The following is a 72,089-nucleotide window of genomic DNA, read 5'->3' on the forward strand; positions in this document are numbered from 1 at the left end:
CTTTTTGTTTCTTTTCTCTATCCACTCGTACCACAGCTCCCACACATTATAATACTCCGTGTTCTCTCTTTCGTTAAGTTCTAATGTTAGCTTATTCATTTCGGTGCACTCTAATATTTTCCTGATTACTTGTTCTTCAGGTGGTGGTTTTTTCTCCTTCCAATACTGAGCGTAGGTTATTCTTGCCGCTGTCGTTATATGTACGATTAGGTACTTCTTCTTTTTTTCATATTCTGTTTTCAGGATTCCCAGGAGAAAGATCTTAGGTTCAAAATCAATATTTTCTTTTATTATTTCCATAAGCCATTTCCAGATCATTTTCCAAAATTTTTTCACTTGGGGGCAGGTCCACCAGCAATGGTAGAAGGTGCCTTGGTGATGGCCACATTTCCAACAATTGGGACTCATATTGGGATATATTTTAGCTATCCTGGCCGGGGCTAGATGCCACCTGTACAGCATCTTATATTGATTTTCCTTATAAGTCACCGCCCTAGTCATTTTAAGGTTGCTATTCCAGATTGTGTCCCATTCATTTAAATTTATACTCTGTCCGATGTTTTTGGCCCATGCTATCATCTGTTCCTTAACCACCTCTTCCATCATATCGTATTCCAGCAAGTAGTTGTATAATTTCGCTAATATTTTGTTGTCTGTTCCCATCCATATCTTATCGAATCCGTTAATACCTATCTCAATGCCAAACTCCTCCTTGTCCTTTTTGTACCGGGACTTTATTTGTGCATACGGCCACCAATCAATGTGGATGCCCTGTTCTTCCAGTTCTTCATTTGTTTTAAGGTTTCCTCCCCCATCTAATATCTCTTTATATTTGACCATTTTCCCCATTTCCAATAAATTAGGATATATCATGGCCTCCATTGTGGAGAGCCATCTCGGGACTTTTGTATATTGTTTCCGTCTTATTTCACCCCATGTCTGTATTAGTGTATCCCTTATTTTATGACTATGAAAATATGTCCTTGCTCTTTTCCCTATGTCCCAGAGGAAGGCATGCCAGCCCCTCTGTAGATCATGCCCTTCCAAGGTCAGGAGTCTTTTATTTTCCAGAGTTGCCCACTCCTTCAACTCTGGTTTCTCTTCAGATCATATAAATCTTTCGCCCTTTATACATCCCTCTCACTGGTCACATTTCCTTCCTAGCCGGGCCCGGTTGATAGGTCCGGTTCAGTCACATGCTTTCCGACCACCTATTACCCCTAAAAGTATAAAGTTAGTTAAGCCCTTATTATCACCCAAACTTGCTAAGCGATCAAACTCATATCTTTGATCAGTTACCTTGTTACACAAGAACCATAGCATAGTTATTAAGTAAAAACAGCATTTGAGACAGAAACCAATTAAGTGAAAGCAAAATTCGAGTGAGATAGGGAGATGTCAAAGTGGGTTTGCATTATATACATTTTTTCTTTATTTGATTTATATGCCGCACTTCTCCGAAGACTCAGGGTGGCTTACAATGCGTTAAGCAATAGCCTTCATACTTTTGTATATTTTTACAAAGTCATCTTATTGCCCCCACAAACTGGGTCCTCATTTCACCTACCTTTGAAAGGATGGAAGGCTGAGTCAACCTTGAGTCTGGTGAGATTTGAACTTGCAGTAATTGCAGGCAGCTGATGTTAATAACAGTGCTTTAGTCTGCTGCGCTACCAGGGCTTGACTATTCCCTTTGTTGATGGAGACTTGATAACAGATTAATTGCTACCCCAGTGAGTTCTGCTCTCAAACAGAGAGATAAAAAGAAAGAGATCCCTTTACAGGGAATTGGCTATATATTAAGATACTAAAATAGTTTAAACAAAGGATATATCCTATATAAAATGTATAATATTTCATAAACTATATAGTGTTCTACCTTATAGGAGATTACATCTTATATGATATTCTAAGTAAATGTTAAGATTTAATTAGATCTGTGTTGCTAAGCACCCTTCCCCTTCAACTCCCATTTCTCCTGCCTTGGCATTCCTGTCTTGTTTTTCTGTACAAATTCAGTACCTGATAGGTATCTGAAGTCAGGAGCTGGTATGCCAGGGGTCACAAATCGGTCTAGCTATGTAATATTATAGTTATATTTGAAAATACTAACTCTAGGCAAGTAAATAAAGAATATAATATACACCAAGCTATATGCTAATCTACATTATGGCAAATCACAACCTATTATATTGTATTTAATTTAATTATTACCTTGTTAGGTCAAACTCTGTTAACTTGTTATGCTTCTAGTCTGATAATAATAACTTGAAACCATCCCCTTCACCCAGTTTAGTGAAGGGGAAAAAAGTCCCAATATGTCACGTGACACTGCCGTGCCGACATGAGTTTGACACCCCTGTTCTACTTCAGGCAGTTAGATATAAAAATGTTAAAGAATACAGTCCTTAAGGATCTTATATTGAAAGACTCCAGAATTACCCAAACACACAGTTTGAAAAATACTGTAATTGCTCATTCAAAAGAACTGGTAGTTCTTTATTTCAAGCCAATCATCATTTTAGGATATTAACAATTGAGTAAAAAAGATGGGAAAACAGAACTGTGGTGCCACTTACGATATCCTCCTAGTGGCTGTCCAGGGCCTAGCAGACTGTTCTGCCCCAGTTCCAGATTCCCAAGGATTGTGACACACACCAACGGTCCTTATCAAAGTTATAACGTACCAAGAATAAACAAAGTCCGGCAAAGGTTGGCAACCAGCCCAGAAAACAAGATACGATAAGACACTCACTCTTCAAAAATGCTCTGTAATAATTACACGTTGTCTCTAGCAAGAAATTACTAACTGCGTGTGACTTAAATAGGCTAAGGGAGTGGCCAATTATCCTCAAACCTTACTCTCGAGGAGACCTCCTCCTCCTGAGTAGCCACTCCTGCCTTTTGGCAGCCCTGCATGCTCGAGCATTGAGGAGAGGCTCCTCCACTTCACTCTCTCCACTTGAAGGAGCCTCTGGAGGTTCTGAAGGCCCTGGCTGAGTCTCTGCCTCTGGCACCATATCCTCTTCAGCCTTCTCACTGTCCGATGTGAGCGCTGGCTGCGCAGGCTGCTGGCGCAACCCCACACCAGCCTTCTCATTGTCGGGATCAGCCACGATCCGCGCAGGCCGCTGGCGGGCCACAACACTATCCCTCACCGCAGGGCCCTTCCCCCAAGTCTGTCGATCTGGATGTGGTCGGGACGGAAACTGCTCATGGAAGGCGCGAACCAGGTCCGGAGCATGAACAGAGGCCACATCCTCCCATGTGAAGTCCTCCGGCCCATACCCCTTCCTCTCGATGAGGTATTGAAACCGATCCTTCAACCACCGAGAGTCTCGAATACTCGCCACCTCGTACTCCAGCAATCCCTCCCTGTCACAGGGCGTGGGTGGAGGACGGTCCAGTTGACGGAGTGGACAAGTAGGCCGTTCGGGAACCAGGAGGGTTCGGTGAAACACCGGGTGGATTCTCAAAGACCGAGGCAGGGTCAGGCGGTAGGCCACGGGATTGATGACTGCCTCTACTGGGAAAGGTCCAATGAACTGATGGTCCAGTTTTCTCACTGGCTGGTCTGAGGGGAGATGCTTTGTTGACAACCACACACGATCCCCAACAGCCAACTAGGGTGTGGCTCGCCGAGAGTGGTCTGCGACCCTTTTGTAATCGTCCTTGGCCTTGTTGAGGTACCCCTTCACCAGCTGATGCACGGCCTGGAGCTCAGCCAAGAAGTCATCCGCTGCTGGAACCGGGGAGTCCAGGGGCGTGAGCGGAAAGAAGCATGGGTGATAGCCCAGGTTGGCTAAGAAAGGGGTGGTCTGGGTGGAGGTGTGCTGGGAATTATTGAATGCAAACTCCACGACTGCTAGGTACTCTGTCCAATTGTCCTGTTGTTGATTGACAAAGCAGCGCAGGTATTGCTCCAAGATCCCAATGACCTTTTCAGTCCCGCCGTCAGTTTCGGTGTGATGAGCCGACGATAAGCAGATCTTAACGTCCAGGGCCGACATCACCCCTTTCCAGAACTGGGCGGTGAACTGGGTCCCTCTGTCCAACATGACCTGATCCGGTAGTCCATGGAGCCAGAAGACATGCTGGATGAACATGCGGGCGGTGGCGCGAGCTGTCGGCAGTCCCCGACAGGGTACGAAGTGCGGCATCTTTGTCAACATGTCCACCACCATGAACACCGTTGTGAAACCTGAGGACGGGGGCAAGTCCATGAGAAAGTCCATCGAGATGACACCCCACGGCCTCTCGGGTGTCGGCAAGGGCTGAAGTAGTCCTGGGGGAGCGCCCGTGGCCGACTTGGCCTGTCGACAACGAATGCAAGAGGTCGCATAGGACTGCACATCATGATGGAGACAAGGCCACCAGAAAGTCCACAACACCAGATTCAGAGTTTTGAACAAACCGAAATGCCCTGCCGCAGGGTTGTCGTGGCACTGGGACAAAATGAGACCCCTAAGCGGTCCCGATGGAACATAAAGCCTCTCCCGGTTTTAAAGTCACCTACATCCCGAGTGGGCGCAATCTATGGGCAGACGCGCTCTCCAGGAAGCCTGTCTACGCCCAAGCGGTCCTGGGCTTGGGCATAGTCGGGCTTCCTGGAGAGCGCGTCTGCCCATAGATTGCGCCCACTCAGGATGTAGGTGACTTTAAAATTAAAATGGGTAAAGAAGAAGGACCACCGGATCTGGCGTTGATTGAGCTTCCGCACGGTCTGCAGAAACTCCAGATTTTTGTGGTCCCTCCGGACTTCCACCTGATGTCAGGCCCCCTCAAGGTGGTGTCTCCTGGTCTTAATGGCCAGGAGCTCTTTTTCCCAGATGGTATAGTTGGCTCGGAAGGATTCAACTTCCGGGAGTAGTAAGCGCATGGGAAAAGAGTACCGCCATCCACGCGAGCCTGGAGTAACACCGCGTCGACCGCGATATCCGACACATCCATCTCAACCACAAACGGACGCTGTGGGTCAGGATGCTTGAGGATCAGCTCAGACATGACGGCCTGCTTTAAGGCCAGGAACACATGCTGCTCAGGGTCGCCCCACAGGAATGGAACTTTCTTTTGCAGGAGTCAGGTGAGGGGCGCGGTCAGAGTGGCGAAGCCAGGGATGAAAGTCCAGTAATAGTTGGCGAACCCGAGGAGTCGCTGAACATCTTTCACCCGACGGGGAGGTTGCCAACTTCTCAACGCCTCGACCTTGCTCCGATCCATCGTGATGCCCTCGGGAGAAATGCGATGGCCCAAGAAGTCGATGGTCGACTGGAAGAATTGGCACTTCTCCAGCTTGGCGTACAACTGGTGTTCACAGAGCCGTTGCAAGACCAGACGGAACAAGACCTTGTTCTGAACCAACAAGGGCAGCCCAACGAGCTGCCGAGCCAGAGAGCAAGCTGATAATAAACCCGACTTTATCTTGGTCCTGCGGAAAGTGTTCAGCTCGCAAGCTCATAAACAGCTGGCATTGTCCAAAGAAAGCCGGGAACATTTCCACATTACTGGCAAATTTATCAGGCACAGCTACCGGGCAGTTTCTCTGAGGAGGTGGAGGAGGCGGAGGGGGCAGAGGAGAAGAAGAAGCCATTTGGCTTTGAAGCTGAGCCAACTGAGCAGCCATCAAAGTTAACTGCTGCCGAAGCTTCACATTCTCTTCATGCAGCTGCTCCATCGTCTTCAAAGCTGTGGTGTGTGTTTTTTAGGCTAGAAACAAACTGTTCTGCCCCAGCTCCGGATTCCCAAGGATTGTGACACATACCAACGGTCCTTATCAAAGTTATAACATACCAAGAATAAACGAAGTCTGGCAAAGGTTGGTAACCAGCCCAGAAAACAAGATACGATAAGACACTCACTCTTCAAAAATGCTCTGTAATAATTACACGTTGTTTCTAGCAAGAAATTACTAACTGCATGTGACTTAAATAGGCTAAGGGAGTGGCTAATTATCCTCAAACCTTACTCTCAAGGAGACCTCCTCTCCTGAGTAGCCACTCCTGCCTTTTGGCAGCCCTGCGTGCTCGAGCATTGAGGAGAGGCTCCTCCACTTCGCTCTCTCCACTTGAAGGAGCCTCTGGAGGTTCTGAAGGCACTGGCTGAGTCTCTGCCTCTGGCACCACATCCTCTTCAGCCTCCTCACTGTCCGATGCGATTGCCGGCTGCACAGGCTGCTGGCGCGACCCCACACCAGCCTCCTCCTCGTCAGGATCAACCACGATCCGCACAGGCTGCTGGCGGGCCACAACACAGACTGCCATATCCTCCTGGCTGCAGCAAGGGGGCCATACACACCTGCCAGATAAAAGAGGCAGGATAACCTTTGATGGTACTATGAACCTTTCCTCCCTAGTGATCCTTAACTTAGCTCAGCCAATGCTCTTTTTATATTGATGTCCTGATGTGTTACTGATGTGCTATTTTGGTTCTTATTACCACTCTGATTGGCTACTGAAATGTCCTTATTTATAGTAGTGAGGATTTTTGCTGACTGGCTGATGAACAGCTAATGGCATCTCACCTAAAATACAGGGATTTTTCCAGTATCCATGGATCAAAGCTGTTCTGGTCAAATAAATACACCCATCTAAAAGGGGGTGGGTAGTGCAAAAAAGGTCTATTGCCCATCATGGTTCTGTGTTGGCTTTAGCAGAATTAGTGTTAAAATCAGCATAAGACTGTTTAAATCATGGGTTAGGGAAGCAGCCCCCAACCTTTTGGGCACCAGGGACCAGTTCTGTAGAGAGAGGTTTTTCTGCGGACCGGAGGAAGCATGGATTTGTGTGCTGCCTTCATCCCATGGATGGGGCTTTGCTTGTTTGCACAGCCTGGTTTCTGGCATGCCATGGCCTGGTGCTGGTCCACAGACCGGAGGTTGGGTACCCCTGGGCTAGGGTGAGTTAAAGCCAGTATCATGTAACAAAGGGAGAAGATTAAGAGTAGGACTGTCAGAACACTCTAATGCTAATTACATAACTAGCAGCAGGATGAAGACGTATGAGTCTTTTCTGGGGACTCACACTTAACCTTACCTGCCCCCAGTTCATTAGCTTGAAGGTCTCTACTATTCAAATATCCTAGTCCCGTGATGGCGAACCTATGACACGTGTACCGGATGTGAAGTTTCCGAAAGATGCCCTAATTAATTCATGAGCCATGAGCCAAACTTCAAAAGAAATACAGTCATTTATTAGGAGCACCATTTCGGCATTATTCGGATGCAGTTAGAACTAATCCCACATAGATTTATGTTCCCCTATAACCCTGTCTCTCCTTTCCTCCCTGGCCATGTCATAAACCACATTCTCCAATTAACCACGTTGGCTGGCTGTGAAATCCAACACCCTCCTTCTGATTGTGGTAAGGAAGCATGTATGGAATGTAACTTCAGTTAGGGAAATCAATCAGCTCTATCAGTTCTCCCTCCCTCCTGCTCATGGCAACTTGAAAGCTTTGCAAGTTGACATTCGGCTCCCCTCACTTCCCGAGGGTGACCTGCGCAAAGCAAAACAATTTGAGTACAGATGTAGAGTTTAGGGACGTGACCCCCCACCTGGCTTGTTTGGATTTTCTGCATGAAATTTGGCTATAAGGCGATCAGCCTGGATGTTTTGACTCTTTACCCAAGATGCCTCTGATAAGGGGTAGCCCTTCCACTTGATTAAATATTGGAGTTGTCTCCTGTGCCACCTCGAATTGAGGATTTGCTGCACCTCATAATGGGTCTGGCCCCCTATGACCACGGGGTCTGGGGGCTCACGGGGTAGTGGCCTCAGGGTCGATCCAACCACGGGTTTTAAGAGGCTACTATGGAATACTGGGTGTATCTTCCCTAGCAGTCGGGGCAACTTCAATTGCACTGTGACCGGGTTGATTATCTTTTTTTTTTAAGAAAAAAGTTTTTTATTTTATGAACAAACAAATATACAATATATAATCAATCATTCATTGTATCGTCTAAGTACATCTTTTCATTTCATTTAATGTAACATTTCCCTCACATTTACTTATCTGTTAATACAATTATCTGTCTCTCCGTTTTATATCCTAACCCAACCTTCAACCCCCCCCCTCCCCACCCCCCACCCCCGACTTCCCAGAGCAAAAACAGGGTATAACATTTAACAAACATATGCTAAAATATTCTAACTTACTGCAAGATTCAAAACTCCCTCACACACTTTAACTCCCTTTTTACAAATTATTCATCAACCTTGCCTTTATAAATTCTGAAAATCAATTAAATTAAATTCTTTCTTCCTAAGTATAAAAGCCTTTTTCTTAGCATATAATCCAATAACTTTTAGAGTTTTAGAAACATTAACAAACACTGATAAATTTCATTCAAACCCTCAAACACCATTCTATTTCAACATTTAAAATACTAAAATCTCATATTAAATCTAAAAATCTCTTAATACATCAATCAAATATTCTTAGTTCGTTTCTCAAAATATAAATTCACAACCTTCAGGAAACTATCCATTAAATTTTAATTAACCATTTTACTCTTCTTCCTTTCTTCCTCCTGCTTTTATTCTCAAGATTCAAACATTTTAAAATCTTAATACATTAATAAAACATTCTTCATTCCTTTCTTTCTATATTTTTTCCAGTCCTTCCTCTTCCCCTCTGCTTTTATTTTGGAGAGTTTTTGAATTTTAATTTGAGATTGATGTATCTTTAAAGTCTTTAAAACCCGTTCCCTTCTTAGATTTATTTCCTCTGGTTTGAAACCCCCATATTGACTCTTCTTGCTTGTATGGTCGATCAATCCATTCCTTTGTCTGTAGAACCAAAAATTGTCACGATAAGATTTATCAGTTAGCAATAAAGAATCTACTTGTTGCTTTTCAATTAGTTGTATGGAAACCTCTGCCAAGTCCTTTGTTTTGCCGTCAACCTCCATCTTAAGGTTCTTTGTCTTAACAACTTCTTTGTCTTCCAAAATAGGCTGGATAATTTCTGCCTCTTTCCCGACCAGCAAATCCCTGTTATGCTGCAAATTATATTTTTGAAAAGTTCTATCAATTGATTCCAAAAGAGCAGAAGTAAAGAAGTTTAAAAGTTCTTGAAAGCCCTTTATAGTCACAGCTTGTGAGTTTGCTGACTCACCCAGCAGTAATCTTCCAGCCCTCGTCTCCATACCCTCAGGCGCCATTTCTTCTCCTTTTAAACGGAGTTTCAAAATACTTGCATTTTTTTGTTCTCCTGAGTTTGCTCTGCCAGCATCCATGGTCAAAATTTTTGTAATCCTTAAAGTTGCGTTGCTGGTGTGGTCATGAATGCCTTGGTCTGCATAAAGCAGACTCATCCCGGATCCGGAGCAACTGATGGGCTTTCAGGGAGCTCTCACCCTGCAAACCCCAGGCTTAGAAAGAAAAACCTGGGGGTCTAGGGGAGCTCTACCCAGACCCTTCTGCTCTTCTCTCCCCCTTCTTCCCCTGCTCGGGGGTCGGGGGAGAGTTTTAAGCCGCTAGACAGCAGATTTTCGCTGTTCTAGCGGCTAACAGAGTCACAGGGCTGGAGCTCTCAAAGGAGCGTCCATCGGCGTTCGCGACGCACAGGAAGTCTCCCGGGTTGATTATCTTTACTATGAGGAATGGTCCCATAAACTTTGACCCCAATTTCTTGCTAGGGAGTTTTAACCTCAAATATTTTGTGGAGAGGTAAACTTTCTCCCCCAATTGAAATGGCCTTTGGGGAGCTCGGTGTTTGTTTGCCTGTTTCTTATAGGTTTGTGCTGCTTTAGCTAGCGCTTTTTTGACATTCTCCCAGGTTGCTTTCAGTGTCTCCATCCAATCGGTCAAGCTGACTGAGGAGGGGGGCTCTCTTGGGTACTCAGGCATTGGGACGAAGTCCATGCCACTCACTACCTTGAACGGGGTTAGCCCCGTGCTACTGTGAACAGCATTATTATATGCAACCTCAGCGAAAGACAAGAGGTCCGCCGAATTGGACTGCTGATAGTTCACGTAGCACCTCAGGTACTGCTCTACCATGGCATTCAGTCTCTCTGCCCCCCCATTGGTGCTCGGATGAAAGGCTGAGCTAAGGCCCTGGGATGACCCAATGGACCGTAGGAACTCCCTCCAGAACTTTGCTGTGAACTGGACCCCTCTGTCAGAGATAATTCTTCTTGGTACTCCATGGAGGCGGTAGATGTGTTTCAGGAACAGTTTGGCCATGTTTGCTTGATTTTCCCTCCTAGCACCCAAGACATCAGGGAGCGATTGGAGAGTCCAGGATTCAGGAAACCTGGTAATCTTGATAGATTTTAAAAGTAGTTCTAACTGTCTGTGAAGTTTCTGAAAGATGCCCTAATTAATTCATGAGCCATGAGCCAAACTTCAAAAGAAATACAGTCATTTATTAGGAGCACCATTTTGGCATTATTCGGATGCAGTTAGAACTAATCCCACGTAGATTTACGTTCCCCTATGACCCTGTCTCTCCCCTCCTCCCTGGCCATGTCATAAATCACATTCTCCAATTAACCACTTTGGCTGGCTGTGAAATCCAACACCCTCCTTCTGATTGTGGTAAGGAAGCATGTATGGAATGTAACTTCAGTTAGGGAAATCAATCAGCTCTATCAGTTCTCCCTCCCTCCTGCTCATGGCAACTTGAAAGCTTTGCAAGTTGACACCGGAAGTGGCACGCAGAGCCATCTCTCCAGGCCCGCGAGCCGTCACCCGTTGCTCTTCTGGTTGCTGAAAAGGTTCACCAACACTGTCCTAGTGTCCAAAATATGGATGTGAAACTGGGGGATTTTCAGCAAATGATAACAAATAATGAATAAAGGATTCAGAAAATAGAGGATAAATCGGAAGAAACTGAAAAAAAAAATGGAGGAAATGAATCAAAAGCAGACACAAGCAAATAAGAACTTAGAGGAGACTGTTATAATTCTAGAAATGGAGAAGGCAGCCCACTTTTTAAGATTTCAGAATATAGAGGAGGATAAAGAAAAAGACCTCCCAGAAGTGATGATAAAGCTATTGGCAAGTGCTTTAGTGATAGGAAAGTAAGAGCTGGAGGGGGAGATAGCAGTATAAAAAAATGATCTACCAAAAGGGTGAGGGACTGAATATTTTTTGACCAGCCTAGAACTTCAAAGCAGATTCCTTTACATGGTTCAGTTGGCTTCCTTTCTCGCGGAGTTCCAGGTATGCAGTTTTTCTTTTGTTTTGCTTTTCAAAATTTGTCACTGCTTTGTGAGTTTATTCAATTTTCAAGGCTGGTTATTTGGGCTCCATTTGACATGATGATACCTTGCACACCTTTTTTTGGATTGGAGCTGGAGTAGTAGAGCTCCCAGATTAAATTCATTAATTTGGAATCTGCAATGAAATCAAAAGTTAGCAAGGGTTGCTAACTAGGCCAGAAGTGCATTTTGCCAATGCTGAAACAGCTGCACTGGTTTCACCCAACTAATTTCTCTAACATAGTAAGAGCCGAGGTGGCGCAGTGGCTAGAGTGCAGTACTGCAGCTACTTCAGCTGACTGCTAGTTCAGCAGATCAGCAGATCAAATCTCACCGACTCAAGGTTGACTCAGCCTTCCATCCTTCCGAGGTGGGTAAAATGAGGACCCAGATTGTTGGGGGCAATATGTTGTTCATGTTGTCTTTGTTGTAAGCCACCCAGAGTCCTCAGAGAGTGGGCAGCATAGAAATACGAAAAATAAATAAATAAATAAATAAATAAATAAATAAATAAATAAATAAATAAAGAGATGGACAACCTGCTTTACTCCAAGTGCTTTGGATTACAATTCCCAGCATATGCATCATGTGCACAATTCATATAAATGGGGGGGGGGTTTCAATCATGCACCCATAGCCACTCTCTGGACATTTTTGACCCATCCACAGACCTCCCTTCCGCCTTAGTTTAATTTCAGAGTTCAACTGAGCTATAAACCAGGCTGGGTGAAATGAGTGAATTTTTTGAAACAGGAAGAAACAAATATTGAATGATTGTCGCTAGATTATTACCTCTTCCAAGAGAATCACATGGTGCTATGAATTTTTTTTTAAAAAAATTGATTTATATGCCGCCCTTCTCCGGAGACTCAGGGAGGCTTACAATGCGTTAAGCAATAGCCTTCATACTTTTGTATATTTATACAAAGTCAGCTTATTGCCCCCACAAACTGGGTCCTCAATTTACCTACCTTAGAAAGGATGGAAGGCTGAGTCAACCTTGAGCCTGGCGAGATTCGAACTTACAGTAATTGCAGACAGCTGGTGTTAATCACAATGCTATTAGTCTGCTGAGCCACCAGGCCCCGGTGGAAATTAGCTCAATTCCTACATGGAAATTAGCTCAATTTCTATGTACAAAATTTAAATCACTCATTGGAATAGGCTTTGACAATAAGTGACCTCCATCAATTAAGTAGCATCCCGCTCTATTTCTAAGAAGGCTGAGGAGAGGGAATGACACAAAATGCTTACCTCTTGTTAGAGATGAAAGGTAACCTCCTCCATGGCCACTTACTTGAGGTTTCACTCCTAAAATAAGTTGGGAAAAAATTGGGAATGAGACTGAAGTCACATCAGATTAAATTACAATTTGTTGACTAGCCCAGCTAGGTGACAACACCTAGCCAGTTTTCACAAATCTAAAGTAACTAAAATAACTAAGCAGCCAGGTAGGGTTGAAGCAGTAAATTTAAAAGAAAGGGAAAAAACCATGTAGGACAAGAAATGGCAAAATTTTTTATATTCCTAAGAAAATTATATAGACATATTCACAAATTACCAGGGGCCAAATTCGTACATACTGGGTTCGTACATACTGTTTAGTTTGTGGTGGTTGGGTATTCATGCCTTGCTTAAGGTGTGAAGAGAAAAAATGAAGTTATTGGGATTATGTGAACAAGATCCTATATATCATAGCATTTCTGCCTTAGTTCAACTAATCTTAAATTCAACTGGATTGTCATCAATTGCTGTTTTAAAAAGGCTATTGGTCTGAAAACATCCTGTAACTGAAAGGACTGTCCAATCCAGTCAGGTTTAAAGACAGAAAGTTTTAAGCAGTGATTGGCAGAAGCTATCAAGTTGGCCATCAATCTTTAGCATCTGGTTAGCAGATGAAAAAACATAATCACATTCTCTGGTTCCCAATCTTAACTAAGATACCTTAGAAGAATTTCTAAGTAGAAATAATTATAGCAACTATACATTTGCTTTTATTCATATAAATTACTATATGTAAATGTTATGCAATCTACAATCTCTCTTGTCTTCTTTGAGGGAGGGAGAGGAGATACAGCATTGAGGGAGGGAGAGGAGATACAGGCAACAGAGAGAAAGTGGAGCTGCTTAACTCATTCTTTGCATCGGTCTTCACACAAAAAGAAACTATAGCCCAACCTACCAGAAACATAACTAAAAAACAGACTGGAAATAAAAGTTAAAATAAGTAAAAAAATAGTAAGAGAACACCTGTCTGATCTTGATGAATACAAATCACCAGGAGCTGATGGATTACATCCCAAAGTTCTAAAGGAGCTGGCAGATGTCATCTCAGAACCATTGCACCACATATTTCAAAAATCCTGGAACACCGGGGACCTACCAGAGGACTGGAAAAGAGCTGATGTGGTTCCCATCTTCAAAAAAGAAAAAAAAAACAGACCCAGCAAACTACACACCAGTCAGCCTAACATCACTACCCGGGAAGATATTGGAAAAGATAATAAAGAGCCATGGTAGTACAGTGGTCTAAAGCACCCTGTTATTAAGACCAGCTGCCTGCAATTACTGCAGGTTCGAATCTCGCCAGGCTCAAGGTTGACTCAGCCTTCCATCCTTTCTAAGGTAGGTAAATTGAGGACCTAGTTGTGGGAGCAATAAGCTGACTTTGTATAAATATACAAAAGGATGAAGGCTATTGCTTAGCACATTGTAAGCCGCCCTGAGTCTCCGGAGAAGGGCGGCATATAAATCAAATAAAAAAAATAAAAAAAATAAAAAAAAACAGATCTGCCAACACCTAGAAATGAGTAAAATAATAACTAGCAATCAGCACGGGTTTGTTAAAAACAGATCATGCCAAACCAATCTTATTTCATTCTTCAACATAGTGACTAAATTAGTAGACCAGTGAAATACTGTGGACATAATACACTTCAGCAAGGCATTCGACAAAGTAGACCACAACCTACTTGTTTGTAAGCTAGAAAAAAGTGGGATAGATAGTTTCACCACCAGATGGATTCGCAACTGGCTGACAAACCGTACTCAACGAGTTGTCCTTAATGGGTCTAAGTCTACATGGAGAGAAGTAAGCAGTGGGGTGCCACAAGGTTCCATCTTAGGCCCAGTACTCTTCAATATCTTAATAAACGACTTAGATGAGGGAATAGAAGGGGAACTCACCAAATTTGCAGATGAGACTAAGCTGGCAGGAATAGCTAACACCCTAGAACAGTGATGGCTAACCTTTTTGCCGTGGTGTGCCAAAACCAGGAGGAGTGCGGGGGGGGGGCACATGTGCATGCCCACACCCATAATTCAATGCACTCCGCCCCCCCCGCGCATGCATCCGCAACCCCCCCAGACTCCAGAGGCCAGGGCAAAAATGGACTTCCCCACACCCCCGGAAGCCCTCCAGAGGCCGGAAATAGCCCATTTCCCGACTTTCGGTGGGATTGGAAGGCCTGTTTTTCACTCCCCCCAGACTCCAGAGGCTTTCTAGGAGCCTGGGGAGGGCAAAAATGGCCTCTCCCCCCCCCCCAGAGGCCCTCCAGAGGCCGGAAACAGCCCATTTCCCAACTTCCAGTGTGCCCAGAAGGCCCGAAAATCAGCTGGTCAGGAGCACTGATTTCATGAAAATCAGCGCACTGGAGCTGAGCTAGAGCAATGCTCAGGTGCCCACAGATATGGCTCCGTGTGCCACCTGTGGCACGTGTGCCATAGGTTCGCCATCGCGGCCCTAGAAGATAGGCTCAAGTTCCAGATGGATCTTGACAGACGTGAACACTGGGCCCTATCTAACAAAATGAAATTCAATGTAGAGAAAAGTAAAGTCCTACACTTAGGAAAGAAGAAAAGCAAAAGCACACATATAAACTGGGGAAAATCAGGCTTAATAGCAGTGACTGTGAGAGGGATCTTGGACAGGGGTGAAATCCAGCAGGTTCTGACAGGTTCTGGAGAACCGGTAGCAGAAATTTTGAGTAGTTCAGAGAACTGGCAAATACCACCTCTGGCTGGCCCCAGAGTGGGGAGGGAATGGGGATTTTGCAGTATCCTTTCCCTGGAGTGGAGTGGGAATGGAGATTTTGCAGTATCCTTCCCCTGCCACGCCCACCATGCCAAACCATGCCCACTAAGCCACACCCACATTACCGGTAGTAAAAATATTTGGATTTCACCACTGATCTTGGAGTCTTAGTGGACAATCAGCTAAATATGAGCCAGCAGTGTGCAGCGGCAGCTAAAAAAGCCAATACAATCCTAAATTGCATTAACAGAAGGATACAATCAAGATCAAATGAGGTACTAATACCACTCTATAAAGCCCTAGTAAGACCACACCTAGAGTACTGCATCCAGTTTTGGTCACCACACTATAAAAAAGATGTTGAGACTCTAGAAAAAGTGCAGAGGAGAGCAACCAGGATGATTAGGGGACTGGAGACTAAAACATATGAAGAATGGTTACATGAACTGGGCATGGCTAGTCTAGTGAAGAGAAGGACCAGGAGAGACATGATAGCAGTGTTCCAATATTTGAGGGGCTGCCACAGAGAGGAGGGTGTCAAGCTGTTTTTCCAAGCACCTGAAGGCCAGCCAAGGAATAATGGATGGAAACTGACCAAGGAGAGATTCAACCTAGAAATGAGGAGGAACTTTCTGACAGTGAGAACAATCAACCAATGGAACAGAAGTTGCCTTCGGAAGTTGTGGGAGCTTCATCACTTGAGACTTTCAAGAAAAGATTGGACTGCCATTTGTCAGAAATGGTGTAGGGTCTCCTGCTTGAGCGGGGGGTTGGACTAGATGACCTATAAGGTCCCTTCCAACTCTGTTAATCTGTTAATCTCCTCTTACATCAAGAAATGCATATGCTCATCCTAGATATGGGTTTAGATTCAGAGAAAGATAAATCAATGAACTATGAGTGACGTTGGTTTAATCTGCCTTTTTTGTGTTCCAAGTCCCAATATGTCTTTTCATATTGGGATTTAGAGGATTTCAGTAATTCCCTCTTCAGTAATTCTGTAATATATCAGATGGTTGAATTAATCATCATTATCATCCAACCCCACACAACATCCTTTCCTACTCAGTTCTCCAATTCCAATGGGACAATTCCCATTATCCCAGACCGTGGACCCTGCTCTCTGGAAGTGATGGAACAGCAGGCCCACAGTGAACAGCACATGTACGCTTATCCTCAACTGGTGCTTTATATAATGTAGCACTTCAAGTTGCTATAACACTTGGTCATTTGGGTTGCTGAGAGAGCAATTTTCCTGTTGCAATTGGTTGAAACCATCGTTTTTTCATGACAAGTCTGATGGGGTCAAGTCTGAAGTTTTTCACAAAGCTGCTTTCAGAGCCTGAGTCTTTGTTGCCAAAGGATTATGTTAATGCTGGATGGATCTAACCCAATAACTCACAGGAGGCAGTGGAATCTCTTCATCAATTCTTTATTTTAGGCCTGGAGTGGTCCTAGGCCCATTCAGTAAAGGGTAAAGGTCACTGACCTCTGTCTTGCCTTTGCAGGTACACGCCTGGAACAACTGGATGCCCACGTGTAGGACTCTTATACACCAGGGGAGGAGTCTGAGGTAAGGGGGTATGATGGGATATGGGGAGGTGCCAGCCCCTGCCTGGGAGGATTAGACATTTACCCTGACAAATCCCCCTCTAAATGTCTAATTAACAGCGGACATATGACATTTGTGAACATACACATTAGGTACACAAAACACATGATCTACATATATACACATATTCTTGATGTGAGATATGCGTGTTGCTTTTGAGGTAGTGGTTTTGTAAGTATGTCTGCAGTTTGTTGTTCAGTGTCACAGTATATGGCTTTAATGAAACCCATTTCTGAGAATTGCCTAACGTGTTTATATTTTATGTCTATGTGTCTCGATCTCTGTCCCACGGCATCTGCCTTTGATATCTCTATAGCCGCCTTATTGTCTTCATGTATGACTATGGGGTATGTTGGCTCGGCCCAGATGTCAGTAAGTAAATCGTCGAACCACACTAGGTTATTTGCGGCTTTTGATAAACAGACGAATTCGGCTTCGGTGGTAGAAGTGGCCACCAGCTTCTGTTTTCCCATATACCAATATATAGGGCAATTGTTTAAGAAGACTACGTACCCGGAAGTTCTTTTTCTACTTTTGGCATCCCCGGCCCAGTCAGCGTCTGCATAACAGGTTAACTTGGGTTTCACAGACAGGTCTGGTTCGAGGCACAGCTGGGCATTGGCACTGTGTTTCAGGTACCTGAGCAGTCTTTTTATGGCATCCCAGTGCAGGACAGTGGGCTTGCTCACGTGTCTGGACAGTAGATTGACAGCCAGAGCGATGTCAGGCCTCGTCCAGTTGGCGATGTAGAGTAGCGAGCCTATTGTTGACCTGTACAGCTTGAGTTCAGCTTCATTGTACATGTTTCTTATGAAGTCCGGTTGCATGGGTGTCTCGCAGGGTTTTGCCTCTGACATGTTGCATTTGGATAACAGATCCATGATTTTCTCCCTTTGTGAGATCCGGAAGCCTTTGTCGGTCTTAATTACTTGGACTCCTAGGTACTTGTCTATCTTTCCTAGTGATTTCAAAGAGAAGTGATTTCCTAATTCGGTGGCAAATTTATCACATTTGTTCCTTTGCTTCCCTATGTACAATATATCGTCCACATACACAAGAACACCTTCGAATGCTCCTCCCTCTCTCTTTGTGAAAAAACATTTGTCTGCAGAGGTGGCTTTGAAGCCCATGGTGTTGAGGGCTTTGGCTTGTCAGGGCATCGATTAATCCCATGTTTGGCTCTGGGACAAATCACCCTGATTAATTAGAGGATGGATCGTGGCTCCTCCTTGTTTGCAATATTCTGAAAAGAAACGCGAAGAAAAGTTCTCTAATAAAACTCATTTATTTGTTATAAAGAAAATAAAACACCTCACTAACTAAGAAAAGTAATTGCTACATTTTTGAAATAGCTTTTGCCGGCTATTTCTCAGCCGGACCTTTCTGGAAAAAGAACAAAGGAAAAAGTGTGTAGCAAGTGAAAGAATGCGGACATGCGTAGTAAAAAACTGATAAGGAACTTGGCAAACTACAGTAAGTCTATTAGTCCAAAAATAATGAAGCTCAGCTGGGAAATAAAAAACGCAGTGACATTCCCCTTCTTTGACAGTTGAGCAAAATATCAGTACATCATCAAATAAGGCACATCTTCTTACGCAGATACTCGTGTTGAGCTGCTGGGAGTGGTTTGTTGAGCATATCAGCAATTTGATCATGTGTAGATACAGTACATATTGCATTTTGACAAAACCTTTTTTCACTAAATGTTTTATGTTTTGATAACGGATGTCAATGTGTCTGGACCTAGAACCTGTAAAATGAGATTCAGAAATATAAACCACCGATTCATTGTCTTCCATCACTGTGATTGGTCGGATCGGGTGAGTCCAGATATCTGTGACTAAAGCATCAAACCAAGTTAGAGAATTACATGCATCTGAAACACAAGCATATTCAGCTTCAGTAGATGAACAAGAAACAAAATTCTGTTTACGTACTTGCCAATAAACAGGACATCCATTTAAGAACATCATATAACCTGAAGTACTTTTACGTGATTTCTTATCACTTGCCCAATCAGAATCTGCATAACAACATAATTCTGCATAATCAGTATGTGTTGGTTCTAACAATAACTTCAAGTGTTTAGTGTATTTTAGGTATCTCAATAATTTCTTAATACATGTCCAATGAAACTGTTTTGCCTTACCTACGTGTCGAGATAAGAGATTAACACTAAGTGCAATGTCGGGTCTGGTCCAACTACTAATGTACAATAGTGACCCAATGACTGAACGATAAAGTGTTTGATCCTCGAACTCAGGACTTGCTTCTTGTGTCAAGTTATGAAAATCTGTTTGCATGGGTGTCTTTGTTGTGTTAGCATCTTTCATGTTGCAATGATGCAAAATTTGTTCAATTTTATCCTCTTGTGAAAGACTAAACCCCTTCTGTGTTTTTTCAATCTGAACACCTAAATAAGTGCTAATGTGACCTAATGATTTCAATGTGAAGTATCTCTGCAAAGCTTTGGCAAAAATTTCACTCATTTGCTTATTTGGACCAATATAAACAATATCATCAACATAAACAAGAACTATCTCATATGCATTGTTAGATCTTTTTGTGAACATGCATTCATCAGTTTCGGACTTAATAAAGCCCATTGAATTTAGTTTGTCAATAAGACATAAGTACCACATTAAACCAGATTGTTTCAGACCATAAAGACTTTTGTTTAGGAACCAGGTATCCCCTTCTTGCTGTCGGAATCCTGGAGGACTTCTCACGTAGATCTCTTTGTCTAGGTCTGCATATAGATAAGCCGTGTCAACATCAAACTGGAAAACTTCTAAATCAAGGATAGTTGCAGTTGCTAAAGCAATTTTTACATTCTCAGTTCTGACTGTCGGTGAGTAAGTATTTGTGTAGTCCTCAGGATAACGTTGAGCGAAACCCTGAGCTACAAGTCTGGCCTTGTACAATGACTCACCATTTGGTTTCTTTTTGATTCTGTAGACCCATCGAGTGCCAATGACCTTTTTGTTTGCTGGAGGTTTTGCAGGTGTAAACACCTTGAGTTTCTTTAGACTGTCCATTTCAACCTGCATTGCTTCATACCATTTGTCTTGCTCTGAATCAGGAAGATGTTTGATTTGCGTGAAATTATCAGGTGGAAGTGTAACATTGCAAATCAAAGGCAAGGGTGCTTTTGTCAGTTGCCAAGAATATCGTTGTGGAGGGATTCCTTTTGTGGCCCTCTTGGAACGTCTCGGAACAACAGTCCATTCTTCTTCTGCTTCGTCCTCGTCCTCACTTTCGTCACTAGCGTCAGCATCCGCGGCTTGCGAAGACGGAACATTGGGTTGAGAAGAATCAGTGGAATCTTGATCATCAATCTGTGTGGCATCAGCAGTATCATCTCTAGGAAAATAAACTCCAGGATCATTGGAATGAATCCTGGACCAGTCAATATCTTCTTCAAAATTAGCAGATTGGGAAATCACAATTGCATGTTTAGAGTCAATAAATCTGCTCCATTTTGAGTTATCATCAATACCCATAAATCTCAGTCTCTTTGCTGCTGGACTTCCTTTTCTTCTTTGAGATAAGGGAATTTTCACCATAGCATATGAACCAAAAATATGGATGTTTTTAAGATCAGGCTTGTAGCCATACAACATGAAGAAAGGAGTCTGATTTGTTACACTGCTCCAAGTACGGTTAACAATGTAATTTGCATACTTGATAGCTTCACCCCAGTATATCTTATCAAGGTTGGCGTCTTCTAGGAGACAACGCATCATGGCTTGCAGTACCTCTCCGTTGTGAGACGGTGTGTCAGGGGGTGAAGTCTGATGAATAATTCTATTCTTACGCATCCAGTCCTGGAAACGCTGAGACATGAACTCGGCACCACGATCACTCTGGATTCTGGCAATGCGAACTTGGTGTTGGGTAGAAACAAGGGTTGCAAAGTCTTTAAAGATCTGAAAAGTCTCTGATTTTTCTTTCATAGGATATACATATCCATATCTAGAATAATTATCAACAATTGTTAGAAAATATTTTCTACCACCAAATGATGGCGGGAATGGACCAACTATGTCAATGTGAACCAAATCAAAAATGCGTGTTGACAGGCGTGTAGCGCATTTGGGAATGGCTGCTGCTTTGGATTTGGCCTTCTTGCATACAGCACAGTCCAAAAACACCTTACACCCCTTTAGATCCAAACCTTTTGCGAACTCCGGCATCTTCCTAAGAACACGGAAACTGGCATGCCCCAATCTTCTCTGCCATTTGTGGATACACCTGGAATGCAAAGGTTTATCAGTTAGTGAATTCTCAACATTAACATTTTTATGTGGAACCTCAGGCTTGCTCTGAGCAACCTGTTTACCAACTCTATTTTTGTTGGCTTTAGGACCCTTAGGAATAGCAACAGGATCTCTCTCTGGAGCATCTCTCTCTGGACTTGGTTAATTTTTGTAACAGCATCTTTCCATTCATAGTTCAAAGGGTTAATAATGATGCTGATCATTTGAATATCTTCAATGTTATGGCCTCTTTCTCTCAATTCTGTTCTCAGTCCTTTCAGTTTGGTCAAATGCCCTCCAATTTGTTCACCGGGTTTCAATCTCGAACCGTGGAGTTCAGACATGAGTAAACATGAAGATTCAATTGAGACAGGCCTGTAGCAATTTTCCAATTCAGCCCAAATTTGTCGGGCTGTTGTATTTGGTGGAAAAGTGACCTGCAGTTCAGTATCCATGGACATCAATAATGTTGTGCGAGCCCTTATCTCTAAATGTCTTATTGCAAAATTCCAAGGTGGTCCAGGAGGGTTGAAAACCATGCAGTGGGTGCCTTCTCTAAGAAGCAATAGTGTAATCTCACTGACCCAGGCTTTGTAATTGTGTCCTGACATTTTTAGTTTTGACTCACCAGTTAGTGGAGAGACAGAAAATGCCTGGTAAGGAGCCTGCACTTGATATGCTGGCTGTGCTGGCAGAAATGCCTGTGGTATTTGCTGTGCCTGTTGTGGACCTAAAAATGGTCTTGGTTGTGCCATTGGAGGTGGACCAGGAGCTGGCCCTATTTGCCCTTGTGGCTGGGGCACATATGCAGGCATTTGTGCTTGAGCTACAATATTGGCATGACCTGCTGGAGATGCAGTCATTTGCCTTTGCTTCATTAAGTTTAATTGTGTTCCATCTAAAAGGACACCAACACCACCAGGGGGTGTTTGAGTTTGGGCCTGTGGAAACACTTGTGGCATTTCAGCTTCCTGTAGTAAATTTCTTTCACCAGCAGATGGTGCTGCACCTTTAGCTTCGGGCAGCCCAGTTACAAGGAATGATTGCGTGGCAGGTTTATATGTAACTTGATCAGGGAGACTTTCATGTGACGTATGCAGTGCCCTCTGTCTTAATTGGCCTGACACAGAATCCACCAGGGGGAGTGTCTTTGGCTCTGAGGAAGAAGACAAGATGGCGCTTTTTGAAAAATTTAAGTCACGGGATTCTTCCTTATCTTGCTCAAGCATAAACAAATCTCTCTTAAATCGAAAAAGTTCATTTTCATAATATTTTACATGTTCACGGTAGGATTTAATGGCCATCTCACGCTGGGTGAGCTCAAGGCTTTGAGGAGAATAATGAATTACTTCTCTCTCTTCGTGGGGGTGAAAAAGCTTTGCCGTTTGTGGAAACTTTCTTGGCCTAGCACCAAGCACATCGTAATCTGTGGGCTCTGATAGAATAGATTCATAGCATGCAAATTGAGAAGTAAAGGCTACCGACCTCAGTCGCAGTTCATTATCTTCAAAAGCAGCTGTTCTGATATCTGTCCTTTGATGTGTTTCCAAAGGCATTTTCAGATCTTCTTCACCCATGGCACCTTCTTGTTCCAATTGCGTAGCCGTAGCAAGAGGCTGGAATCTTGAGGGCATTACTATCTCCTGTTCTTCTTCCAAAGAGGATAAAGCTCTGTGCTTCATTTTTTCCTTTTTCTTCTGTTTCGGCATCTTAGCAAAGATAATTAGCGTACCTCAGTAGCTAAAAACTAATTGCCTATGCGCTCTTATCAGAAATAACAAAACAAGGAAAAAAGCCATAAATCAAACCATCCAAGCTACCAGTTGTCAGGGCATCGATTAATCCCATGTTTGGCTCTGGGACAAATCACCCTGATTAATTAGAGGATGGATCGTGGCTCCTCCTTGTTTGCAATATTCTGAAAAGAAACGTGAAGAAAAGTTCTCTAATAAAACTCATTTATTTGTTATAAAGAAAATAAAACACCTCACTAACTAAGAAAAGTAATTGCTACATTTTTGAAATAGCTTTTGCCGGCTATTTCTCAGCCGGACCTTTCTGGAAAAAGAACAAAGGAAAAAGTGTGTAGCAAGTGAAAGAATGCAGACATGCGTAGTAAAAAACTGATAAGGAACTTGGCAAACTACAGTAAGTCTATTAGTCCAAAAATAATGAAGCTCAGCTGGGAAATAAAAAATGCAGTGACATGGCTAGACAGTCGTACCACCTCTTGCCAGACTGTTTGAGTCCATATAAGCTTTTGTTTAGAAGCCATGTGTTGTCCTTCCCTTCATTGTATCCTGGTGGGGTCTTAACATAGATTTCCTTATCCAATTCTGCATGTAGATATGTGGTTTGCACGTCGAATTGGAATACTTCCAGCCCCAGGATGGTGGCAATTAGTAGGGCGCTCTTGACACTCTCAGCCCTGATTGTGGGGGAGTAGGTGTCCATGTAGTCTTTCAGGTACCTTTGGGCGAAGCCTTGCGCGACCAACCTTGCTTTGTAGAGTGCTTTGTTGTCTTCGAGTGTCTTGACCTTGAACACCCACTTGGTCCCAATTGGTTTTTTGTTTTCAGGTACTTGAGCTGGTGAGTATACCTGTAGGTCTCGGAGGCTCTCCGTCTCCTTTTCCATGACTTGTCTCCACTTTTCTCTCTCTTCCTGGGGGAGGCCGAGTATCTCTTCGTAGGAACTGGGTGTGAGATGCTGTGTGTGTATGGACATGACATAGTCCTCTAGTCTCTTTGGTAATTTGTTCCTACTGGATCTAACTGGTCTGTCAGGAGGCGTATCTGCTTCATGCAGGCATTCGGCTTCCTTTTCGGTGAGGTTATCTAGGTTCAGTGTGGGATGTCCTTCTTTCCATTCCTCGGCTCTCAGTTCTCGGTGTTTGGGCCTGTTTGTCTCAGTTTCCTCCGGTCCTCTGGTGGTCAGTTCTTTGTCGCTTTGGTCATGTGGGTGCATATCTCTGCCAAGGAAAATGTCATTGCAATGGAGCCTTGACCAATTCGAATGCTCATGGAATTCTGCAGACCTGGATACAATGAATTTGTTATTGCAGTCCACAAATCTGAAGCCCTTTGTCCCAGGCTCATAGCCCACGAACCTTAGCCTTTTTGACACCCTTTCTCCTTTCTTCCTTAGCTGTCGGGGAATGTGGACGTCAGCTGGGACACCAAATACGTGTAGGTGGGCTAGGTTGGGTTTTCTTTTGTACATTAGTTCATATGGGGTTTTATTGATTGAGCTTGACCACAACCTGTTTAGCATGTAATTAGAATAGTGCAATGCCTCTGACCAGAATGACTGGTTCATTCCAACGTCCTCCAGTACACACCTCATCATCGTTTGGAGTACGCTGTTCTTTCGTTCTGAGACCCCATTCTGAAATGGGGAAAAAGGGGTGGAGCTAAAATGCAATATGCCCCTTTCCCTTAACCATTTTGCAAAGTCCTTGGCCATGAATTCTGTACCCTGGTCAGTCATTATCTGTTTGATTTTCGCCCCATGTTTATTTATTTATTTATTTATTTGATTTGTATACCGCCCTACTCCCGAAGGACTCAGGGCGGTGAACAGCCAACAATAAAATACATAAATACACAAAATTTAAAAACCCGATAAAATCAAATTAAACTTTTTGGCCCAGACAAATTAAAATACCCCAATAATTTAAAAACAGATTAAAATTTACATATTTAAAAAGGGAAGAGATCAGGCCAAGCCCGCTTGATGGAATAAAAAGGTCTTCACAGCACGGCGGAAGGAGCGCAGATCCGGGATCCTCCGTATCTCCGGGGGGAGCTCATTCCAGATGGTAGGTGCCCCCACAGAGAAGGCTCTCCCCCTAGGGGCTGCCAGTCGACACTGTTTGGCTGACGGCACCCGGAGGAGTCCCTCTCTATGAGAGCGTACTGGCCGGTGGGAGGCTATTGGTGGTAGTAGGCGGTCCCATAAATAACCAGGCCCTAAGCCATGGAGCGCTTTAAAGGTGGTAACCAAAACCTTGAAGCGCACCCGGAAGACCACCGGGAGCCAGTGCAGCTCGCGCAGGAGAGGTGTTACATGGGAGCGCCATGTCGCTCCCATTACCACCCGCGCGGCCGCACTCTGCGCCAGTTGGAGCCTCCGGGTGCTCCTCAAGGGGAGCCCCATGTAGAGAGCATTACAATAGTCCAGGCGGGAGGTGACGAGGGCATGAGTGAAAGTGCGTAACGAGTCCCGATCCAGAAAGGGACGCAACTGGCGAATCAGGCGGACCTGATAAAAAATCCTCCCGGTCACGGCCGTCAAGTGCTCTTCTAAAGACAGCCGTGAATCCAGGAGGACGCCCAAGTTGCGAGCCCTCTCCGTGGGGACCAATGATTCGCCCCCAATAGTCAGTGATGGCGTCAACTGGCTATATCGGGACGTCGGAAACCACAGCCACTCGGTCTTGGATGGGTTGAGCCTGAGCCTGTTCCTCCCCATCCAGATCCGTACGGCCTCCAGGCACCGGGACATCACTTCAAGGGCATCGTTGGGGTGATCCGGGGTGGAGATGTACAGCTGGGTGTCATCAGCGTACTGATGGTACTCCATCCCGAAACCACGGATGATCTCGCCCAGCGGCTTCACATAAATGTTGAACAGGAGAGGTGAGAGGACCGACCCTTGCGGCACCCAACATATGAGGGGCCTCGGGGTCGACCTCTGTCCCCCTGTCAACACAGACTGCGACCGGTCAGAGAGAAAGGAGGAGAACCACCGCAACACAGTGCCTCCCACCCCTAACTCTTCCAACCGGTGCAGCATGATACCATGGTTGATGGTATCAAAAGCCGCTGAGAGATCTAACAGGACCAGGACAGAGGAGCACCCCCTGTCCCGAGCCCTCCAGAGATCATCAACCAACGCGACCAATGCCGTTTCCGTGCTGTACCCGGGCCTGAAGCCCGACTGGAACGGATCCAGATACGTCGTTTCATCCAGGTGCTGGGGAAGCTGTTGCGCAACCACACTCTCAACAACCTTCACCACAAAACGAAGGTTGGAGACCGGACGATAATTTACCAAGATTGCCGGGTCCAGGGAAGGCTTCTTGAGGAGAGGCCTCACCACCGCCTCTTTCAAGGCGGCAGGAAAGACACCCTCACCCAGCGAAGCATTTATAATCCCCTGGAACCAGCCTCGTGTCACCTCCCGAGAAGCCAGCACTAACCAGGAGGGACACGGGTCCAATAAACAAGTGGTCGCGTTCAGTCTACCCAGAATCCTGTCCACGTCCTCAGGGGTCACAGGATCAAACTCATCCCAGATAACATTCTCAAGACCTGCCCCAGTCCCTCCCCCTGAGACTATCCAGTCGGAGTCCAGATGTTGCAGTTCCACCCTTTTATAAAAGTCTTTGAACCTTTGGAATGTCTCGTTTTTATGCTTCAGTGAGTATACAAAGCCATACCTGCTGTAGTCGTCTACTATGGTTAGGAAAAACCTTTTCCTATGTCCAATGGAGGGCCTCAGTGGTACCACTAAATCCATGTGTACTAGCTGAAATGGGTGGTCAGTTGTGCGCTCTGACCTTTTGGGCTTCGCTTTGACCTTAATTTTCGAAGATTTACACACTGAACACTCCAAATAATTTTTGCAGTCTTTTACTTTCAAACCCTCAGTACATTCTAGCATTTTTTCTACAACCGGGGAGCTGATATGTCCTAGCCTTCTGTGAAGGAGGTGGGCACAATTGTCGTGGATGGGTTTTCCCACGGATACCTTGTTTTTGCCTTGTGACACAGTGTTTGTTTCCCCCTGGAGTCCCCCTCTTGTTTCAGTGTTTCCCTCCCGCTCATGAGTGATGCTTGTGTTTATACTTCCCTTGCTGCTCTCACTGGGTGTAAAGTATGGTAGTCCATCATGCGTGGTTACCTTGCCAACCCTTTTTCCTTGGTTGAGTAACTGTACCCTGCCTTCCTTGAATGTTACCTCTGTGTCTGTGTCTATTGTGAGCTTTGTGATGGCTAAGACATTGTGGGGTATCTCTGGTACATACAGTACCCCCTCTATTTTCCCAACCCCTGGTATATGTACATTCCCTCTCCCCATGACCTTGGCTGTGCTCTGGTTAGCCATTCTGATCTTGAAATCTGTCTCTACGAGGGAGGTGAATAGATTGGGGTTGTGGGTTGTGTGGTTGGTGGCTCCTGAATCCAGAAGCCACATGTTCTCATTTGTCCCTTGCTTGGGGCCTGCTTTATCATGCCTGAAGCCGTACATGGTCCCTGGGTTGCTATCCCTGGAAGCATCCCTGCGTTCATTGTTTTTCTAGGGTTGGGTGACCACCCACGTCCCTGTTCCCTGAAATGTCTGCGGTCTGGTGACCGTCTCTCTCTATATCCCCTGTCCCTATTGCCTCTGGGGTAATCCCTCCTTAAATGGTTCCTGGATCCACAGGAATAACACTCTGGGATAGCCTTTCCCCTGTCCTGGAACTCAACCCTTTTGGTAGGCCTGGGGTCCCTTCTTGATATGTGGCAGTCCCTCCTTAGATTATCCTCTGCAATGAGGCAGTTAGTAAGTGTGTCTAATGTTAAGTGTTCCAGACTGAGGCTGTCCAGCTGCATCACAAAGTTGTCCCAGCTATTGTCTAAAGAGTTTATGACTATACTCATCATACTCTCCTCAGTGATTGCTTCACCCCTATGCATCAATTCAGACCTGGTTGCGTTAAGTTTTAACAGGTGTTCGCTCATGGGGACCCCTGGTCTAAGTCTGGCAGCATGGAACTCTCTTGAAATTCTAGTTGTGGTTGCCCTACTTCTGCTGTAAAAAAGGTTATAAAGTTTTTGCATCACTTCATGCACCGTCATGTGATTCCCTATGCTTGGGTACATAGTGGGAGAAATACTGGTTAACAGAATACAAAAAGCCCTGTGGTGGTTACAGTCAATTTCAAAAGTCCAAGGTTTCTGGGATGGGTCTGAGATTAGGAAAAGTAAGTTTTCTTTCATAAATATTATCTGCAGCTGCTGACTCCACTCTAGAAGATTTTTTCCGTCTATTTGTAGTTTGGGAAAATTGACAGGTAAAGCCCCAGAATTGTTAGAATGGTTACTTACTGAAGGTAGCTGTCCATGGTTTTGTAAGTGAGGGAACTCACAATAAGGCACGGGTATGCATGTTGTTACTCTGTACTGATGTGTCTTTATGTTTCTTCCCACTCTGTATTGATGTGTCTCTATGTTTCTTCCCTCTCTCTCTGTAGGTGGAAACTGGGCATGCGCGAGGCTCATTTGTCTCTGGAAGTCGACGGGTGAGGAGCTCGCGGTCGTGGCTCCTAGGCCCAGGCCTAGGCCTGCCAGGTGAGTGCTGGACTCACCCCTGGCCTGCCTGGGTCCCTCGCTGGGCATTGTGGATCGCTGCTGGGCGGCTGGATCCCCGGCGGACATCAATGGAGGCTGCAGAGGCCTCGCGGTCGTTAAATGAGGACTCTCAAAGATCGGCAGCTCGGCGGCGACGGCGGGAGCGGCTACTGGTCCGGATCGGTGAGCGCTGGTCCTTGGAGGTGCAGGGAAGCCCGGCGGATGTCACAGCATCGGTAGGTAGCTGGGTTGATTTTCTTCTCTCGGGACACGTTCCGGCTGTAGAAAGGGTGGCGGGTTCGAATCCTGCCGTGAGGTCTGTCCATAGGCGGTCGATGCCCTGTGTCCATCGTGTAGGTGTGTCCCTCTTCTGGTGGGTGGCAGGGCCGGTGTTGCGGCTTTGGTGGCAGGCCTGGGATCTCTCTGGTCGCTGGAGGCCTCCCTGCGGCCTGCGGCTGGTGCGGGAGGCCTGAATGCGGGGCCGAACGCTGCCACTAGGGTCTCCATGGCTTTCTCTATTTTGAGCTCGGTAGGCGAGCTCCTGTTGCATTGGGTCTGTTCCCCATAGCTGTTTTCGGGGTGCCCCTCGCTTGTTTCTGGGTCTTGGCTGGTTCCCGCCATTGAATTCAAACCCCGGCCTTCTATTGGTTGCTGGCCATTCCAAGATGGCCACCGGGAAATTGGCATGAAACTGAGCCCGTCTATGTCCGGTACCTCTGTGAGGGAATCCCTTTCCCTTACCGGGCTGGCGGCTTCTTGGATTCGTTCCTGGGTGCTCATCGCTGCTCCATGGTTTTCTAGGAGGCCTTGGAGTTTCGTGATGAGCTCTCCATTGCTGATGGGCGCTTCCATCACTTTCAGCAGGGCCATTCTCAGTTCGTTTTCCTCTTGTGGCTCTTCTCTGTCGTGGTCATCTGCTTCCTCTTGTGGTCTCTCATTGTGGATGAGTGGGTCCGGCTCGATGTCCTGTCCACTTTCAGCTGGGGTGGCTCTTGGCATGGCACCTTTGGGTGTCAGTTGAGCAGCCATCCTCTTGGTAAATGCCCTGGTGTTTACTCTGCTCTTCTTATCAGAGTAAGCAGCTTGTTCAGTCATTATTTTGAGTTATGGGTAACCATCCTCTGCTACCAACTTGTTAATGCTGGATGGATCTAACCCAATAACTCACAGGAGGCAGTGGAATCTCTTCATCAATTCTTTATTTTAGGCCTGGAGTGGTCCTAGGCCCATTCAGGGTAAAGGTCACTGACCTTTGTCTTGCCTTTGCAGGTACACTCCTGGAACAACTGGATGCCCACGTGTAGGACTCTTATACACCAGGGGAGGAGTCTGAGGTAAGGGGGTATGATGGGATATGGGGAGGTGCCAGCCCCTGCCTGGGAGGATTAGACATTTACCCTGACAGATTATTTAATCGCTGTGGGGAAACATTTAAAATTTACAAGCCACCTAGAACTGCAGTGTCTCCTGGCATAGGGAGGTGGCTGGCCTCCCTTTATGGCTTTGCAAGAGTGTTTCAATGTTTCCCCCCCTACTGAGGGCACTAAGGAGGCCTTTTTTCAGCCCGTTTTTGAGCCTTTTTTTGGCCCATTTTTGAGGCTTTTTTGGCCCGTTTTCAAGGCTTTTTGAGCCTGTTTTCGAGGATTTTTTCGGCCCCTTTTCAAGGCTTTTTTCGGACTGTTTCAGAGGCTTTTTTCAGCCTGTTTTTTAGGCTTTTTTAAGGCATTTTTGGCCCACTTTTGAGGCTTTTTTCCACCTCGCCCCTCCCCTCCCAGCCACTCCTTGTCATGCCCGGCCATTCAGGTTTGCCGGAGTGAGTAGTTTTCAAATAAAAAGAAAGCTTGCCTTGTGCAAATAAATAACAAACATCTTGACTTCAGGTTTGATGCATCTTGCAAAGTATTACTGCTCATTCTAGTCTCCTTTCCTACTAACAGGTCCATCTCAGATTGTACGGTAATTTGCTACAACCTCTCTTGTCTTTTGCATCATTCTATGGGAGATTATTCTGAAATGCTATCTGTGATGTTTGCAGCTTTACAAGTTTGTTTCCTCCAACCCTGTTTTTGCATGCAATTCTTACAAGTTATTTTGACATTCCTTCCTCCTTTTTAAACAAAGTAGTGATTAAGGTGCTTTAGGCTTAAAAAAATGCTCATTGACCAGTCACTCTCTCCCAGCCGAAACCACTTCTTAGATTGTGGTTGTGGGGAAACTAAGAGGAGGAAGGAATATTAGATATGTTCTCCACCTTGAGTTCCTTAACATCCTATATCCATGTTAAGGATAAACATCTAACAAAATAAATAAATCATTTGTGAGAATGATGTCCTTCTAAAGGAGAAGGGGTGCTGACTGCCTTGTCACATGCCTTACACTACTGAATTTATTTCATTTTTATCCACTTTATTTTTCTCTACTTTTTGGTTTATTCTTCAATGATGGCATCGCCTGTGAAATTCTTACCTGTCTCAGATGCCAGGGTTAGGTGGGAAAACATCAGGTAAACACATCCATGTGACTGACAGGCAATGGCAGCAGAAATCACTAAGCAGCTACATTAAGACAGAAAGGTGGAGGCACCGGGGTGCAAAAAGCAGAGGATCTCAGGGAGAAGAGAGCTGAGACATCCACCTTTCATCAAACTGACACAACCTAGTCAACTACAGAAAGGTAGGAAAGTCATCCATGCCTCTTTTATGTGCTCTTTCCATTGGAAATTTTGAGATTGTTTCAAACTGACAGTGCAAAAATTGTCCCGGCTCTACAATACTGGTGATCTTTTTAATGATCTTTCACTTTTTATCTAGAGAAGTGCTGACAGGATTTAAAAAGCAAATTCAACCATGCCCTTTTTTCCATTTAATCAATCTTGCCAAACATCTCCCAAACTCACAATAAAATAGCGCTCACAACTCACAATAAAATAGCACAATAAAATAGCACTGTTCCAATATTTGAGGGGCACCTACAAAAATGAGTGGGTCAATCTATTTTCCAGAGCACCAAAAGGCATGACAAGAAACAATGGATGGAAACTAACCAAAGAGAGAAGCAACCTAGGACTAACGAGAAATTTCCTAAGGGTGAGACCAATCAACCAATGGAATAGCTTGCCTTTAGATGTTGTGGGTGCTCCATCACTAGAGGCTTTCAAAAAGAGATGGGACAACTATTTGTCTGAAATGATACAGGGTCTCCTGCTCAAGCAGGGAGTTGGACTAGAAGACCTCTGAGGTCGCTTCCAACTCTATTATTCTATGTACTCTATGTTCTAAATTGGGTGCTTCACAGCAGAAGCAATACAGCTGGCTGGACCACACATGCATTAAATTCAGGGCCTGTATGATCAAGCTGCATCATTGTCCCATCCTGTATCTTTTTCCCCCAAGAAGAAACAAGAAGTAGCCAACACTGCAGCAGCTATAAAAAGTCTTGGGGAACTCCAGGGAGTATCAACTGATCACAGAAGTGTTACTTAATACCCTTTATAATGAAAAGGTTTGTAATCTTGTCCTTCTTTCTGAAGGGAAGAAGTTAATCCCATCCCTAGATGGGTTATTGATGGGTTTCCTGGGTGTTTCCCTGCCCTAATCCTGTCAGTTTCTATTGTTTATTCAAGGCTTCTGCTGGCTGCATTCCTGCGGTTTTGTCATTGCCACTAAGTATTTGCCTGTTAAGTGGTTCTTGGCTGTCTGCCCAGAGCTATTAACTGAAGGGAGAGAGAAGAAGAAAAAACTCTCTTGCACTTTATTTTCAGCCAGTTCGCTGAACTGCCCAAAAAGTTTACTACCGGTTCAACTGAACCGGTGTGAACCGGCTGAATCCCACCAGTTAGTTTTTACTATTGTAATTAAAATTCTTCATAAAAATTATATTAAAAAGGAATAAACATATATTTTAAAATAAATAAATAAAACAAAACAACATATTAAAATTAAATATTAAAAAAGTATCACAGCCCTTCAAGCCTCCTAGCCTCATCACAATCTGTAATGCTGAATTTTGTAAATTCAGACTGGGGAAATGAAATCTTCTTGATATTTTAGGACTTTAATTCTCATTCACTAGAGGCTGGTCAACAAGATTTGGAGGCCCTATGTTCTTTGCCATTCCTAAAAATCTTAGGCCTGGTGTGAAAAAAATGCTTTTTAAAAATCTGCCTGAAATCTCTTGCCATTTAGACTGAAGGCACATTCTTGGTCTTCTAGAATGACAAAGCAAAGGATAAACTTCTGAGCAGTTGTAAGCCAAACTGTTAATTGGGTCAGTATTGAACCTGCAAGATAAATGAAATATAGCGGCTTCTCCAGATGTGCTGGCAATGAAACTCCCAGAAATACCAACACAATTGGCTGTTGACTATATTTGCTGAACATTCTGTGCATTATAGTCTCAACATATTCAGAGAAACGGTCTGCTGATTAAAATTGCTTTATAGACTTTAATCTGCAGGCTAAATATTTTTTTTTTCAACAAATGCTCTTTGTTTCCCTTGACATTTGAATTCACTTTCTCTTGGCCTGATTTAGAATGTAACAACCTAAAAATATTTTATTTAACTGGCATTAACAAAAGAGTTATGATAATGTTATTTTGGATTTTTTTCCTAATATGTAACAGTAGCATCTGCTGTTTTTGTTTGGTCACCTCTGATTACAAACCTCCACTGCCTTGTGGCTATATCTACTACTGGAAAAGGCTTCAGGAGTCAACCTCAAGGCAAAATCCGCAGCTGGAGTCCCGGAAGCAGTTTGTGACTGTGTACAATCACGTTCTGGTAACTCCTGCGACACAGCTGGAACTAATCGTATCGGCTTTGCCGTTCTATTGGACTATTTCAGTGACATGGAGAGGGGGGATCTGCTGCTTGGGTAACAGTCTATCCTCCATATTAATCTACCCAGGCCTCGTGCTCTGGAGAGGACACTCCAGCTTTGCATACAGCATTGAAACAACACGGGAAGTGGCAGTTACCGGTTATAAGTCTTTGCTTGATTGGTGTAGAGCGTGATGCCAGGGGCCACTTTCATCAGTGGGAGAGGTCATTGTACCTCATTGGGCAGCTACCGCCCGCCTTAAGCTGGGCAGCCCCCAGCCAGTAAGGTGCTGCCCCGCCACGGTCTGTTAACCTCACAGGGTGCGTGGGGTTTAGGGTCAAAGCCGACAAGCAGATCAATAACTTTGCACCATGCAACAAACATAAGAAAACTTTAGCCCTAAAGTTGGGCACCTGGAATGTTCAGACAATGACCCCCGGCCTTTCTGACAATTTACAAGAGATAGATGACGTACGTAAAACAGCTGCCATTGACATGGAGTTGAGCAGACTGCAGATGGACATCATTGCCCTTCAAGAGACAAGACTGTTAGACTCGGGATCTATTAAGGAGAAAAACTTCTCATTCTTCTGGCAGGGAAAACCATCAAATGAGTCTAGGGAATATGGGGTTGGCTTCGCGGTCAGAAACACCCTACTAGGATCCATTACTCCACCTGCTGCAGGAAGTGAAAGAATTCTGTCCTTGCAGCTCCACTCATCAGCAGGGCTGGTTACTTTTATTAGCGCATATGCTCCGACATTATCATCTTCAGTAGAATCCAAAGACAAATTCTATGATGATCTGGCTGCTACTATCAAGAAAATCCCTGAGAAAGAACCACTGTTTATCCTTGGCGATTTTAATGCCAGAGTTGGAGCTGATTATAGTTCTTGGCCCACTTGTTTAGGTCAGTTCAACGTCGGAAAGATGAACGAAAATGGCCAACGACTGCTGGAGTTTTGCTGCTACTATGGTCTTTGCGTTAGCAATACATACTTTAAAACAAAGCCACAACACAGAGTCTCTTGGAGACATCCAAGATCGAAGCATTGGCACCAGCTCGACTTGATTCTTACCAGGCACTCCAACCTCCCCAATATTACAATCACACGCAGCTATCAGGGTGCTGATTGCGATACAGACCACTCCTTGGTGTGCAGCAGAATAAAACTGCAAACAAAGAGATTGCATCACTCGAAGAAGGAAGGAAGATCACGAATTGACATCAACAAGACCTGCAATCAGGGCAAAGTGGAGGAATTTGCACAAGCACTCAAGGAAACTCTCCCAGGCCCAGCTGAAGTAAATGCATCTGAACGATGGGAATATTTCAAGAATGCTGTTTATAACACCGCCTTGTCAGTATTTGGTAAAGAGATCAGAAAGACAGCAGATTGGTTTGAAGCCCATTCGGAGGAGTTGACGCCAGCCATCGAGGAAAAAAGGAGAGCTCTAATTGCATATAAAGCCTGTTCCAGTGAGCGCAACCTACAGGTTCTGCGAGCTGCTCGTAGCAAAGTCCAACAGACCGCCAGGAGATGTGCTAACGATTATTGGCTGCAGCTTTGCTGTTGGATCCAGATAGCAGCTGACACAGGCAACATCAAGGGGATGTATGATGGCATCAAGCAGGCCTTAGGTCCAACACAGAAGAAATCTGCCCCTCTGAAGTCTGCTACAGGTGAGGTTATCCAGGACCGAGCACAGCAGATGGCACGCTGGGTGCGGCACTACTCTGAGATATATTCCAGAGAAAATGTGGTAACTGAAGAAGCATTAAATAACATTGAGTGCCTGCCTGTCTTGGAGGAGCTTGACAGTGAACCAACTTTAGAAGAACTAAATGCGGCCCTGGACTCCCTTGTCTCTGGCAAGGCACCCGAGAAAGATAACATTCCTGCCCAAGTTCTGAAGTGCTGCAAAAAGAACATCTCCACTGAACTGCATGAAATCTTCTGTCTTTGTTGGAGGGAAGGTGGAGTACCACAGGACATGAAGGATGCAAATATCGTCACACTGTACAAGAACAAAGGTGACAGGGGTGACTGTAACAACTACCGTGGCATCTCTCTTCTTAGTGTTGTAGGGAAGCTGCTTGCCCGTGTCATACTGAAGAGGCTCCAGGTGCTTGCAGAGAGAGTCTATCCAGAATCACAGTGTGGATTTCGAGCCAACAGGTCCACTACTGACATGGTATTTTCCCTTAGACAGTTGCAGGAGAAATGCAGGGAACAAAGACAGCCACTTTTCGTAGCCTTCATAGATCTTACGAAGGCTTTTGACTTGCTTAGCAGGGATGGCCTTTATAAAATTCTCCCCAAGATTGGATGTCCACCTCAGCTCCTCAACATCATCAGGTCCTTTCATGAGGAAATGAAGGGCACTGTAGTTTTTGATGGCTTAACTTCAGATTCCTTTGATATTCGAAGTGGAGTGAAGCAGGGCTGTGTCCTCGCACCAACTTTATTCGGGATCTTTTTTGCTGTCATGCTGAAACATGCTTTTGGAACTGCAACAGAGGGTATTTACCTCCGGACCAGATCAGATGGAAAACTCTTTAATCTCTCTAGATTGAGAGCAAAGTCTAAAGTCCAGCTAAAATGCTTATGGGATTTCCTCTTCACTGATGATGCTGCCGTCACTGCTCACTCTGCTGAAGACCTTCAACAACTTATGGACAGTTTTAGCAAGGCCTGCCAAGACTTTGGACTAACAATCAGCCTGAAAAAAACACAAGTCATGGGTCAGGACGTGGATTCGCCTCCCTGTATTACAATCTCTGCACAAGAACTGGAGGTCATCCATGACTTTGTGTACCTTGGCTCAACTATGTGTGACACTCTCTCTTTAGATACTGAACTGAATAAACATATTGGTAAAGCGGCCACCACATTTTCCAGACTTACAAAGAGAGTATGGCTTAATAAGAAGCTGACGGAACATACAAAGATCCAGGTCTATAGAGCCTGCGTCCTGAGCACACTCTTGTACTGCAGTGAGTCTTGGACCCTCTACGCACGGCAGGAAAGAAAGTTGAACACCTTTCATATGCGCTGTCTCCGACGAATTCTTGGCATCATCTAGCAGGACAAAGTTCCAAATAGCACAGTCTTGGAACGTGCTGGAATTTCTAGCATGTATACACTATTGAAACAGCAACGTCTACGCTGGCTGGGGCATGTCGTGAGAATGGCTGATGGTCGGATTCCGAAAGATCTCCTGTATGGAGAATTAGTGCAGGGAAAGCGCCTCAGAGGGAGACCACAGCTGTGATATAAGGATATCTGCAAGAGGGACCTAAAGGCCCTGGGAATGGACATTAACAACTGGGAAACCTTGACCTCCGATCATTCAGCTTGGAGGCTAAAGACGCAGCAAGGCCTTCTCCAATTCGAAGAGACACTTGTTCGGCAGGCTGAGGCAAAGAGGCAGTCCCGGAACCAGGGAACAGAATGTATCTGCCCTCAGTGTGGAAGGGATTGCCACTCTTGAATTGGCCTTTTTAGTCACACTAGATGCTGTTTTAGGACCTCTTTCCAGAGCACGATACCATAGTCTCTTGAGACTGAAGGATGCCAATGAATGAAACCACTATTTGAAAGACAAACCTCTGTTTACTGTATTTTGCTCCTGGGTTGTCTCAAAATAGTCACATTGTGCGCACTCTGACAGGTTATGGGCCCAGTCCAGAGAGAAGGCCAGAGTCATTAGAGAAACCAGAGAGAAGAGAAACCCAGTGAGAACTTGCTCTAGAGTCAGAGGGGTTGTGCATTGTAGTTTGTTAGTGGTTAGTGCTTGTGAAAGAAAGCAGGCAACATGGCCTCTGTCAGCGTAATGAGAGGAGATTTCATGGTGTCTCGGCTGAATGAGACAAACTACCTCTCCTGGAGTGTAAAGATGGAGATGTACCTGTGAAGGGAGGAGTTGTGGACAATAGTTACTGATCCACCAGCAGTCCTGGATGATGTGGACCGGAGAAGAAATGAAAAGGCATTAGCCAGCATAATTCTGGCTTTAGAGGAAAGTCAGCTGATACATGTAAGGGGTCTCCAGTCTGTGAAAGAGTGCTGGGAGGCGTTGCGCAGTGTGTATGTTAGAGAGACTGCGGGCAGTAAAGTGTTGCTGACAAGGAGACTGTATCAAGCACAACTGAAGCCCGGGGAGAGCATGTCCATACATCTGCAGGCTATGAGAAAGACATTCCTAGAATTTGAGGAAAGAGGAATGAGGTTTACTGAGGCACACAAGGTATATGTGGTGCTCAGTTCGTTGGACGCTTTATGGGATGGTCTAGTGACTAGCCAAGAGTCTCTGCAAGAGAGGGACTTAACCATGGCATATTTGACTGACCGATTGTTGGAGGAAGAACAGAAACGGCTGGAGAGGTGACCAGGAAAGGGAGGAGATAATGCTCAGCACAAGCCAACATCTGCAACATCCCAGGATGCCAGCAGAGCAGCTGAGACTGTTTACACAATGAAACGTTGCTTCATGTGTTGTTCTACAGAGCATCTCCAGAGACACTGTCCTGAGAGGAGAAACAGAGGAGCAGCAAGACAAGGGTGCAGGGCTACTCAACACATGAGGACTGGTTCTTCATTGTCATCTATTTCCCTGGTAGCAACATTGTCTGAAACATTTGGTTCTTGGACAGTGGGGCGAGTCAGCATATTGCTAACAATCCACAAATATTTTCTGGCTTGAGACCAGCTAAGCAAACATTTGTTAGTTTGGCTATTTTTTTTTTAATTTGATTTATATGCCGCCCTTCTCCGGAGACTCAGGGTGGCTTACAGTGCGTTAAGCAATAGCCTTCATACTTTTGTATATTTATACAAAGTCAGCTTATTGCCCCCACAAACTGGGTCCTCATTTTACCTACCTTAGAAAGGATGGAAGGCTGAGTCAACCTTGAGCCTGGTGAGATTCGAACTTACAGTAATTGCAGTTAACAACAGACCATTGCAGTAATGGACAATGGTCTGTTGTTAAAGGGGAAGTTAAAGTCTATGTACCTGAGATAGGAGAAACATTATACAATGTCTTATATGTACCTGAATTAGATCATAATTTGTTGAGTGTTTCCAGGTTAGACAGTCAAGGGTATGAAATACTGTTTGCAGGAGGAAAGTACTCCATCAAGAAAGGTGGAAGTATTTGTGCACAAGGTTTTAAGCAGGATAATCTATACATATTAGGAAAGCAAGAGAATTGTTGTGTTGTGGAATGAAAGGACCAAGCAACATTCCTGGGTTAGCCAGAGACAGTTTTATTGCACAAGGTTCAGAGCCAGTTTTGTACTTGAAGCTTTGAACAAGGGAAGAACCCTGATACAACTGGTTTTATACATTTCTAAGACAAAGGATTCAGTGAGATCATACATTTTCCATATATGGTTAACATGAAATCATACATCCGATTTTCCCTATATGGTTACATACATTGGATAATGTGTTCATCTAATTACTTAAACCATTAATTTTAGTTTATAAAATTATCTTAGCCACACAACTTTTTTTAAGTGCTCGTAGTTGTTAATGGGAGAGTTACTGCTGTCCTTAGGTAAATTTATTGGATTAAGTAACTCTTTGTAACATATAGGTCTTTGTGTCATTCACAGTGAGGTCACTCAGATGTTTTCCATATGGCGGTCCTTTCGTGACATCTAGGTCTCAGAAGATATATTACCACTTAATGGGGTTTAACTGTTTGTTAATGTAATTTCCAACAAGCACTTTCCTCTCTTATAATAATGTGAATAGAGAGGTTCTCTCAGAGTTCATGTATCTAAGCACATCTTCCCCTTATAATAATGTGAATAGAGAGGGTCCCCCAGAGCCCATATATCTGACTCTGTATGATTCCTATTTTATTCACATTATTTCTTATTTGCTATAATTCCTACTTTATTCACATCAGTTGTGCACGAACACTTACAAACACTCCCACACATGACAATTGTGTACATTTATTGCATAGGAGATTGGGGCATACAAGTTTTAAAGGACGGCAGAAGATGCCAGACCTAGCTGAGGGGTGTAAGCCAAAACCAAAGCAGTGAAAGATATATGTAGATTGCACTGTTTTTTTTTTATTGAAAAATTTTAGAGAATTTTACAAATATTTTCCCATCCCCCCTCCCCCCCTCCCTCCCCAACCCTCTCCCCCGACTTCCCAGAGCAAAATACAGGGTATAGCATTCAACAAACATATACTAACATAAGCTAACCATCTATAGACTCCTATCTTCCTTTTGTGCTTTAACTCCCCTTTTACTTGACTAAGTATAAGTACTTTTCTAAAATCTCTATTTTCATTCATAAACTATTTGAAACTTTTTAGTCCGATATTTGTTTTGAATATAGTCAATCCATCTTCTCCAGTCCAAAATATATCTTTCATTTGAATAGTCCTTCAAATATGCTGAAATTTTAGCCATCTCTGCTAAATTTGCTACTTTTAGTGTCCATTCTTCAATCGTAGGCAAATCTTCCTTCTTCCAATACTGCGCCACCAAAAGTCTTGCTGCAGTTATTAAATTTAAAATCAAATTAGTCTCTATAACCATACAATCTGTAATTATACCCAGCAAATTACACAGCTGTGGGGTAAACTTTATCTTCTTTTTAAGAATGTTTTGCATAACAAGGGTTACCCCTTGTCAGAGGCTTCCAGGGTGAAAAGCAGAAACATCCAAGCTGACCGCCTTATAGCCAAGTTGCCCCCTCTTCTCCTTCTTACGTCAGCACTAGAGTAAATGCAGGTTGAAGTGCTGACACCACCATATTTTTATCCAAAATGCCTTGATTTTTTTACATGTCCACCATATATGATAATACGTGGCATCATCACACTCACATCTCCAACACTTAGATTGTAAACTTGGGTACATACAAGCTAACTTTTTAGGATCTAGATGCCATCTATAAAACATTTTATAAAAATTTTCTCTCAGATTTTGAGCTTGCGTAAATTTTACATTTCTAACCCATATTTTTTCCCACGTTTCCATCATTATTGGTTCCTCAATATTTTGTGGCCATTTTATCATACAATCTTTAACTAACTCCATTTCTGAATCTATTTCTATCTAGCTGCATTTGACTCTGGTCTCTGATTTGTTTTACCAAGTTTTCATCCGTTTGCATGATACCAATTTTCTGATCCTCTTTCCATCTAGCTTGTAACTGTCCGTACTGAAACCAAGTTTGAATTATCCTTTCTTCTTTTAATACATTCAAAGACTTCAACTGTAATGTACCTCTTTCCATATTAAGAAGCTCTTTATATGTAATCACATCTTGTTTTTGTTCTACATTTATATTCTCTATTGCATGTCTGGGTACTGCCCATATAGGTATCTTATCATTTAGTTTATATTGATACTTTCTCCAGACACGCAATAAAGCATTCCTTAATATATGGCTTTTCAAAGTCTTATCCACCTTCTTGTCATATAATAAATAGGCATGCCAACCATATAACAAGTCATATCCCTCAATATTCAAAATTCTTTCTTCTGTTAAATTAATCCAATCACTGATTGCTGATAGGGCAGCTGCTTCATAATATAATCTTAAATTGGGAATTTTGAGATCTCCTCTTTCACATATATCTTGCATTATGTTTAATTTTATTCTCGGTCTTTTCCCTGCCCAAACGAAATTATTAATACCCTTCTGCCATTCCCCCAAATTTGCATCTTTTTTGAGTATTGGTATCATTTGAAAAAGAAATAAAAACTTAGGCAAAACATTCATTTTTATTGCTGCTATTCTTCCCAACAGGGACAATTGTAGTTTTTTCCAATTGTCCATCTCTTTCTGTATTTTTTTGCCATAACGGTTCATAATTATACTTATATAATTTTACATTTGAAGTTGTAATATAAACCCCTAAGTATTTAACCTTTTTTACTATTTCGAATCGTGTTACTCTTTCTAGTTCTTCTTTTTGGTTTATAGTCATATTTTTAGCTATTATCTTTGTTTTCCGTGTGTTTATTTTAAATCCAGATACTTGTCCATATTGATTAATTATATCCATTAAACCTATAGCCAATTGCACTGGTTGGGTTAAAGTAACAACCAAGTCATCTGCAAATGCTCGTAATCTGTAATCATAATGCCTAATTTTAATTCCCTTTATTTTATCTGACCCACGTATTTTATTCAACAAAAGTTCCAAAGTCAAGATAAACAGTAGTGGAGACAGGGGACATCCCTGTCTTGTTCCTTTTTCAATTTTAAAGGTTTCTGTTAAACTACCATTGATTATTATTTGTGCTGTTTGTTTCTGGTATATTGCCTTAATAGATTGGGTAAAATAATCTCCAAACTGCATCTTTTCTATTATTTTCATTAAAAAATGCCAATTCAATTGATCAAATGCTTTCTCCGCATCCAAAAATATAAGCACTGCAGGGACTTGGTTATTCTTCCCCAAATACTCCAATATATTAACAATTTGCCTTACATTACTTTTCATTTGTCTCCCTTTTATAAATCCAGATTGATCATTATGAATCATCTGTTGCATAACTAACATTAACCTGTTTGCTAATATTTTAGCAAAAATCTTATAATCTGTGTTAAGAAGTGATATAGGCCTGTAGTGTTTTGGCTGACTATGGTCTTGGTCCTCCTTCGGAATCAAAGAAATAAAAGCTGTTCTCCAAGATGGGGGTACATCTCCTCCAAATTGTATTTTACTAAATAATTCCTTAAGTGGTTTCACCATTTCTAACTGTAAATTTTTATAATAAATGGCTGTCAATCCATCTGTTCCCGGAGCCTTACCAACTTTTAACTGCTTAATTACCGAGATAATTTCCTCAGAAGTTATGGGTTGATTCAATCTTTCCCTGAGTCCTTCGGGAGAAGGGCGGTATACAAATTTAATAAACCTAACCTTAATTTAATAATTTAACCTTTGCTCTTCTGTAACTATAGGAATATTCTCTTTCTGTAAGTATCTATCTATATCTATACCTTGGATTCTATCACTAGCATACAACCTCGTATAAAATTCTAGAAATGCTTTTTTAATCATATTTTGTTGATACACCTCTTTACCTTTATAATCTATTTTCTCTATAATATGTAACTTTTGTTTTTTCCTTAACATATATGCTAACCATCTACCTGGTTTGTTCGCATTGCAAAAAGTATTATGTTTAGTATATTGCAAATTAGTTGCAACCTGATCTGCCATCAACATATTAAACTGCCCTCGCAATAAAATAATTGCTTCTTTTATTTTCTTATCTGCTGGATTCAATATTAATGCCTGCTCTTTCTTTTTTATTTCCTCTTCTAACTCCATCCGTTTTTTCCCTGTCTGCGTCTATATATATTATTCAAATGTATTAAAATACCTCTCATATATGCTTCGCTTGCATCCCAAACCATTTCCATGGGTGTATCCTTATGCATATTCATAACAAAAAATTCTTTCATTAATTTTTTACATTCTTTCACATTTTCCTCATATCTAAACAAATTTTCATTTAACCTCCAAGATCTCCTGGGACCCTTTCCATATTCCAGTTCCATCCAAACCGGGCTATGATCTGTTAAGATTCTTGGACATATCTTCGTCTTCTTCACCTTAGAAAGACAATCATTAGTAATCAATATAAAATCAATCCTAGAAAAGGATTGGTGCCTATCAGAAAAGAATGTAAAGTCTTGTTCTTCAGCATTCCATTCTCGCCAGATATCTCTCAGTTCCATATCATCCATCATATCAAAAAAGGATTTAGGCAATCTAGCACGCGTTTGGAAGTTTTGCAAAGACCCCTTTTTATCTTTTTGGGTATCCAGTACTCCATTCCAGTCACCCAGTAATATACATGATTTATAATCCCATTGTATTAATTTGGTATGTAAAAGCTTATAAAATTTTTCTTGTTGATTAGGTGCATATACTCCAATTAAAAGTATTTTTTCCCCTTCTATTAAAAGTTCAATTGCTATGTATCTTCCTTGGGCATCTGCTTCAATTAATTTAGCCATTAGGTCTTTCTTTAAATATATAACTATACCATTTTTCTTCTCTGGAGCAGATGCAACAAAGTGTGTTCCCAATCTTGCATTTATCAAGGATTTTTGGTCTCTTGTTCTGATATGTGTTTCTTGCAGACAGATTACTTCATTTTTAAACTGTTTCAAATAATGAAATATTTTCTTTCTCTTTTGCGGTGAATTTAAACCATTAACATTCCACGTTAAAAATCTAGTTGCCATTCTTGGCATCTTGAAGCTTTTGGAGCGTCAACTGAAAATCCTCCTGAATTCTCATCTTCAGCCTTGCTCCTCCCACTGCTTCTGTTTTTGTAGTTTCTTGGATTATCATCTGGGTTTGCTGTGTCTTTAATTCTTGTTCTTTACGTTTGGTTGCCGCTCGAGTCTGTCTTTGACCCCTTGATTCTTCTATTTTTTCAAATGATTCCAGAGATTGAACAATGCCCGAAGGTTGCAGTAAATCTTCTTGGGTAATCAAGGCCCCTCCTTGAACCTGTGCCTGCATTCCTTCCTTCCCCTCTTTCTTGCCACCTCTGCTTCTTTTCTTCTCCCGGCTTCTGAAGACGGTGGGCATCCAGCCTTTAGTACATTGGTGTAAAAATCTCTTGCCTTCCAAACTGTATTGAGACGATATCTTTCTCCTGAATAATTCACCACTAATCCAGCTGGAACTTCCCATCTGTACTGTATTTGGTGATTTCTAAGTTCATTGACCAAAAAGGCATAATCCTTTCTAGCTCTCAACATTTTGGGGGGTATTTCTTTCAGTACTAAAACCTCCTGTCCTACCACTTGGAGTTTATTTTTGTAAGAAACTTGTAAGATTTCATTTCATGTCCTCCTCGTAGTAAAATAAATTACAATGTCTCTTGGTAATTGTCTCTGTCTGGCAACCCATGAATTAACACGGTAAATTTTATCTATTTGCCATTCAGACTCTACCTTTGAATCTCCAATTATTTGTGCAAAAGCTTCTGCAAAAATCTCTCTCAAATTCTCTTGATTGTTTTCTCTCAAACCTCTTACTCTCAGGGCAAACTCCATCGCTCTATATTGTATAATTGTAACTTCTGCATCTGTGTGTTCCATCTTAGTTTGAACCTCGCCCATTTTATTCTCCAAATTCAAATTGAACTGATTAATTTCTTCCACCCTTTCCTCCAACGATTCGATATGTCCTGCCAGACCCTGAAGCACCAAAACAATGTCTTCTCTTATTTCTTTATTTCAAATTTGAATTGCGCTGTTTTTAAGGAGGCAAAATCCAGGGTGTATCCTGTAAGTAAGAAAAGCTCAAAGCAAACAGAGTTATACCTAGGAGACCTTCTCTAAGTTTAGTTTGTATTAGTTTACTATAGGCCTATATAAGTGATGGCGAACCTTTTCGGCACCGAGTGCCCAAACCGGAACGCATGTGCACGTGTGCCGGTGCCCCGGAAATTCAAAGACCAGCTGGCCAGTGCACACACACCAAACTGCACAAAAAGTTAGCTACCAGTTCAGGTGAACCGGTGCGAACAGGCTGAATCCCACCGCCGGACACATCAACAGAACAGAAATCAAGACTTCCGGTTGACGTCGTGGCAATAGAGTATAGATCCACACAACTCCCAAAATGGCGACGCTTCCCTAAGCCGTGTCCAGGAATGGGGAGTTTTTGGAGGTGTTAGGGGTCCTTTGGGGCTGCTATGATTACTGGCAGCCCCAACCCCAGCTGGGGGAACTTCTTACCAGCCTTTTGAGGGCTTTTTCGCCCTCCGGAACATCGTGGCTGGCAAGGAACAAGAATGCGATGCTGAGGGAGATTAGCCAGCATCGGCTTGCAACGACGCCCGCTTTTCTTCCGGCAGCCGAGGCGGAGGGTGTCAGGATGACGTCGGCGACGCGTCGGCATCGGCGAGGAGTTTGGGGGCTTCCCTGGCTCCGACCACCTTCTGGGACTCCGAGGGTGTGCTGGGAGTCTTGGAGCGGCTGATGACTGGCGACGGTGCCACGGCAGCAATGGTGGCCTCGGCGCGGAAACTGGATGGATGGCGGGATGGTCGTGGACGGGCGATATCAGATGCTGGCGGGGAGGTACAAATGTTGAAGGTTATCAAAGCGTGGAGCTTTAGAGAAGTGCAGGGCATTGGCCCAGACTTCTGGGAGCCTGCCTCTGCAGGACCCGTAAATACCCTATTGCAACCAGGGGTTGGAAGATGGAGGTATGGCGGACAGGATGACTGCTGGGGTGGCATGTATGATTTGGGGTTGGAGGGGCCGGTGGATGGCCTAGGACTATTGGGCCTCCATGGAAGACCTCTCCACCCCTTCCCCCCCCTTTTTATGTGTGGCCCGACCATTGGCTTGTGTCCAGCCTCCTCCAACTTGTACATGACGGGAATTCTCCCTCCCTAAAATACATCCTCCTTCAATAAGACTGTTATCACTCTGTTTTATTGAGTGGGATCAATTCCATCTGGATTCTGCCTCTACTGAGTGATGCCAGCCGAACTCCCCTTGCCAGCCGATGACCTGGATTAAATGGCCTGGACCCTGAGTGAGATGGCGTTGCTTATGAATCGTCTGCTATCCCAGGAGCTGGATTAATGAATCCTAGTTTTCCAAATTCATCTGGTCAGGTCACCGTGAGAGGGTGACCTAGAAATTTCCCTCTGAATGACTGAATTAACGTTGTCTCGCTCCGTGAGAGGGCAATGGGGACCAGGTGCCATCTATACTGAGATCTTTCTGCTCCAGGACTTTTCCTTTTCTTGCTGCGCCTGTTAATTCAGTTATAGTTATTCCATTTTATTTCTTTTTTCTTTCCATCAATAAAGTTTCCAATAGACAGACTGAGTATCCCCAGAGTCAAAGCTCCTTATTTGTTGCCAAAGTAATCCAGTTAAAATAACAAGACACTTAGTATCTCTTCCAAGCTGCTAACAATCCGCAATTATACTTTCACTTCTTCACAGTCTTCATTTTGTGTATTGCAAGGCTATCCGTTTGTCTTTTCCCTTTGTTTTAAAAAAGTCCTGTTTATCGCCTCTTTCCTTTTTCTCTCTTCCAAAAATAATCCATTCCCGTTTAAAAAAAGAAAAAAGAACAGTTTTCAAAATTTATAACTTTCCAAAAAGACAATCATTCCAAATTAGCAATAAAATCCATAATCCTTTGATGGGTCTTTCCCTTTTAAAAGGTATTTTGCAAATCTTCTTGCCCCAATACTCCATAGCCGCTAATTAAGGCTGGGGCACACTATCCACAGTTTAAACGCTGTTCCCGCCTAGGTTTGGTCTTGCTTACCTGGCTTCTGAATGCCTCGCTCTCACTTTTCCTTCTTCCTCCAGCACAATGCTTTCTCCAGTTGGTCCGGGCTTCGAGGCAGTCGCCATGACTGCCGCTCCCCCGCCGCTGGCTCAGAGGGCTTCCTCCGGCCCCGAGGAACTTGCCCGTTCCTCTCGGCCGTCCAAGGGGTCCCTCTCTCTTCCCCTGTCCCTGCAGGACAGGGTAGGTCCGCAGACCTGCCAGCAGCGATTCGCCAGTTGGGGTTTTCGCAGGGCTCATAAGAGCCCCGCCATTTCCCCGACTGAATTGCCCAGCGTCAACCGGAAGTCATTTATTGGATAATTCTTAACTACCCCATGACTACTGGAGACTCAAATATGAAAATAAGGAAGCTATTTAATTAAAGGGGCCCCTGAATGTTATGCTAGAAGATTGAACCTGCAAAGGGGACACAAAGAGGCTTTTGATAACTGCTGGGACTATTTAAATGGAACTGATTGTTTAACTAGGGAATATAAAGAACTGGGATTAGTGCACTCCTTGAAGGGCAATTTAAGGACTGAATAAATAGTTCCTGGACTGCTGGACAAAAGTTGAACTTTTTAAAATAAAATAAGATGCTTTATAAGGAAGAAATGAGTGGAACTTCGAAGGAGATGGTGTTACTTTTTCAAAACTCCCTGCCCGAACTGCTGAACGTAATAGCCGGGGTGGCGGTGGATACCCCCAGGCTTATGGTCATGGGGGATTTCAACCTGCCATCTGTCGGTGAAACGTCATTGGCAGCCCGGGAGTTCATGGCTTCCATGACGGCCATGGACCTGACCCAGTTAGTCCAAGGCCCTACTCACATGGGGGGGACACACTCTGGACCTGATTTTTGTCTCTGCTCAGTGGTTGAATGATCTAGAAATCTGTTCTGTCCCCGTACCACGCATACACCCAACCAGCCAGCCGAGGGTTAAATAAACTCTTCAAACACTCAACGTCAGTGATAAGGAACTGCCAAGAGCTTTTACTCCGATAACACAGACAAAAATACACACAGTTTGAATAGTCCAGTTTGTAATTAAATCCACAGCAAATAGGTGTTGTGTCCGAAGGTGCAAAGTGCCTCGCCAGAGATTAGCTTTGTCCGTCACAGAGTCCGAATGGCCACCACACTCCCTTTTATAGCCTGTGGGGTGTGGTCCAGTGACTCAGCTAATCTCTGGCACGCCTTCCCCTCTGCTGCACATGCTTCTCCCTGCGCCTCTAGCGAGGGTCCAGCCAGCACTTATTTTCCTCGTCGCTGTCCACCTGTGGCTGCGGGGACGTGCTTGGCTCTGAGCCTATCGTTTGGCCTTCGGTGTCCTCCGGAGGCATTGCCAGAGAGGAGGGTCCTGGAGAGGGATGCCTTGCCAACTCCTCCCCCTCACTCTCAGCGTCTGCATCTGTCGATAGCCCAGGCTCAGGCAACGGAGCCACAACAAAATCGGGGATATAGTCATCAAGCCCTTGTCATGGTCAGATCACTCACTCCTTCGACTAGACCTTCAAGCCGCTACCCTCCGCCGCAGGGAGACGGAACCAACTAGGTGGTTCCGTCCCAGGTGCCTGATGGATCCGGATAGGTTCCTGATGGAGCTTGGGCCATTCCCTGAGGCTCTGGCTCACGACTCGACTGAAGAACTGGTGGCCACCTGGGATAGGGCGGCCGCTGGAGCTTTGGACCGCGTCGTACCTTTGCGGCCTCTGACCCGGTGCTGATCCCAATTGGCTCCCTGGTTTTCTGAGGAGCTGAGGGAGATGAAGCGCTGGAAAAGACGCCTAGAGAGCGGTTGGAGGGCCAGCCATTCTGAATCTGATCGAACACTGGTGAGGTCTCATATTAAGATCTACCTAGTGGCGATAAGAGCGGCAAAATCTGGGACTTCCGGTTTGCGAGCTTCGGCGACGGCAGTGATTTTCTAAAGACCGCCAGCCCCGCCACCTGTAGAGCCGCCCCGCGAACGAGGAGCGGCTCGAAAACTCCGAAATCTTGAAGATTGCAGGAGCAGAGACAGCAGGGTACAGGTTGAGCCCCTGTAACCCCCCCAGGGAATCGCTTCTGGGGGTGAAAACAGGAGCGGCTCCCTTCCAACCTGCGGAGACTCCGGGCGGCGTGGGACGATTCTGCCTTCAGCAGAACAAGCCGATAGCAGCAAACTTTTAAAGTGAGAGGAACTAATTCTAACAAATAGCGGAAATATCAACTTGAATCCAGAAACCTGAAAATTGCAAGTATTAGTGCTTTATTGACTTTTTAAATCAAAGAGAAAGTGAGCGAGTGAAAGTGATTTGAAAAAATATGGCGTCCAGCACTTGAGTTAACGAGCTAGTGAAAGTGATTTGCGAAGCCTCTCTGCTTTGCTACAAAGTTGAAAAGTTGCTACAAAGTTGTTCTACCTAAAGGAAAAAATTTTTCTTGCTAAAATTTGACTTTGCTTTACTTCAGTTTTACTTGATTAAATCTGGGGGACTTTTTTAGAAGCTTCTGTGGAAGAGGGAAAGGAAAAAGAACTTCCCTCTTTAGAAAAACTAGCTTACGTGGCACGATGGCTTCAAAGAAGCAGGAAGGGAAGGCATCAGGGGGGGGATCCCCCACACACAAACATCAAACGCAACTTCCCCCTGCTCAACAGCTACAAACTCAGAAAAAAGAACTTGATGTGGGAGATTTAAAAGAATTTATTTCTAAAACTTTGGATGAAAAATTTCAAGAATCTCAACAGGAAATAGATCATAAACTTCAAAAATCACATGAGGAATTTTTGCAGGAAATTAATGAAGTTAAAGATATGGTGAAACAGAATCAAAATATGGTGACCAAAAAAATATCAGAAGTGGCGTCTGGCCTGGCAAATTTTATTGGGAAAGTTGATTTTAAAGTTGAAGAACTCAAATTAGAATTTAATGTTAGGATGAAAGATAATGACTATAAAATTGAAGAAGCTGACAATAAAATGCAGAGAATTGAAGATGAGATTGTCATGATACAATTCCGGGCGATGGAATTTGCCATACGGCTTCGGGGAATTCGAGAGGAGGAGAGACAGGACTTGAGACAAGTTTGCTCTGAAGCCCTGGCTAAGATTTTACAAGTTAATCCTGATTTGGTATTTCATAAAATAGATAAAATTTACAGAGTGAACTCTTGGGTGGCCAGACAAAGACAACTGCCTAGAGATGTGGTCATATACTTTACTGAGAGAGAAATTAGAAATGAAATCCTCCAAAAATCTTTTCACACCTCTGTACAAGTGGGGGGCTCACGACTTGTAATTTTTAAAGAATTACCTCCTAAAATGCTGAAAGCTAGAAAAGAATTTGGTTTTCTTGTTAAGGAATTGAAAGATTTACAGGTACCCTTCCGGTGGGATGCACCAGCTGGGATAATTTTTAGATATAAGGGAGAAGGATATCGATTGAATACCGTGGAGAAGGCACAACATTTTTATAGTACTATTCTTAAGGAAAGAACACCATCTCCACGTACATCTACAGTTTTGGAGATTAAGGAGAGTGAAGAGAGGCAATTGGAAGAACAGTCTAAGCAGGAATTAGAAAATGTGCAAGGTGCAGAAGGAGGTTTTCTGAGTGAGCCCTTGCTGGATTCTTCTCCAATTTTGGATTTGATTCAGTTGACTGAAGTTAAAGATCAACGTATAACTAGAGCTCAATCCAAGCTACTTAAACAAAAGCAACAACAACAACAGGAAAGACAAGACAAGAAGGCAGCTAAGAGTACCCCACAAGAGAGTGGAGCTATGGGAGGAGCAAGATCGAAGCTCTTGGATGAACTTCAAATATTTTGCTCTGCGCTCCAGAAACAGGCTGATGACCCTTAAGTGTCTATCTTGGAATGTTAATGGGTTGAATTCAGCACAGAAAAGGAAGAAACTATTTACATATTTGAAACAATTTAATAATGATATAATATGTTTACAAGAAACGCATATTACAACTCAAGATCAGAAATATTTGATAAATTCAAAATTAGGAGTACACTATATATCTTCAACTTCGCAGAAAAAGAATGGTGTGGTTATTTATGTAAATAAAAAATTAACAGCAAAAGTTATAGAAGTAGATCAAGATGGTAGGTTTGTAGCAATTGAATTGCTCACAGCAAATGGTCAAATTCTTTTGATTGGAATTTATGCTCCCAACCAACAACAGGATTATTTTTACAAGATGTTACATACTAAAATATTGCAATGGGACTATAGATCTATTTTATTTATGGGAGATTGGAATGGAGTAATTGATTCTAAATTAGATAAAAAGAGCTTGGCAAAGTCTAGAATTAGACTACCGCAGACCTTTTTTGATATGAAAGAAGATATGGAACTAAAAGATGTTTGGAGAATACATAATCCAAATGAATTGGATTACACTTTCTTTTCCGATAGACATAGATCTTTTTCTAGGATTGATTTTATCCTGTTGTCAAATGATCTACTTGTTAAGACAAAAAGAACAAAGATTTTTCCAAGAACTTTGACTGACCATAGCCCTGTATGGATAGAAATTGAGATGGATAAGGTTGAGAGACGTTCTTGGAGATTAAATGAGAACTTGTTTAGATATGAAAAAAATACAATAGAACTTAAAAAGCATTTGAAAGAATTTTTTGAAATAAATTTGAATAAAGGTACCCCAATTGAAATTGTTTGGGACGCTAGTAAAGCTTATATGAGAGGGGTACTTATCTACATGAATTCTAAACATAGACTGTTCCGACAAAAGAAAAGATTTGAGTTGGAAATGGAAATAAAGAATAAAGAACAGTTACTTATTAAAAACCCAACAGATGAAAGAATACGAAGTGCTATAAAACTTTTGAAAGACCAATTTCAAATGCTTATGGCGGAACAAGTTGCAACAAGTTTACAATACGCGAAGCATAATACATTTTGCAATGCTAATAAACCGGGCAGATGGTTGGCTTACACACTGAGGAAAAAACAAAGTATACGGACTATTGATAGTATTGACATTGGAGGGAAAGAAATTTTTCAACAAAAATTAATTAAAGAAGCTTTTGTGGATTATTATACTAAATTATATGCCAAAGAAGAGGTGCAGAATGGATTTATAGAAAAATATTTAAAGGATAAGAGAGTTACAAAAATTACTGATCAACAAAAAGAAAGAATGAACTATCCTATAACAGAGGAGGAGATAATAGCAGCAATTAAGCAGCTAAAAACAGCCAAAGCTCCTGGCACGGATGGTTTGACTGCAGTGTATTACAAAACTTTACAAGCTGAAATGGTGGGACAACTTAGAGATTTATTTTGCAATATTCAACAAGGGGGTAAAATACCCCCATCTTGGACAACTGCTTATATATCTTTGATACCAAAGGAACAAGTTGGTCCTAAAAAACCAGAGAACTACAGACCAATATCTCTTTTGAACACAGATTATAAAATTTATGCGAAGGTATTAGCCAACAGGTTGATGCCAGTAATCCAAAAAGTGATTCATGAGGACCAAGCGGGATTTATTGAGGGCAGATACATGAAGGACAATGTAAGGCAAGTAATAGACTTATTGGAATATCTTGATAAGAATAAACAGATTTCTGCAGTGCTGGTTTTTTTGGATGCGGAGAAGGCCTTTGATAGAGTGGATTGGAACTTTCTACTAAAGACTTTAAAAAAGATGGGCTTTGGGGACCAATTTATACAGGCGATTTCAGCAATTTATCAAGAGCAAAAAGCACAGATTATTATTAATGGAAGTTTGACGACAGAGTTTAAAATTGAAAAAGGAACAAGACAGGGATGTCCGTTGTCCCCACTTTTATTTATTTTAACATTGGAAGTCTTGCTAAATACAATACGGGACTCAAAAATTTTGAAAGGTATAGTGATAAGGCAAGAGGATTATAGAATAAAGGCATTTGCAGATGATCTGGTTGTTACCCTATCACAACCAATGGAATCAACAATGCTGATGAACGACATTATACAAGACTATGGTAGAGTTTCAGGTTTTAAACTGAACTCAAAAAAGACTAAAATGATAGTTAAGAATATGACACAAGATCGTAAACATGAGCTTGAAAGGAGGGCAGGTTTTGAAATTGTACCTAAGGTAAAATATCTTGGAGTTCAGGTTGCAGAATCAAATATGAAATTGTTTCAAAATAATTATGAGGTGTTGTGGCGAGAGGTTCAGAAAGACATGGAGACTTGGAAAAAGCTGCAACTGTCTTTACTTGGAAGAATAGCAGCAGTTAAGATGAATATTTTGCCAAGATTTCTGTTTTTGTTTCAAATGATTCCGGTGCTTAAAAGTGATAAACAACTGAAAGTCTGGCAGTCTGGTGTGAATAAGTTTGTCTGGAACGAGAAAAAGCCGAGAGTGAAATTGAAAATTATGCAAGATGTTCCGGAAAGAGGAGGCCTTAAACTCCCAAACCTACAGTTATATTATGATGCAGCAGCTTTAACTTTAACAAGTGATTGGTTTGGAAACAAAAAGACTGGAATATTGAATGCAGAAAGTTTTGATCTTGAATTTGGATGGCATGCTTACTTATTTTATGATGACAAAGTTGATAAAGTATTTAAAAGTCATATACTCAGAGATTCTTTGATGAGAGTTTGGAAGAAGCACCGACTCAAATGGGATTATAAAATACCGCTATGGCTGGATCTTGGTCATACCTTGTGGAATACAAATATAATGTCACTCGGGGGGTTTTTATACAAAGAGGTTCTTTTTACAGATGCGGGCAGATGGCAGCTGAAGACATTGCAGACACTGTTGGACGAAGGGATTAATTTAACCTGGTTACAATATAATCAATTACAAATGAGATGGAAAGAGGACCAAAAAACTGGTATTATACTGCATGAGGAAGAATTAGTTAGACATATAAGAGAGAAAGGTCCAATGCATATTAAAAGGCTTTATAATGTTTTGTTAGAAAGGGACTCAGAAACTGAATTAGTTAAAGATTGTATGATTAAGTGGGCACAAAATTTTGAAGAACCAGTGATGTTGGAAACATGGGAAAAAATTTGGGTTCAGAATGTTAAGTTTACACAGTCGCAGAATTTGAGGGAAAATTTTTATAAAATGTTTTATAGATGGCATTTGGATCCTAAAAAGTTGTCATGTATGTACCCTAATGTTCAGCCAAAATGTTGGAGATGCGAATGTTTGGATGCTACGTATTATCATGTATGGTGGACCTGTAGGAAAGTTAAGGCTTTTTGGATAAAAATTTGGTGGGTCATGCAGAATGTTTTGAAGAAAAAAATTCAATTTTCTCCACAATTGTTTTTATTGGGTATAGTTAAGGGTTTTACACGGGGTGAAATAAAACTAATATTGTATATGATAACAGCAGCAAGATTGTTGATAGGTAAATATTGGAAGAATGAAGCTTTGCCTACTATCGAGGAATGGACTTTGAAGATGGCCAGTTTTGCAGAGATGGCGAAGATTTCAGCGTATTTAAAAGATTGTTCACAAGAGACTTATGAATGGGAATGGAAAAGGTGGATAGAATATGTTCAGAACAAATACCAAACTAGAAAGTATCAAATAGCTTTTATTTGAAAATAATGTATTAGAAATATTTTAATGTAAAGAGACAAAGAGGAAAAATTATATAGGGGGAGGGATGGGTTCAGGTTTATATATTAGTGTTATTAGTTATGAGTATGTAATAGGGAAGTCTGGGGGGGGAGGGTTAGGGAGGGTTAGGGAGGATGGGAAGTTTGGGGAGGGAGGTGGGGGGGTGAAAAAAGGGGTGAAAATGTAATTGTAAAACTTTTGCAATAAAAAAAAAAAAAAAAAGAGCGGCAAAATCTAATTATTTTTCCGCTCTTATTGCATCTGCAGATAACCGCCCAGCCACCCTGTTTAGAGTGACCCGCTCCCTACTTCATTTGGGAGCGCGGGAAGACCCCTTGCAGGGTAGGGCTGAGGATTTTGTGCAATATCTGCATGACAAAATCGCTCAGATTCGGGAAGGCTTGGACTCCGACTGGGTAGGTTCAGATGGGGTGATGGAGGAGGGTCTTGAGAGTGTTATCTGGGAGGAGTTTGACCCTGTGACTCTTGAGGATGTGGACAGGATTCTGGGTAGGCTTAGCGCTGCCACATGTTTATTGGACCTGTGTCCCTCCTGGTTGGTGCTGGCCTCCCGGGCGGTCACACGAGGCTGGCTCCAGGAGCTTATTAACACTTCTTTGAGTGAGGGTTTCTTCCCCTCTGCCTTGAAAGAGGCGGTGGTGAGGCCCCTCCTCAAGAAGCCTTCCCTGGACCTGGCTGTATTAGCGAACTATCGTCCAGTCTCCAACCTTCGCTTTGTGGCGAAGGTTGTTGAGAGTGTGGTGGTGCGACAACTTCCCCAGTACCTGGATGAAGCTGTCTATCTAGATCCATACCAGTCGGGCTTTAGGCCTGGGTACAGCACAGAAACGGCATTGGTCGCATTGGTGGATGATCTCTGGAGGGCTCGGGACAGGGGTTGTTCCTCTGTCCTGGTCCTATTAGACCTCTCAGCAGCTTTTGATACCGTCGACCATGGTATCATGCTGCGCCGGTTGGAGGGGTTAGGAGTGGGGGGCACTGTGTTGCGGTGGTTCTCCTCCTTCCTCTCTGACCGTATGCAGTCTGTGTTGGCAGGGGGGCAGAGGTCAACCTCGAGGCGCCTTGTTTGTGGGGTGCCGCAAGGGTTGGTCCTCTTGCCTCTCCTGTTCAACATTTATGTGAAGCCGCTGGGTGAGATCATCTGTGGTTTTGGGGTGAAGTTCCATCAGTATGCTGATGATACTCAGCTGTACATCTCTACCCCAGACCACCCCAATGATGCCCTTGATGTGATGTCCTGGTGCCTGGAGGCCGTGCGGATCTGGATGGGGAGAAACAGGCTCAGACTCAACCCCTCCAAGACCGAGTGGCTGTGGTTTCCAGTGTCCCGTTATAGCCAGCTGGTTTGATCGCTGACTATTGGGGGTGAGATCTTGGCCCCCTCAGAGAGGGCTCACAATTTGGGTGTCCTCCTGGATGCGCGGCTGTCTCTAGAAGATCATGTGACGGCTGTGGCCAGGGGGGCTTTTTATCAGGTTCGCCTGATTGACCAGTTGCGTCCCTTTCTGGATCGGGACTCCCTGCACACGGTCACTCATGCCCTCGTCACTTCCCATCTGGACTACTGTAATGCTCTCTACATGGGGCTCCCCTTGAAGAGCACTCGGAGGTTCCAACTGGTCCAGAATGCAGCCGCGCGGGTGATTATGGGAGCAACATGGCGCTCCCATGTAACACCTCTCCTGCGTGAGCTGCACTGGCTCCCGGTGGTCTTCCAGGTGCGATTCAAGGTGTTGGTTACCATCTTTAAAGCGCTCCATGGCTTAGGACCTGGGTACTTACGAGATCGCCTTCTGCTACCGACAGCCTCCCACCGGCCAGTACGCTCCCACAGAGAGGGACTCCTCAGGGTACCATCAGTCAAACAATGTGGACTGGCGACCCCCAGGGGGAGAGCCTTCCCTGTGGGGGCATCCGCCCTCTGGAATGAATTACCCCCGGAGATACGGATGATCCCTGACCTACGCATCTTTCGCCGTGCCCTCAAGATGTTATTGTTCCAACAAGCTGGGCTGGCCTAAACACTAATTTTAATGGGTTGCTTTTGTTTTTTAATGATGTTGGGGCCAAATTATTTAATATGTTTTTAAATTGCTTTTAAATTTTATATATGTGCTCGTTTTATCTTCGGCTGTGCACCGCCCTGAGTCCTTCGGGAGAAGGGCGGTATGAAAATTAGATTAAATAAATAAATAAATAAATAAATAAATAAATAAATAAATAAATAAATAAAACACAAAAGACATCATGGAGAAATTATTCAAGGCGATTACGGAAAAAATGGAAAATACCATACAAGGGATGATGAGTAAAGATGAGTAAAGACACCCAGGAAAGGGAGCAGTCAACAGAAGAAATGGAGGAAGAAGAAGATAAAGAGGAGACAACAATGGAAATAACAGTTACTGATGAATTAAATCATGGGGGAAATATATTAAGAGAGTTGGAAGATACTTTTGAAAGGGAGATAGGGGCCTGGGCAGAAATTTTGGAAACTAGGCAGCGGAAAAGGTGGGAGAAATACCTAAATTGAACAGCCAAGAAGCAGATGCAGACAGAGATAAAGATCCAAGAGAGGAATATGGGAGGCAAGCCAAAAAAAAAGCATAGCAATTAAAGTATTGAAGTGGGCAAGAGACAATGGATAGGTGTTTTCTCTTTTTTGTTGTTGTTGTTCTGGTTTGCTTTTCCTTTTCTCTCTCTTTCTTTTCTTTTTTTAGGTAGGTGACATGACTAGAAGTTACTGTTCTGACCTAGGCTCCCTTAAAAAGCAGGAAGCAGAATCTTGGTCCCTATTTTATTTACACAACTGTGAATTACTTTCATTCACAGTCAGCAAGGCTTGTCCAAATGGTTTTTCAAAGGAATATTTATCAGCACACCTTATCTCACTTGGCAAGCTGCCACGTAACTTGTTTCCATACACAGTGTAAGGCAAAACGTGGCACAGTCTCTTAGAGTCACGAACAGAACTTTCCACTCTTGAAATGACTGAATGAACAAATTGTTTCCTGCAAAAGCCCACTCCCCATTCGCTCCTCTTTTGTTTCCTATGGGAGGGGCCAATTACCTCCAAGGTGTGGCTTTACTCCCAAGTCGACCCTGCTTTCTGAGTTGTTCTTGTCTTCTGGCAGCTCTGCGCATGCACACACTGGGAACGGGCTCCAGCTGTTCCTCTGACTCACTGCTGTCTAGCTCCCTCTCTACCTCCGATGCAGAGCCCTTGTCCGAGCTTTCCCCAGCCCCCAGGACTGGCCCATGTTCCTCCCCAACCTCCTCACTGTCCGACTCTGCTGCCAGCTCTGCTGGCTGCCGCTGGGCCACAACAGTTAGGTAGGATAAAAATAAAACTTCTTTTAATAAAGGGTGACATGATTAAAAGTTAGAATCTATATATATATATATAAATGGCTGTGTGTGTGTGTGTGTGTGTGTGTGTGTGTGTGTGTGTATGTTCCAGCATAACTCTGGAACGCCTCGAGCAATTTCAACCAAACTTGGTACACAGATGACTTACTCTCTGGAAAGAAATACTGTGGGGTAAGACACCCCTAACACCCCTCGGGGTGTGTGTTCTTGTGAGGGATCTGACGAAGAACGATGGTTTGTTGAGGGCGCTTCCAAGAAAAGGTCAGCACGCAAGGATGCAATCAAATTAAGTCTTTATTTAGAAGTAAAAGTAGAGTAAAATAAGTTCCCAGGCATGGAGGCATCCATGCCTGGATTGAGCCCATGGCTCAGTCCCATAGGAGACTAGGACAAGAGCAGGGAAAAAGGGAAAAGCAAAAAGGGGTAAAAGCAAAAAAAGGGCAAAAGACAGGGAGCAGCCCCTATGCAGGGGTTCTTATAGGGGCCCCTGGCCCCTCCCTTACAAGGTGTGTGAGGGGGCCGGAGGGCCATTAACTCTCCCCAATGGGGCTGCAGGGGCTGGAGCCCCTTGACCCACCAGTGGGATCAAAGGTGCCTCTTTGCCCCCATCTGGTGGCCTTTGAAGAGACTGCCATGGCTGGCACAAAACACCTAACAGTTTTGTTAAGATACAGCCTGTTGTGCCTTAAAAACCACTTCTACTGCAGATCTCTGATGTGAGATGTGCTTTCCAGAATGTTAACATCCGGAAGGCAGCTGGGCCTGATGGAATCATGGGACGAGTTAATAGGGACTGTGCTGCAGAGCTAGCTGGAGTGTTCATGGATATTTTCAATCTATCCCTGTCGCAGTGCTCTAGCCCTACCTGCCTGAAGACATCTATTATAGTGCCAGTCCCTAAGCAGACAGTAGTGGTATCTCTTAAAGATTATAGACCAGTAGCTTTAACATCTGTTGTCATGAAATATTTTGAGAGACTGGTGCTGAACTATATTAAGGCTAGTCTTCCATCTACTTTGGACCCATACCAATTTGCATATAGGTGTAATAGATCAACTGATGATGCTATGTCTATTGTTGTCCATACTGTATTGATGTCAGCTTTGGAAGCCATATTAGGCTGGAAGCTTCCATGCTTCCACCTTCTCGTGTGTGGGAAAGTAGGAGGGGGGATTTAGTAGAGGGATTGTCTTTAGACATAATAGCATTCTTCCTGTCGGTCAAGGTCATGCCGATCCTGCATCTGGAGAAGGAGTGGTCAGAGTGCTGTCTCGAGATGGGAAGGATGGTGATTGGAGCATGTGATCAACTGAGGAGTGAGGGGATGTGTTTTGGGGGTTTTGATTTACTGAGGGAAAACCCGGAACGCTCAGATTCGGGTTTTCCCAGATGTGCCAGTTTACCTATTCTAGTAAATAGAATTTTGAAAAATGCTTGCTTCAGAGTTTTTACTTGGAATTGGGTTTTTTTCTGGAATTTTTCTTCTGACAATTGAATCATTTGGAACAACAGGGAACATATGTAAGGTTGTTATTTGTGGATTATAGCTCTGCCTTTAACACCATTCTACCCAACAGGTTGTTTCTTAAAATACGCACGATATCAGACCTCCGGACTTTTCATCGGGCCCTGAAAACACACTTATTCCATCTAGCCGGGCTGGCTTGATCCCATCCTCTCAGTTTTAATTGAATTTGGTTTTAATTGGGTTGTTTTAAATTTTGGGCCAAAATTATTTAATTCTTTTTTAAACTGTTTTTAAATTTTATATGCTATGTTTTATCTCGGCTGTACACCACCCTGAGTCCCGCAGGAGAAGGGCGGTATAGAAATAAAATAAATAAATAAATAAATAAATAAATAAATAAATAAATAAATAAATAAAATGTCCAATTTGGGTATAAATCAGAGGATTTGTTTGTGGATAAAGGATTTTCTGACAGATAGGCCACAGTCAGTAAGGATGGGATCTCACCATTCTTCTACTCTGATACTAAACACAGGAGCCCCCCCAGGGTTGTGTGCTAAGCCCCTTCCTTTATTCCTTGTATACACATGACTGCACCCCATTGTATAACACCAATGCAATTATTAAATTTGCGGATGACACGACAGTGGTGGGGCTCATTAATAAGAACAATGAGTCTGCTTATAGAAAGGAAGTACAAGGGCTGACATTGTGGTGTAAAGAAAATAATCTTATACTTAACACCAAAAAAACTAAAGAACTTATAATTGACTTCAGGAGGAAGAGAGATGTACATTTAACATTGTACATAAATGGTGAGGAGGTGGAGAGGGTTGGTAGTTTTAAATTTCTGGGCATTTATATCTCGGAGGACCTCTCATGGACTATGAATGCTAACATGCTTGTGAAGAAGGCGCAGAAGAGGCTGTACTTCCTGAGAATGCTCAGGAAGATAAATCTATCTCAGCATCTACTTCTGTCCTACTATCGCAGCACCATTGAGAGTGTCCTGGCATACAGCATTCTTGCATGGTATGGGAGCAGCTCTGCAGCAGACATAAAAGCTCTACAGAGAATTATTAAAACTGCCCAGAATATCATCAGGCTCCAGCTACCAGCCCTGGATGACATCTTCGTATCTCGCTGTTTGAGGAAGTTGCACAACATTCTCAGAGACTCTTCCTATCCTGCTTACAATCTTTTTGGACTGTTGCCTTCTGGCAGAAGATACAGAACAATTAAAACTCAGACCACACATCTTCTGAATATTTTTTATCCCAGAGCTATAATTGCACTCAACAATGAATTAAAGGGACACCATCAGTGAGCTGTTGGACAGCATTACTTGGTCTGCTGTGTGGATGCTTGGGTGGTTTAGGGGTGGGAAATTTTTTGGTGGGGTGTGTGTGTCTGGGGATTGTTATGTGTGTTGGGCTTGGTCTCTGAGTGTTATGTGAATTTTGTTGTATGGGTATACTGTGTATATACGTACAATGACAATAAACTTTATATATATATACACAGATGACTTACTTTCTGGGAAGAAATACTGTTAGACACCCCTAACACCCCTCGGGGTGTGTATTCTGTTAAGATACAGCCTGTTGTGCCTTAAAATGGCTTCTACTGTACAGCACAGTGGAGTTGCCATGGTAATGGCTTCACAGTACTCCACAAGGGGACTCCCTCTGGTAAGGGGGAAAATCCAACATTAGAAATTACGTTTGGTCCGGACATTTTCAACAAGGCTTTGATTATTCTTGAGGACAAATGTATGGCCATGATCAATAAAACATTACTGCAACTCAGCCTGCCTGCACCACTACGAGACTGACACAACGTACTTCACGCAGATTACATATATGAGAAAAGAACTACAACGTCGAACAGCTTAGTGCATATATCGCGGACAAGAAGCCACTTCTAAATCAAGATCAGAAAAAAGCATACCAAATGATCAAAACAACAACGTCGTATCATTTTACTTGATGCTTCTGGGGGCACAGGGAAAACATTTTTAACTAATTTAATTCTCACCGAAATCAGGGCTCAGGATGAGGTTGCTCTTCCTGTCTAATACAGGATTGGGATAAATAAATACCTGGGCAATGCCGGGTTATCAGCTAGTAATAGATAGAAATAAGAGAAGGGGGAATATTAGTCTATACACTTTAATATAATAAAATAAAAGCAATAACAAGAGAAAGCATGGAATAATTGAATGACAGATTGCAATTTAATATAAATGTGTATCATTATTAGAATTATATAATTGATTGAATATAATAGCTATGATTAATTCTATTAGTTTTATTTGTATTAGAATGTATGACACCCAGGTGCCACACTGTTCACGCATTGTTGAACACGCACTGTTCATGTTTGTTGAAAAATAAAAAAATAAAAAACTTTTTTAAAAAAGAACAGAAATCACATCCAAATTATCTGAATATTCAATATTCCAACTTCCCATTCAGACCGCCTAAACTTACCTGCTGAACCCCGGGTAGGAAGGACAACACTTTTCTTTCCTCATGGCTTCCTCATCACAATCCCGTTGCAAACCGGTAGTAAAGGTAAGTAGAACCCACCCCTGGTGAGTACCAAAATGATCCTAGATGACTAATGCATGATGAGTAGACATCAAGAGATAGGAAAATGATAATTAGTGACAAACACTTGATCAAAGTCAACAAAAATAAGAAAGGGAGTAACCCAGCAATCCAGACAGATGTCCCAAACAGGATCATTGTGGGCTGACGAATAAAACCAACCAGGAGAGAATTCTTTAATGCTAGCATAAAGCAGCCCTTGACCTTGATCTAGACTTATATTCTCCAACATACTTTATACAACATGGTACCTTAGCCCTCCCTGCTTACCAGTCAGTATTGAAAAGGAAATTATGGGAATTGTAGTTCAATGCAAATAGAGGATACTTTAATAGGGAAGGCTGCCCCTACAGGAACATTTTGAAACTGCTGAAGTTTTTTTTAAAAGCTGCCCCATACAGATTTATCTAACCTTTTGAAATTGTCTCCCACATTTGCTCGAATGTATGCAGGAAGATGTGCAATTGCATTCACTGAATTTTACTCAGAAATTACAATTTCTTCTACTTTCCAAAAACCACACATTCAACACCCCTCTCCTCTCCCCCCACCCCCATTATCAGCCTTGACAGCCCTTTAAAATTTTGTTTGGATGTACAAACATAGGTGTAAAAACAAGAAAGGTGTAGATGGGACCATCATAAATTTTTCTGTTTCTCTCTTCCAGATGCTCAATAACACATGCAAAGGAAATCTGGAAGATAGCTGTGAATCATAATTATGATAGCTTTATATATGTTCTTTGCTTTTTTTTCTTAGTGATAATTTTAACCTCAATCAACAAAGAAATAATTCTAGAGAAATATAGGAATAGAGAAAGGCAGAGAAATTGCAAGGGCAACTTTATGTCAATGGAATAAACCGGCCCTATTGTTCAAAGAAACATGGTTGTGTTTGTGCTGCTAAATGAGTCCTTATGCTCCATCCTGTGGGTCAAGGGAATAAATAGCAGAACCTCTCCACACTCAAGACTTTATGAATGCAACCACATATGCACACCTTACATTCTTTCTTGTTGGTCATCAACACTAACTTCTGGGATTTCAAATATACCTCCTGTTGAAACCACTACTTGGTCTTGGAGAAAGTACAACAACCAATAGTGTTGGCATTTAAAATCCAGATTATGGCACAGTTCTTCCCCACACTGTAATTCCCCAGTTGTACTGGCTGGGAATCCTTGGATTTGTGAGGGATCTCACGAAGATTGATGGTTCGTTGAGGGCGCTTCCAAGAAAAGGCAGCACACAAGGATGCAATCAAGTTAAATCTTTATTTAGGAATAAAGTAGGTAAAATGAGTTCCCTGGCATGGAGGCATCCATGCCTGGACTGAGCCCATGGATCAGTCCCATAGGAAGCTAGAACAAGAGCCAAAGAGCAGCCCCTGTGCAGGGGTTCTTATAGGGGCCCCTGGTCCCTCCCTTACCAAGGTGTGTGAGGGGTCCGGAGGGCCATTAACTCTCCCCAATGGGGCTGCAGGGGCCGGAGCCCCTTGACCCACCAGTGGGATCAAAGGTGCCTCTTTGCTCCCATCTGGTGGCCTTTTAAGAAACTGCATGGGTATCATGCAGAACGAGGAAAATTTGGTAAAACAAATTAGAGACCAAGGTCAAATTCATATAAAAAGATTATACAATGTATTGATAGAAATAGTTTCAGAAACGGAATTAGTTAAGGATTGTATGATAAAATGGGCACAAAATATTCAGGAACCAATAATGATGGAAACTTGGGAAAAAATATGGGTGTCAGCACTCCAAACTACATTCGTTCCAGTGCTGACATAAGGAGGAGAAGAGGGGGCAGCTGGCAAGAGGATGCTTGACTTTTCACCTACTTATTTTCCCTGAAGATAATATCCCCTAGGAGATGAGATGGGAGGGGGGGACATTCCTGGGAGCTGAAGTAGTAGATATGGGGAGAGTGATTTGGAAGATGGCCAATGAGACGCAGAGAATTGGGGAACGGAAAGGGAAGGTTTGGGGTCAGGAAGTCAGTGTTGGCTACGACATAATCGGGGACAGATTGTCGTGCTTAATAAATGAAAGATTTCATCAAAGACTATTTGTTTGGAAATGCAATTTATTTGAAGAGAACACCGAAACCTGACAGATAGCCAACACTCCTTTCCAAGCCAAGCTGGCTGACCTCCAAACCTCCAGCTCCCTTCCAGATGTATGGAGTGAATGGAGACGCAGCCCAGACGTCATGGCAGAGAGTAAGCTGTCCGAGGAGAGCTTAATTCAGGCAACTGGAAAAGAGCCAGTTGTGATCCCAGCCAGCTTGGATACTACGGAGCCTCAACTCCCCCCTCCTCCATCGAAGCTGCCAGACAGCCAAGATCAGACGATTGTGCTACAACCCAAGAAGAGAAAAGATGAGCATTCGGGGGGTTTGCCAAAATCCGCAGAGGCTGAGTTTCCCTTCCCGAGCATTCAGGGGAAGGAGAAACCCCTAAGTGAATTGGGGAGGGCAGACTGGCTATGGGACTGGCAGCAGGCCAGGCCCCAAAAAGCTTCAGGGAAGCCACTCGAGAGCCCCATAGATGAATTGAAGGAGAAATTTGACTGTGCCATCCTTCGGGAGGAGGGGCCATCATGCAGGCCAAAGGAGAAGAGGGAGCCAATTTGGGCTGATGAACCGAGAGGCTGTAGACTGAAGCACAGCCCTTCGCCCTCCCCCAGCAGAAGGAGAAGGAGCCCAAAGATGCATCCATGGGTTCCTCCCTTACACAGCAAGCAGAGCAGCCTGGATAGGACATCACCTCCATACCCTAGAATGAGAGATGAGGAAGAGGACCAGCGGCACTGAGGCCAGGCTTACAGAGCCCCGCACTGGGAGGAGAGGGCAGCGAGGGAGGACCCACCCCGGTTCAGAGGGAAGTTCGATGGCGATCCAGACCAGCTAGCCCAATTCTTCGACACAGCTGAGATCTACATCGAGCGCTATGGACACCTCTACCCATTTCCCAGAGCCCTAGTGAGTGCCATTTCAGAAGGGTTGGAGGGAGAAGCAAGGAGGTGGTCAGCAGCTCTCTACAAGAACAGGGCTCCCCAACTGCAAGATGCAGATGGGTTCTTACAACTACTACGAGCCCGGTTCGAGGAGGCAGAGGAGGACCCCTATGTGGAGGACGAGCTCAGGAACCTAATGCAGAAGGGGAGGCCCATCAGAGAGCATATCCACGAATTCAGGAGAGTCATTGGGACCTTACCTCCCTTACCAGAGCGACTACTGGTGTATTTCTTTAGAACAAGCCTAGACAAGTGAATCGCCCAAGTGACCGCTTATCGGGACATCCCGAACCGACTCTCCGAATGGTTCCGAGTAGCGATAAAAGTTGACAGAGGGTTGCGAGCCAATGACATGTCAAAGCAACCAGATGGCAAGCAGAGGGGCCAACCGGACCAGGGACCACCCATTAGACGGGAAACCACAGCACCACAGCCTACCCAGAGGCCTGTCGTCCCACGGAACCCACTGAGGTGCTACAGGTGTGGGGGGGATTGGTCACCTGGCTGCAGCGTGTGGAACCCCGAGGCCGAGATCAGACCCACCACCCAAGGCACGACTGGAACGAGGGCCCAAGTGTGCCACCAACGCGCCACGGAAAATCCCCCAGGGCCCAGAGGTCTTCGCCCACCTAACTGAAACAAGGGGGATCCCAGATGATGGAAATCAATCCCCTGAATCGTATGACAGCGAGGACGAGGGTGAAGACGACCTAATGGTGAGTGGACCCATCCACCCTTTTCTCTTCCCTATACGCCTAACAGCCCCAAAAACAGGGACCCAAGGGACTTTCCAAGCCCTAATAGATTCGGGCTGCACGAGGTGCCTGATTAACCTACCCACAGTCCTAAAATTAGGGATCCGAGTCAAAAAGCTCAACCACCCAATTCGATTTGAACAATTTGATGGGTCTCTAGTGGGGGGAACGTACACCACACACCTGACCGAACCAGTGAAGCTGGAGCTAGCAGATCACTGGGAAATGATTCGGTTCATAATAGCCCCCAAAATGACAGATCCAGTCATACTGGGACTCTCTTGGCTAGACAAATGGGGCCCCATCATCTGGTGGCAAGAGGGAACCCGCAGGCAGAGGATAGCAAAGGGCCCCCAACCCCTGCCACTCCAACCAGGCAAGACGCCCCCCACGCAGGGGCACCAATCCCTCCCGCCACAGCAAGGGAAGATGCCACCGACACAAGGGTCCCTCCCTAAGGGTACACCAGAGCAACTGGCGGCCGCATCCGACAGCTCCCATGAGACAGAACAAATCCCAGAGGAGTACCAAGACCTTGCAGAGGTGTTTAGCGAGGCTGAGTGTGACGTTCTGCCCCCCCCACCGTGAGGCCGATTGCGCCATCGAGATCATCCCTGGGGCGAAACTACCTAAACCCAAATTGTATGCCATGACGCCCCGTGAAATGCAAGAAATGCGGAACTACATAGACAAGAACCTACAAAGGGGTTTCATTGAGCCAGCCAAACCACGGGTCGCGGCACCAGTCCTCTTCAAAGAGAAGAAAGACGGCTCTATGCATCTGGTGGTTGATTTTAGAGTTATCAACACTGTCTGCGTACACAACTTAGATCCCCTTCCCCTCATGAAAGACATGCTAGCTCACCTGGCCAAAGGGAAAGTTTTCACCAAACTAGACCTCCGCAAAGCCTACTACCGGGTATGCATCAGGGAAGGAGATGAGTGGAAAACAGCATTCAACTGCCCCCTAGGGAGTTTCCAATTTAAGGTGATGCCATTTGGACTGCAGGGAGCCCCGGCAGTGTTCATACAATTGATAAATGAGGTTCTACATGAGCACCTCTATAAGGGGATCCTGGTCTACCTAGATGACATTCTCATTTACATGGAAACCATAGATGAACACATACCCCTCGTCCGCCAAGTGCTGGAAAAGCTGCTGGGGGCGAATCTATATGTCAAGCTATCAAAATGCGAGTTCCACCAGTCACGGCTAGACTACTTAGGCTACCGAGTGTCAAATGAGGGGATAGAAATGGACCCAGCCAAAGTACAATCAGTCCTAAACTGGCAACCCCCTCGCACCCGCAGACAACTGCAAAGCTTCCTGGGGTTCGCAAACTTCTACAGACAATTCATCCCCTCTTTTGCAAGAATTGCCAAACCTCTGATGGACCTCCTAAAAACAGGGAGTCCAGCAACAAAACCCCACCCAGGACAACCTCTACAGTGGGACCTGGCCTGCCAACAAGCATTCGAAACACTAAAAGAAATGTTTGCAAAAGAACCGGTCTTAAAGCATCCTGACCCCAAACAACCCTTCGTCATCCAAGCAGATGCCAGCGATGTGGCAGTGGGGGCTGTGCTACTCCAAAAGAACAGCCAAGGGAATCTACAACCTTGTGCCTACACATCCCGCAAACTCACCGACACAGAAAGACGATGGGCGGCATGGGAAAAGGAAGTGTTCGCAGTGAGATGGGCGCTGTTGACCTGGCGACACCTGCTAGAAGGAGGCCAGAGACCGTTCGAAGTTTGGACTGACCATAAGAATCTGGAGGCCCTCAGGACCCCACGGAAATTGTCGCCCAGGCAAGTCCGGTGGGCCCAATACTTCAATCGTTTCAACTTCGAGCTGAAACACATCCCAGGGGGGAAAAACTTTCTGGCCGATGCCCTCTCCCGAATGCCTCAATACAACAGTGAGCGGGAGCAGGTAGTGAATTTATTTATTTATTTATTTATTTATTTATTTATTTATTTATTTATTTATTTAATTAATTAATTTCTATACCGCCCTACTCCCGAAGGACTCAGGGCGGTGAACAGCCAGGAAATAAAACACATACATAGAAAAAATTTAAAATCGAATAAAATGAATTAAATAAATTTGGCTGAATTTAAAATACCCTTAATTTAAAATACCCATATTTTAAAACACACTAAAATTTAAAATTTGCACTTAAAAGGGAGAAGATTTAGGCCAGGCCAGCTTGATGAAATAAAAGAGTCTTAAGCTCGCGGCGGAAGGTGTGCAGATCCGGGATCCTCCGTATCTCTGGGGGGAGCTCGTTCCAGATCGTAGGTGCCCCCACAGAGACGGCTCTCCCCCTAGGGGCCGACAGCTGACATTGTTTGGCTGACGGCACCTGGAGGAGCCCCTCTCTGTGGGAGCGTACTGGTCGGTGGGAGGCTATTGGTGGTAGCAGGCGGTCCCATAAATAACCAGGTCCTAAGCCATGGAGCGCTTTAAAGGTGGTGACCAGAACCTTGAAGCGCACCCGGAAGACCACCGGGAGCCAGTGCAGCTCGCGCAGGAGAGGTGTTACATGGGAACTCCACGCCACTCCCATAACCACCCACGCGGCCGCACTCTGCGCCAGTTGGAGCCTCCGAGTGCAATTCAAGGGGAGCCCCATGTAGAGAGCGTTACAATAGTCCAGACGAGAGGTGACGAGGGCATGAATGACTGTGCGTAGGGAGTCCTGATCTAGAAAGGGACGCAACTGGCGAATCAGGTGAACCTGATGAAAAATCCTCCCGCGGGAGGAGACAGCGGGTGCGTGCTCCCTTAACATGTTATGGCCCCCTACTCCCGCCATATCTACCCCTCCCTCTCACAGTACCGATGGTAAAAACACAGTCTGGACAAGCTCGACCCCCTCTGGATCCCCCCCCCGCTGAACGTCATGGCCTGGCCCGACCCTCCCCTTGGTGGGTTATCCCCCAAACCCACAGCCCTAATTCCAATCCCACCCCCCTCCCCCCTCCCCAGACCCCTTAAAAGATTAGACAAAGACAATTTTAAAAAACCCCGCAACCCCCTCTTTGCGGCATGCCACCTCTCGGGGTTCCAAAGCCCGTCATCGAGGTAGGCCCTCGATAGAATGGCGGGCCAAGCCTGCGAGAGGGGGGAGTCTCACAGACCAAGAAGCTCCGCTGCTGAGTACATTGACCATAATGGGTAGCACGACCGTATCCTGAGGGTCTATAGAAAGGGACCAGGGAGAAGACAAAGGAATGGGGGATCTCAAAAACATATTCACAGGACCGAGTCCACTGTCCCCTCACAACAGAGGACATGGTCCAAAACCAAGACTACCACAATCCAAGGGGGAAATAGATCCAACCACCCTCTCACGGTGGTTAGGTCAGCTGGTCAGCCCCCTCATGTGGTGATATGGCAGCGATGGACCGATGCATATAGACAGCGTCTGGGGGTCAGGTCCAAAAATCGCCCTCTCACGGCGGTTGGTCCTATGGTCAAGTCCCCACCACTGGCAAAGTGCATATATGTAAAAACCTCCCGGTTCAGCCCCCAGGAGGCCCCGACACCCGGCCACCCTCTCACGGTGGTCAAACAGATGTCTAGCCCCCTCAGCCGACGGGATGCAGCCATGTACCGGACTCCCATTCAGATGGGAATAGCCTTCTCCAGAGTCAGGGAAGGTTCAAAATAGTGATAGAACATAGCGCCAGTGAGTCCCACAGGCTGACAGTTGGTCCAGATGGGCCCAGTCCTAAAAGGGAAATGCTGGAGGAGAGAGAAATGGGGCAGAAATGGGGCAGTTGTCTCAAGCCCCCGGCCCCCGCACAACCACAAATTGAGGCCTGGGAAAAAGTCACTCCAGGTCCTTTTCGCCCCAACCGTGGTTGCAGGTCTCCCAGTCCTGTTGATTCGTCGCGCCCCCTAACTCCAACTCCAAGGGGGGGGTCACCAGCACTTTCTGACCGCCAGCCAGCCTCCACTGCAACCGCCATCACCGCCGCCACCGCGCCATCGTCGCCAACACCAAAAGAGCCTGGCAATGTCCCAGAGAATCTTCGGGGGGTGCCCGGCACATCATACAGCTCTTCGGGCAACCCCCCCGGGCTTAGAAACTCGCCGCGTGGCAGGCGCCCCCGGCACAGCGCCGCTCCGATTATCCGATGGTCTCCAGCTGTGAAAAAACGCTGCCGACGCCCAGCTGAGCAGCCTGTCACTCCCAACATCGCGCCTTCCTCCCTGCTCAGTCACAGAGGGAAAGAAGACCCTCTCCGTGCTGGCAGGGAGCTCCCCTGACTGGTCCTGGGGTCATGGCTCTTCAAAACGACCCCCGAAGGACCCAAAATGTAGGTCGGTTCCCCGTCCTCAGATCGTGATCCCAGCGGATGCCGCCATCTTGGACATGTGCAGGAGAATGCCATCATCCCCTCTGCCCAAAGTGTAGGTCAAGTAGTCACCAGATGGCAACGTCGCGACCAGCATGGCCAATTAGCAAATGACTTAATGACAAGACTCAAAACGGAGACATCGGCGGACCCCTGGTTCCAAGACAATCAACATCTCTTGACAAAAAGGGATGACCTAGCATGGAAGGGAACAAAACTCTATGTCCCAGAGACTCTACGCACCCTGGTCCTCAAGAGGAGCCACGACGTTAAATCAGCGGGGCATTTCAGCTTCCTAAAGACTCTGCACTTAGTACGAAGACAGTTCTGGTAGCCCCACATGAGAAAAGACGTAGACAGTTATGTAAAAAGTTGTACCATCTGTGCCACGATGAAAAAATGACCAGGAAGACCTCCCGGGCTGCTGCAGCCAGTAGCTGAACCGACAAGGCCATGGGAGGTGATTGCAATGGACTTCATAGTAGAACTACCAAGGAGTGGTGGAAACACAGTGATCTGGACTGTAATAGACTTATTCTCCAAACAGGCACATTTCATACCCTGCAGCGGGCTACCCTCAGCCCGCCAGTTGTCCAAACTGTTCCTGAAACACATCTACCGCCTGCATGGAGTACCCAGAAGAATCATCTCCGATCGAGGTGTCCAGTTCACAGCAAAATTCTGGAGAGAATTCCTACGGTCCATAGGGTCATCCCAAGGCCTCAGCTCAGCGTTTCACCCGAGCACCAATGGGGGGGGCGGAGAGACTGAATGCCATGATAGAGCAATACCTGAGGTGCTACGTCAACTACCAACGGTCCAATTGGGCGGACCTCCTATCTTTTGCGGAGGTCGCGTATAATAATGCTGTCCACAGTAGCACAAGACTAACCCCATTTAAGGTAGTGAGTGGGATGGATTTCGTCCCCATGCCAGAGTACCCAAGGGAGCCCCCTTCCTCAGTCAGCTTGACTGATTGGATGGAAATGTTGAAAGAAACCTGGGAGAACGTCAAGAAGGCATTAGACAAGGTGACACAACCCTATAAGAAACAAGCAGATAAGCACCAAACTCCCCAAAGACCATTCCGAGTGGGAGAGAAGGTCTACCTCTCCACCAAGTATTTGAGACTCAGACTCCCGAGCAGGAAACTGGGCCTGAAATTTATAGGACCATTCCCTATAGTAAAAGTAATCAATCCGGTTACAGTACAACTGCAGCTGCCCCAACTACTAGGGAGGATACACCCCGTTTTCCACAGTAGCCTCCTGAAACCTGTGGTGGGGTCAACTTTAAGGCCGGTGCCACGTGACCCCACAGGCCCCTGGTCATTGGGGGCCACACTCACTATGAGGTACAGCGAATTCTCGATTCGAGGTGGCACAGGGATCACCTCCAATACTTAATCAAGTGGAAGGGTTACCCCTTGTCAGAGGCTTCCTGGGTGAAAAGCAGAAACATCCAAGCTGACCGCCTTATAGCCAAGTTCCATGCAGATCACCCGAGCAAGGCAGGAGGGGGCAGGACACACACCCCCAGATGGGGTAACGGTACTTAACTTGTTGTTTGTCTTACACAGGCCACCCTGGAAAAATGAAGGGGGAGGGGCCGGATGTCAGCACTCCAAACTACATTCGTTCCAGTGCTGACATAAGGAGGAGAAGAGGGGGCAGCTGGCAAGAGGACGCTTGACTTTTCACCTACTTATTTTCCCTGAAGATAATATCCCCTAGGAGATGAGATGGGAGGGGCGACATTCCTGGGAGCTGAAGTAGTAGATATGGGGAGAGTGATTTGGAAGATGGCCAATGAGACCAGGGCAATCCGGACAGTATACGCAAAACAGACAGCGAAAATACTTATTAATGGGGAGGAGTCTGAAAAAATTGATATAAGTAAAGGTACTAGACAGGGATGTCCATTATCTCCACTTTTATTTATTTTAACCCTAGAGTTATTATTGAATGAGGTCAGAAGAAATCAAGGAATTAGAGGGCTAAGAACCAGAGGGGAAGAGTTTAAGCTCCAAGCCTTTGCGGACGACTTGATATTTGTCTTGGAAGAACCTTTGGAATCGGGACCAATCTTGCTACAGGAGTTGGAGGCTTACGGGAAAGTAGCGGGATTTAAATTAAATAAAGATAAAACCAAGATCCTAATTAAAAATATGACGAAGAATCAAAAAGTGCAGTTAGAGGAAGAACTAGGGATCCAGATAGTTAAAAAACTAAAATACTTAGGAATTTGGCTTTCATCTAAATGCTCGACCATTAAAGAAGATAACTACCA

Source organism: Pituophis catenifer, unplaced genomic scaffold (genome assembly GCF_029215685.1).
Source record: "Pituophis catenifer annectens isolate HBS135680 unplaced genomic scaffold, rPitCat1.0.hap2 SCAF_5, whole genome shotgun sequence".
NCBI lineage: Eukaryota > Metazoa > Chordata > Lepidosauria > Squamata > Colubridae > Pituophis > Pituophis catenifer.